A 67646-nucleotide genomic window follows, 5' to 3' on the forward strand; every position below is an offset into this window, starting at 1 on the left:
CTTTTCTCATACTGACATTGGTATGATCCCTCGTTATCAAAGTTCATGTTAGGGATATTGAAGGTAGCAAAGTTTGTACTTCTTGTTTGAATGTCCTTGAATGAGCCTGAGGTCTTCTTCAGAATGAATGTTCCGTCTAAAAGCTGAGTTGAGATTGAACAAGTGATGCTGATGCTCTGACCCCAGCTAACCTCAGCAGTAGGATTCATGGAGATGCTGGGCTTTGGGAGACTCACTGAAAAAGCAACATAATATTAGTATTAAAAGCGCTGCTTTGAGCTGAACTACATATTCTACACTCTTGTTAAATTGCTAAATTTCTATTGAATATACACACGAGAAATAAAACAACCAGTACAGGAAATGTATCTTACCAGTAACAGAGAGTCTGACAGAGTCACTCAGGGAAGAGTTGAACAATTGACTTGAAATGTTTTTCTCATACTGGCATTGGTACGATCCCTCATAGTTAAAGTTCAAGTTAGGGATGTTAAAGGTACAACAGGTGGTATTTGATGGTTTGGTCAATCTGAATGAACCTGAGGTCTTCTTTAGAGTGAATGTTCCTCCTAAATGCTGAGTTGAGATTGAACAAGTGATGCCGATATTCTGACCCCAGCTAACCTCACCAGCAGGATACATGAAGATGCTGGGCTTTGGGAGGCTGACTGGAAAAGCAACAACATAATAGTATTACATGTGTTGCCTTTGAGCTGAGCTATGTATTCTGCACTCTTATTAAGTTTCTTAATTTCAATTAATTATACAAACAAGAAAATAAAACGTCAAGTACAGGACCTGGATCTTACCGGTAACAGAGAGTCTGACAGAGTCACTCAGTGGGGAGCTGAATGATTTTTTTGAAATGCTTTTCTCATACTGACACTGGTATGATCCCTCATTATCAAAGTTCACGTGAGGGATGTTGAAGGTAGCACAGTTAGTACTTGATGTTTGAGTGTCTCTGAAAAAGAGTGAGTTCTTCTTCAGAATGAATATTCCACCGAAAAGCTGAGTTGAGATTGAACAAGTGATGCTGACATTCTGAGCCCAGTTAACCTCACCAGCAGGATTCATGGAGATGCTGGGCTTTGGGAGATCCGCTGAAACAAAGTAACGGTAGTCAAACTGAGTCACAGCATTCAGTGTTGTATCTTTGATTCAACTTTCCTTTTCCTTTTTCTCAGAGCACAATGAGAATGTAGTGATGAGACAACCACAAATGCAACTATTTATGGGCAGGATTGATATGCAATATTCTCTTTCCACCAGTGGCGGCTGGTTAATGCAGGGTGCTGGGGCGCCGCCCCCTCCAAATATCAAGAGAAAGTCTACTTAAACATATTAAATATAAATTAATTAGATAATGCTAAATAATTATGAAATAAAAAGTATTTGCTTGTAAAATGCGCTTGTTAGCGTCTCAGCACCTGTCAGCATTCATTATGAATTGATTCCAAATGGTATTTTATTAATTTCTATATGTACTTCCTGTGTGCGGGCGCCAGCCTAATGGGAGTCAATGCAAGCCCTCAAACTTTTGACAAGCACATGACCTGAAGCTGCTCTCTCATTGGCCTCCTTCAGTTTTCCGGACACGCCAACTTTTATTGGCAGCGAATTGTTGTTGTTTTATGTTTTTTAATCTACTGTGATTGGATAGTTCCGGCTGTCATTCACTCCCTCCCGTCAGCAGCTGTCACCCAAATTTAAAGGAGAGCTGCAGAAATTAAAGAAGATTATATGGTTATTTCTCTACAAAAACATAATTTCACAAGACTTTCACTTGAAGAGAGAAAGACGATAAAGCAGTTTGGACCGGACCGGCTTCAGCAGCAGCAGGTGATGAAGGACGAGCTGAGACCCAGAGCTTCTCCCGCTGCTGTTATGATAAACAGAGCTGGCTAGCTGGATGCAGTGTGAGTTATTCCTTTTATTGCTTTATCTGTTTGCTGTTTCAAAATCTCAGCACCGAAATGTTGTGGACAACGACAGGGGAAAGAGACCTAAAACATCTCTCTGAAAAAATGCAAACATTAAAGTAGCTGCAGCCATCAAGACAATAGCATGAAGCTAAGTTTTTTTTAGCAGACTTAGCATTGCTGAGCTCTGTCTGCAGCTGGCCACATCTGGCCACATGTGGACCTCCGCTATGCCAAGCTCCACAAGAGGAACATAGATTCAGTCAGTGGGGGAATCCAGCAGCTCCAACAGGACATATAAAAGATCAGGTAGTAGCTGCATTTCTGTTATTAATATTGTAAAGTGTTAAAAATACTTTATAAAAGACATAACTATGAAGTGTAAAAAACTAAAATGCATAAATGCAGGATAAGAAGAAGAAGTTAAATAAGTTATGCTTAATCACAGCAGTGTATAGTGCTTAATGCGCCATCTAATGTCATGTTTAGGTATTGCAACAACTAACAGATTACAGTGAAATCAGGACTGAAGACACAATAACTAAAATATAGGTAGTGTCTCTTTTTAAGCATATTACCTTATTGGTAACTCTGCTTTAACTGCTGGTATCTTTAGGTGATGTGAGTGAAATGGACATTTTATCATGTCTGGTTATAATTTTTTATTCCTCTCTCTGTGGGTCTGAGATCCTATACTGGGACAAACCGTGAGACATTATAGTGTGTTGTGTTTTTTTTTTAGATTGGTTTCCCTTTCTTATTTTTTATTTTCTTGCTGCGGTATGAAGTGGTGATACGGCTTATTTGACACTAACCGTAGGACCACCAACCATCAAACTGAGCCCCCCCAAACATTTTTGTGAGCCTAAAAATATATTTTTTGTTGGTCCACTGGCCCAAAGGGATTTTGTCATAGTATGCTATGATGTAACTTACTGTTGCTGTAAAACAGTGGATTAATTATTTTGTCACACAACCCCCATTAAATGACTCCTTTCACTATGAGAATGTGATCCATCCAATCCAATAACATTTGGAAAGTCTAGAAAACCACATTATCAACAGCCAAATAGACAATGCAGGAATGTCTCACCTGACATGAGATTTTAAAACTCCATATACTGTGAAATACAGAGAGATTTATCTGGCAGTTATAGCCTTGTTCAGCATTGTGTAAACTCATTTGGAAAGAGCTTGTAAAAAAAAAACTTCCAGTTGTATGTAAAAGCTCCGGACTGCAGGTTTAGGCCACCATTAGATTTGTTGTTTTAGCAATGCTATAATCACAGTCTTTTAATTATAATACAACCAAAAAATACAGGAAATGTGGATGCAGTATTAAAAAACAGAAAAAAGCTTCTTATTGGCTAAAGTGTGTAAGTATTCAGACCTCTCCTTACACTTGAGCAATAACAGAAACATGGCTCTCTTAAACCTAAATGGAATGGAACCTTAATTAATAATATTCAAAAATGTATGTTACCTTTTGTGTACATATTTCCTGTATTTTCTGTTTATATGGTGGTGGCCTAAGACTTTTGCACAGTATTGTAGATACCCAATATGTGGTCAGTTGATCACACCTGTTTGCTGAGATGATCAACTGGTCATCTGAGGTATAACATGATGAACTGATCTGTGCAGCTTTTTGGTGCATTTTGATATATGATATTATTCCCTTTGGTCTCGCAGATTCATTGTAACAATTGTAGCTGACACATTTGTTTGTCTGAATGGAAAGTGATGCTTCATGTTTTTGTCAAGCATTGAAAATGACTCAAACCATGTTCCTTGCTGCGTTCACACCAAAAGCGTCTGACACGAATAAATCGGTTGAATCGCTTGTATCGCGCCGCTTGATCATGATTATCAATTTTTGGATCAGCGCTTCATTCGCGCTTGCATCACGGATGTGACTTCGGGAGAAACTCGCCGCTGATTGGATGTCGCCTGATATTAAATTGCGTGTTATCGCGCCATTTACATTGATTTTCTATCTAGACTTGCTGCTCAATTCGCGTCAGACGCTTTTGGTGTGAATGCAGCTTAAGAAGGCTTGGGCCAGTGTTTTGTGTAACCCGTTACTTGTAATCACATTACATTTACCTGTAACGCAGTAATGTAACACGTTACAGTGTCTACAGTCAGTTACTAAACTAAGAAATGTGGCGTTACTTGCGTTGCATTAGTTCTTCAATTATTATGTATAAATAATAATTAAAAAAATAATAAAAGGTGCTTTTCATGCACACTTGTGGTACAGCTGCCTGACCTTTTCATGCTAACACAAAGCTAATAGCGAAACACTCACAGACCCACAGTGATGCTCAAGCTGAGTGTATGTAGACCTCAACCAAACAGCCAAAGCTTGTGCGTTGCTAGTTAATCTCCATCCTTCAGAAACGAACTCAGCAAAATACTGATAATAGTTAACGGACAGCCATCAATAGACAGGAAAACTTTGGGTAGCTATCTGGACTGGTGTTATGTCAGGATGGAAACACCATTGAGTGGGCCTGTGTAGAGTCTCTTCAGCTCGGCCAGTCTAGTGATGACTCAGAGGAGAAACAGGTTGGGTATAGATTATTTTGAAGCAGTTATTATTTGTACAACATGGTGTTATGATGGTCATGACTCATATTATTTTATCTGTTGATATATTATTCTTACACAACATCACCGGCGTTGCTAGGGAGTAACCCAAAAGTAATGTAACTAGTAGTGTGATTACTTTCCACAAGGAGTAATAAAGTAACGTAATGCATTAAGTAAAAAAAGTAACAAGTAATTGTAATATATTACATTTTTTGAGTAACTTCCCCAACACTGGCCCTCACCACTTGGCTATCTGAGCACTTCCACCCACTTTTTAAAATTCATATAATGTCTGCAACGCCCATGGTCATTTTGCAACTTTGTGTCTCCTTGTATATAAGACTCATATGAGATTAAAGTGATTAGCATTGCTTTATAAAGCCCATCAGACTGCCAATCAGTCTATTATTATATTATTACATCATACAGGATATCATATAAGTGATTAAAATGTTTTCTCACCTGAACAGATGACACCAGCGTCCTTATTGTGCTCACAGTTGTGTGTCCCTAATTCTCTGTGTTGACACTCAGTTAGAGACTTTTCACTGCCTGAACAGTTCACATCATCAAGCCAGATTTGTCCTGTTCCTTGACCAAAAAGAGCTGTGTTAGTGGCACTAACAGGTTTCCCACAAGTCAACTCTTTGCAGACAACCTCAGCATCCTGTATGTCCCAGTCGTCACCACAGACTGTTCCCCAGGTGTTGCCGAAATAAAATTCAACTCTTCCAGAGCACTGAGTGGACCCAGATCCAGATAATCTGACACCTAGATATACAGAAGACAAACTATTACTGGATAGAAGAACGTTTTTCTTGTTTGTTTCTTGAGAGTAATTTTACCAAAACCATTATTATTGATACGGAAACAAATAAGTTTAGTCAAAGCAGCCAGTAAGATATAACGTTTTCACGGTTATCGAATGCTCGACAAGCATCTACACTTACATCAGTTTCATGAACAGTGGATTAAGCAACATTTCACACTTGTTATTCTGATTTTTGATTCTGAGAACATGCTGCAGAGAGCTGTTAGCAGCTGTTTTCCACCAGTGAACTGTGTTGACACACATCACAAGTCACTGACTGGGTGAAAGAGTTGTTAAAAATCAATGTGTACAATTATTCTAAATACTTGATTCAAAAGTTTTCTCACCTGAACAAGTGACACTAGCATCCTTATTGTGTTTACAGTCGTGGGTCCCCAAACCACTGTGCCCACACTCAGTTAGAGACTTTTCACTGCCTGAACAGCTCACATCATCAAGCCAGATTTGTCCTGTTCCTTCACCAAAGTGAGCTGATTTTGGGGCACTGAGTGATGTCCCACAGCCCAGCTGTCTGCAAACCACTTTAGCATCATGTAAGTCCCAGCTGTCATCACAGACTGTTCCCCAGGTGTTGTCGTGATAGATTTCAACTCTTCCAGAGCACTGAGTGGACCCAGACCCAGCTAATCTGATCTGACCATCTGACAGACATAAAAGATATGATATCAAAATTTCCATATTTTACATGAATGGAAAACGGCACAAAATGTATGAATCAAACAGGAGAATGGACTGACCTGCAGCACGTGAAAATGAGGTCAAGACAACAGAGACTATATGGAAGAAAAATAAGGACTTTTCAGTTCATGATATAAATTAAAATGTGTTGCAGTACATGTACCCCTTGTATATGATTTAGGATTAGAGTTAGGGTTCAGGGTGCTGTATAGTATGTAGGATTTTAAATGTGTTGTTTGTCTTTCAATCATTGATTGATCACAATAAAGATAATTGGAAATTGTAACACATATTACAGTTGGTATCAAATAGTATCATTACAGGCTTCCTCATTCATTACTATATAAATAATTAATGTCTGTCAATTGTCTACCCTACAATAAACAACATGGGACCTTCTGATGGTTTATTCCCATAGTACAGCAATGAAATATGTTTTTCCTTTATTCAACATTTTAGTCAGTTTTTAAACAGAATTACAAGGAAAAGTATATCAAATGAAGGGTGGTACATCTAGATGTTTCTCTTTCATATTATAATGCAGTCAAATGATATAGTGTAAACTGCTGCATAAACTATGAGACATTGAATTAATTGACACTGAATTAATGAATTGTGACATACTTGTTTCCACTATGTACGTTCCTTTGATCACCTCTCTTCTAACGTCTTCCTGTCTATACAGAATCTGTACACTGTCATGTTACATATGCCATATTATTTTGCCTCTGATCTGATGAACTTTCCCTGTTCTTTCATATCATTTGATGTTAACTTCAAAATGCTGAGAGTATTGAAATACTGAAATACAATGAAGTATTTGCTTGGAGTAGGTTGTAACATTTTTCCACATGTTACAGCTAACAACTAAAACATTAGCATTAACAACTTGGAGGTCAGATATCTACACAGACACATATTTAACATGATTTTAATTTGAAGAGTTTATCTTCAAAGCAGGAAATGCTGTCACAATATACATGAAGTAAAACAAAAAAATACTTTCAGACCTAAACAAATTGTTTTTTATTCCTAAAATCAGCTGTGTCTACCACATAGTGTTGATTCCTCACACATGGATTAAGGACTAAAATGAGCATTGTGACATTGTAAGGCTTTTGCACACAATGGTGTCGTTTCACACAACCATCTTTCTCTTCTCACAAAGGCTGTTCTCCAGCCTGCCAAGAGTTAGGCTGGCTTCCTGTTTCCAAGAGGCCTCACCCAAAAGTACTTTGCACGAACAATCCTGTTAACACTAAAAAGAGAAACATCTAGGTACCAGAATATATAACTACAATATTTTAACTCCTTCACAAACACATCACATGGTTTACTCACCAAAAACTAGTCCTGGTAGAGGTTTTAACATCATGGTCAATGCTGGAGACATTAAGAGGTGCCTGGGCTCAGGAAGGTTGGTAAAGCCACAAGCTGCAGTTCAGCTCGCTGATATCCTTCGTCTGTTCTGTGGAAGATGTTTTCTTACTTTCAGTTACACAATTTATAGCAGGGGTGGTACTTCAGTCAGTGGAGGTCTACGGTTTCCTTTGAACGAGTTTGTGCTGAAATCAGTAAATATTGCAATAAGTCCTTAAAGAAATTATGTTACATAATTATCTTGATTACTTCAAATACCATTATAAAATGGGAAATAAGCCACACTGGTGTATAAGACAAAGTCTATTTTGGGGGGGGGGGTCTCATGCTGGGAAAAACACTTTTCTATTAAAGACTTATTTGAATGTACCAGTAACTATTCATTTATAAACAAATACATTTATAGTTATTTCAAATATTTTAAATCTACTTTTATTTGAAACACAATTAAAACACACATATTACACCTGAAACAGTGTTTCTGGTTAATGGTTAAATGTTTAGTAATGATTTGCTTAACTGAACTGTTAGAACGGTATCACTGTTCATTACACTCAATCATTTTTTAACATTGTCCGGCCATATCTGCCTTCTTGTTAATCTAATTTTTAGGAAGTATTTTATTTAATATTCATGTACACATCGTCACATGTTAGTCTTAAAACCAATGACTCCAATATGTATAATATGTAAAATAGTGTTGAATAAAAGTGTTAAAATAGTGTAAAATGTTCTAAGCAGGATATTAGATGATAGGACATATGTGTTAAACAGCTTTCTGTTGGGGGTTTAAATTACTACATGTTGAAATAGCCACTGAATTAATATTTACTTTGTTTAATAGCCTACGTCAAATATGAATAAAATCAAAGCGATGTACTATCATCATTATCACTTTTCTGAATTATGGTTATTTTTTTTTTTTTTTAGCTGCTTCCAAATACGTTACACCACTTTTTCACCTGTATGCTACAATTTTAAGTGAGATAAGTTAAGTCAGTGGAGTGGTGCATTAAAACTTAAGAATTGACTCAGGCAGCAATTTTATCCCATGCCGCTTCTCTCTCCTTAGCTTTTTGTGAAATATATGATCATATTCGCAGGGGGAGCTCCAGTTACAGTGAGGTGACGTAACTCGAGCTTTTTTTTCTCAGTAGTTGCCATGGTGAATCAAGGTATCGGGGCTCCATTGATGATGGCTTTGTATAGTGGTCGTGCACGCGCCAAACTCAAGGTTGACATACTACGAGTTGATTTACCTAATTCAGATCAGCTGTTCTGGAACCGGATACTCAGAGTTTCCCATTTCAGAGTAAGTCAACTCAGAGTTCTGGGTTAGACTCAGAGTTTGTTGAACCTCCTACCTGGAATACCCCCCCAGGTTCGGGTTAGGCTATGAGTTTGAATGATACCTTTTCAAAGAACACAACAACTTTACATGCAGTATGTGATACAGTGTGTAGCTGTATGCTCACTCAAGTCCCACAACTCCATCAGAGCTCTCACTGTGTGCAAATATTATGCCTGAGTCTCTGTAAGTCGCACACTGTCCTCAGACTCTATGTCAGTCCCAGAGTCAAACAAAGCATCATCCTCTGTTCCATCCAGTGGAAAAACAACAAAGTTAGTGAATCTTTTAGGCTTCAGATCTGTGTTCATACTGTGTCGCTGGCAGGCCAGATATCTACACAGACACGTAATTAACATGATTGAAGTTTGAAGAGTTTATCTACAAAGCAGGCAATGCTATCACAAAATACATGAAGTTAAAAAAACAACAACTTTTTTTTCTGCTGAAAATGAGACAATAACTAAATAAAAACTAAAGCACGAGGATGGAACTATGACGAAATGTATCAAAACTTTTGTCGTCGAATAAAAATCTGAGGAAAATGTTTGCCAGAGACGAGATCCAATCAGAAGGTAAAGATGAGTTAAGAAGAGGTGGGACGATTCTGGAAGAGATCCAATCAGAACTAATAGCTTTCACCGTAAGGCTGTGAACCACACATTTGATCAATCCCGGGAAGACTGTGCAACTAGCACTAGAATCTAATTCTCTTAAATCGCATCCATGTTAACCTCAAGGAAACCACTGGAGGAGAGAGGAGACGAGGAGATATGATTTTAGAGAAATGAGATGTCCTCCAAAAAGCATTACCCTTTACACATTATTATATTTAATTCAACTAACATCTACTGTATATTTAGTCAACTATAACTATACTAAAACTAAAACAATGTAGATGACTAAATTATGACTATAACCAAGTGATTTTAGTCAAAAGACTATGACTAAAACTAAATCAAAATTTGCTGTCAAAATGAACACTGCTGTGGACGTCCAACTTGCTATAATAGACTTGCAATGGGATTCAGATTTTAACCACACATTTTTATCAGTATCTGTTACCAGGGTAACCCCAAACTGACAGCCCTGTCTGCAAAAATGTTGTAAATGTTTGGGATGATTATTCTATATTTGATGTTTTATTTAGAGGGCATTATGCAGTGGATTGTAATGGTCTTACCCCAAAGAGATCAAATATGGCTGTACTGTATGTGGCTCTTGAACTAAAATGAGTTTAACACCCCTGGGATAGAGGGTCTCTATCCCAGGGGCCTCAACTCCCCAGTATGCTGATATCCCTTCCACCTGCTCTGTACCATAATGTGCTTGGTGAATCCTCCTGACAAAGAGTTCAAGACAGTTGGAGAGGCCCTCAATTCAAGGCATTCTTGTCTGAGTGAGAAAGGTTCCTTCATTGGATGTGCTGGATGGGAAGCTAGTTTGAAGAATAAACTGGCAATCTACCATACTCAGCTGAGAAAGCTTGGGTGCCCTGAGGTGACAATAAACTATCTCAAGCACAAACCAGAGGGCAAAAGTGCTGCTCTTGGCATAAAAAAACAAACAAGAAACGTCTGAAGTGAAATACTGCCCCTCCTATCCTATCCTTGAGAATGTGAGAGTTAAACTTCTGTCATATGTAAAGAAGAATAACAACAGGGAGGTGGTGAGGATGAAAATGGAAAAGATGTGTATATACAGGAAACGGAGAGTGGTTCGAACGCGCCAATAATAGAAGATTTCCGAGCAAGAGGGCCAGCACTGTTTGAGGTAAGTGAGGAATGTGATTCATTAATTTCCTCACAGATACACCCTGAACAATGAGATACCATGATCCAAGTTCAACTTGGTCATGTTCTCTTCAGAGTATTATTTCCACACAGGATATGTTAAAATCTGTCAGAGGAAGGTGATGTTCAACAAATACTCTTGAGTTGCACATGCAAAACAACATATTCAGAGGATGAATCATAAGAATGATAATAACATAAGATTACTATAAAAATCAAATTATTTTGCTGATGTACAAATCTCCTTATTTAACTTGTGTTGTGTTTAATGTTGGTCATGGTAACTTGACTGGTGTTAAATTTCACTGACTGCCTTTCTAAATTGCTGCCATATATTTATATCTGTAATCATTCTTTTTCAGATAAATGCTGAATGTAAGGATTACCACCATTCCCCTGCAGTCCAGATTTGTCTCGCAATTAGATGTGGAGTCGGAAACTGGGCTTGTCTGACACACTTGTCTATGTACAGGTGTGCAAAAGTTTAGTGATCTTGTATCAAAATAGCTATCACAAAATGCGTCAGTGTGTAAATAATGCTGGCATCAGACTTCACAATATTTGTCTTTCATGTGTCTTAATGGAGAGTTTTGATGAGCACAACTTTTCGTACGATATAATACGAAAAGAGGATGAGAACGGCCTGCTTATTGTTAGAGACACATGTTAAGCTGGCAGATGTCATTAGCCATCGTCTCAATTCAAATCTTGTGGTCACATTTGCCATTATTGTGTCACGTAACTCAATGGTCGTCTGCAATCTTGTTGTCCTCCCTCCATTCTCTCAGCCTCCTACACACACACACACACACACACACACACACACACACACACACACACACACACACACACACACACACACACACACACACACACACACACACACACACACACACCACTGTTGTGTATGCAGACATCCCAACCTGCCATGGGAGGTCCGTTGCGAGGGGGAGTGCACTGGGTGTTGCAACACTTTCCTCTCACGTGCTCAATTGATAGTAACACAAACACAAACGCGCGCGCAGTCACTCACTAGCGTGCACTCTTGCTTGCTCGCTCCAGATTCCGGGAAATTGTATCTCATTTGCGGGTGTCAGGGAGTCGCTATCAGTATGCGGGAGACTCCCGGAACTTCCAGGAGAGTTGGGATGTGTGTGATTGCTTGCATTAGTGTGGTTGTGTAATAGATATTTATTGATTGAAGCTTTATTGATTTATAATTATATCATGTTGGTGAGTGAACCACAGGAGACAAAAATAAAGGTTAAACTCTCTTTCTCTTTCTGCCTCTCTGTTTACTCGTTCATTCTAAAGGTTATCTGTATCATAAACAAAGTCTTACAGAGCCACCTGCTGGTGAGTGGTGTATTGTCTATGACAGTCCAAAGTATCAGAGTGCATCTGTCATGTACATAACAAATTGATACAGCTAAACTCTATAAATTCAGTTGTGCATTTAAAGAGAAGTTTCCTGTGATTATTTGTATACATACTGTGACCGCTTGGTGACAAGGTCAGTGCTCAAATTCAAACCTTCACTATTTGTCCTCTAATGTTAATATCTCTCAGATGTTGACATTCTTGGATGTACACCTTCTTGAGATGATATTCACTGTTTGGTTATTGGTCCCAGACCTAAGGGTGGTGCTCTGTCATTATTATTTCATATTAACAATATTATCATTTTTGAGAGTCATTAATTATTACTGATAACCAAACTTGCTCCTACTGAGTGGGTATCTCTGACGTGTCCCGTGCTGAAGAGTAAAAGGCAGTGATTGAATGCCGTTCATGTGTACAGAAACAGGCCTCGAGACCTAGTAACATTTCTGGGACAGTACTGGTACGGATTTGTTGTGAATTTTTGGACATTGGCATTGGGCTGAGGTTCAACAGGCCTCCTCTTCTTTGTTGGAATGTACTCTTCATCATCAGTACTCATCTCATCATCGTCACTGGCCACATTGTCAGCCTGGTGATCTCCCTGTGCCTGAGCAATCATCTGAGCAGCCTCTCTTTCTCTGGTTTTCCAGAGACTTGGTGGTCTGACCTGTACTCAATCCAGCTGTTTGTTGTGGCCAGGTCAGCAAAATGCAGGGCCGTACGGATGATCCATTTTCTTGTGCGGCTTGACATCGGGTAGAAGCTGATCATGCAGTCGCACAAATCAACGCCGCCCATGTTTTTGTTGTATTCAGCTACAACAGCTGGTGGAGGCACAGTAACATGGCGCTTCTCTTTTGTTGACCATCTCATGCAGCTGTCCTTGGGCTCTATCCCATGGACCAGGAGTCCCCAAACTTTTTTCAGTGGGGGCCACATCAACTTTCCTTTCTGTGATGGGGGGCCGGGGTCAGTCTATAATAGGAAATGATATGGGCCAGGGTGACAACCAGTATTATTGTGGGGATTATAATGATCATTTGTTGCAGCTGCCCTTCGTTTGGCTTTGGCGCCACCTATTGATTTGAGAGGCTTTGAGTAGCAGGGAGATGGGTGAAGTCTCGTTTTTGCACCTGTCCCACAAGCAGCGCTAGCTTAAGCTCAAATTTGCTTTGATGTGGGAATACATGTCACAGATTAGTTTTCCCTTGCCTTGGAGTTGCAAGTTTCTGACACATCTGTTAAAAAGGCGAGGTTCCATTTCCATTCCGTGTCGATCAGCTCTGAGACAGTTTCCCCTTTGTCAGGAGAAAGGCATTGATTTTGGGTAGCAGGTCGTAAAAACGCTTCAAAACTCTGCCCCAGCTTAACCAGCGGACTTCAGTGTGGTAAAGCACATCTCCATGGGCTGATTCTAGCTCGGAGAGAAAGGCTTGGAACTGCCTGTGTTTAGGTCCGTTTGCTCTGATGAAGTTTATGCAGGACACAACCAACTTCAGAACTTTGCAGCACAGTACTTGCTGGTGAATCAGGCAGTGGACTAGTAGTTGGAGAGTGAGACCTCTTTCTGCCATCCCCCTTTTCATGCGCCCTACTAGCCCCCTCGACGCGCCGATCATACTCGGAGCACCGTCCATTGTAATGCTGGGCAGTTTAGACCAGTCTAGATCCAACTCTTCCATCGTTTGGCGTACTTTACCAAAAATATCCTCCCCTGTCGTAGTATCTGTGAGACTTTGTAGATCTGCCAACTCCTCGGACACTTCAAAGTTTGAACTAACTCCCTCAATAAAAATCAGCGGTTGTGCTGTGTCCTGCACGTCATTGCTCTCATCCAATGGCAATGAAAAATACACTAAATCTTTAGCTTTCTCCTTCAGCTGGGCATGAACATTATCCCCTATTTCTTCAATTTGCCTGGTGACTGTAGATGCGGACAGACTCACCGCGTTCAGGACATCTTTCTTGTCCGGACACACCTCCTCTGCCGCAGCGTTCCAACACTTCTTAACAAACTCCCCATCACTGAACGGCTTTCCAAAGCGTGCTATCAGTTTTCCCGGACGGAAGCCAGGTTAATCATAAAAAAGAGCAATGTCTTCACATTTATAGAAATGATATAGTAATGCAATCATAGGATGTCTCATTTACTTTAAAACAATATTATGACAAATATAGATACAATACAAAGTCAAGTAAAATGACTATGATAAAATGTAAAAAAAAAAAAGAAAAAAAAGAAAAAGATAAGTATCATTATACATGGATAAAACTGACACATTAAGAAAAACAGGAACATTTATTATATAAAACATCGCCCACCAGGATCTTAACATGTTCTAGAATGAAAAAAGGTTCTAACTGAAGAGTGCCCTGAAGCTTTTTCTACCTGTAAAGAGCATAGCAGGTGAAGTTAATTCAATTTTAATTATATACAGCTAAATCCAGTGGCGGCTGGTGACAAAAATGTTTGGGGGGGCGCAGTTTGATGGTTGGTGGTCCTAGGGTTAGTGTCAAATAAGCCGTAGCACCACTTCATACCGCAGCAAAAAAATATAAATAAGAAAGAAAAACGAATCTAAAAACAACACAACACACTATAATGTCCCCTGGTTTGTCCCAGTATGGTATCTCTGACCCACAGAGAGAGGAATAAAAAATTATAACCAGATATGATAAAATGCACATTTCACTCACATCACTTAAAGATACCAGCAGTTAAAGCAGAGTTACCAATAAGGTAATATGCTTAAAAAGAGACACCACCTATATTTTAGTTATTGTGTCTTCAGTCCTGATTTCACAGTAATCTGTTAGTTGTTGCAATACCTAAACATGACAATAGATGGCGCATTAAGCACTATACACTGCTGTGATTAAGCATAATTTATTTAACTTATTTTAATAATGAAATGTACCCCAAATCAACTGTAATAGTCAAAATTACCTCCATCATTTCTTATCCTGCATTTATGCATTTTAGTTTTTTACACTTCATAGTTATGTCTTTTATAAAGTATTTTTTAACACTTTACAATATTAATAACAGCAATGCAGCTACTACCTGATCTTTTATATGTCCTGTTGGAGCTGCTGGATGCAGCCACTGACTGAATCTATGTTCCTCTTCTGGAGCTTGGCATAGCAGAGGTCTACATGTGGCCAGATGTGGTGAAACAGCTGCAGAAAGAGCTCAGCAATGCTAAGTCTGCTAAAAACAACTTAGCTCCATGCTATTGTCTCGATGGCTGCAGCTTTCTGTTTGATTTTTTTCAGAGAGATGTTTTAGGTCTCGTTCCCCTGTCGTTGTCCACAACGTTTCGGTGCTGACACTTTGAAACAGCAAACAGATTAAGCAATAAAAGGAATAACTCACACTGCATCCAGCTAGCCAACTCCGTTTATCATAACAGCAGCAGGAGATACTCTCAGCTCCTCCATCACCTGCTGCTGCTTTATCCTCTTTCTCTCTTCTAGTTAAAGTCTTGTGAAATTATTTTTTTGTAGAGAAATTACAAAATAATCTTCTTTAATTTCCGCGGCTCCACTTTAACGTCATCTCCTGAACCTACCGTAAGCAGGAGTTTGGGTGACAGCAGCTGACGGGAGGGCGTGAATGACAGCCGGAACTGTCCAATCACAGTAGATTAAAAAACATGAAACAACAACAATTCGCTGCCAATAAAAGTGGGCGTGTCCGGGGCGCACTGAGCTGCGCCCTGTGGGAAACGTGACGCAGGCCAATGAGAGAGCAGCCTCAGGTCACATGCTTATCAAAAGTTTGAGGGCTTGCATTGACTTCCATTAGTCCGGCGCCCCACATACAGGAAGTACATATAGAAATTAATAAAATACCATTTGGAATCGATTTATAATGAATGATGACAGGTGCTTAGAGGCTAACAGGACCATCTTGCAAACAAATACTATTTATTTCATAATTATTTAGCATTTTCTAATTCATTTATGTTTAATATGTTTAAGTAGATTTTGGCCAGATATTTGATGGGGGCGGCGCCCCAGCGCCCCGCATTGACCGGCCGCCACTGGCTAAATCACAATAGAAGTTATCCCAAGGCACTTTTTTCAGAATCCTTTGTCCGATGCAATTAGAAGGTCATTTGTAGCTTTCACCATGGTTGTCTCTGTGTTATGGTGCACTTTGACTGAAAATCCTATTGTTATAGAAAGTCACACAACTGATTGACAACTGCTTTCTTAAGCATCTTAGAAAGAAAGGGAAGATTAGATATTGGTCTGAAGTTGGCTGAAATGCCTGAACCAAGAGAGGGCATTTTAAGAGCTTTAATTGCAGCTAGGACTGTGGCTCAGTTTACAAGTTCTCGAAAGCAGAACAGATAAGTAGCAATGGATAACAGTTTTCCACTGTGATGTCAATACAAGGCTGGATGGAATGTAAATATCTTCTTTTGTATTTTATTTCGGATTGTCCAAGAACTTCTATGTCAGTCCCCTCAAAGCCTGTAAGTCATGTCAAATATTTCAAATTAGTCAGATTTTTTGTTTATCTCTGTGAGGTTAATAAATAAATGATTATCTGCCACGCATAGTGGAATCTTCAATAATAGCTCTAACAGGTTCCTTGGTTGATCTGTGATAATATAATGTAATCAAAATAATCAAAAAACCCATCCTGTGTGTGGGGTGTCTGTGGCTTACACAGAAATAGCCCCAACCAGACATGTCCGCCAGAGAGAAAGCCCCTTTTACCTCATATATCGTTTATTTTTCACAACTGAGCACTTGCTGCTTAACCTCACTCTGTGTCCATTACATACTATTTTAATATAAGCTATAATACTTTAATTTTCCTGCAATGCTGTTCAGCAAGAGAAAGCTAAAAGTTTTGATAAACGTCTTCTTGTTCTCCATAAATGTCAAGAGTGTCTTCAGCAGAAGGTATGTGTTGATGGGCATCATCGGTGTCACTGTTGTCTTTAGCTGCTTTGTTAAAAACACAGATATCATACTCCTCTTCATTGTCATCTACAATAACATAGATGTCCTCCCTTTCTACACTGTAATGACCTTCATTGTCCTCCTCTACGTCATAGACATTATCACTCTCATCTTCCTCCATCTCCATCTCTCTTGCTTGCTCCTTCTGCCTTTTCTCGGAATGCAATGGTTGAAAATTCATATAGTGCTGTTCATCTTCATTCTCATCCTCATCAGTGACTTGATACTCGTTACTGATAGCCACTGAAACAGCATAGGGAAAGAACATGTAATGAACATTTGAATCGGTTCTGAAAAATGATGGTATTAAAATTACACTCTGAAACACAAGAAGGAAGAAAAATAGAGGGCTGATCTGGGGCACAGACCTGGACTCAGGGAAAGTGCTCTGGGCTGCTTGGCTCGTCGTCTTCTCCAGCTGACCAGACAGACCACCAACAAGACCAGCAGGAGCAGCAGCATAGTCCCAGTAGATGCTGAGGACACCATCAGCAACAAAGGGACTATAGGGGGAAGTGACATTTTAAAACAGTCACTGCTTATCTGATACTCTACAAGTTTAATGCATTTGCCATATTAAAGGTAGTCTTTAAGTCTTTCATAATCTAATTGTTATAATATACTATTAACATTACTGCTTGGAAATGTATAATAATAATATGATAAAATGTTGTCAACATAATTAGGTTACAATAATGCTAATGTGTCTTAATTATTGAATAAAATAGAAGTAATATGCCAACAATAAGGAGGTTATAGTAGTTGATTTCACAATACTGTCAATCTTCTATTTAAATGAGTGATTTACAAATCAAATAATTTGAGGAGCAACTCACAAAGCAAAGGGCCAATTCAAAGTCAGTGATGAAGCTTTTATGTCTCGTCTCTCATTAACAGTCCTCTACAACAGCAGAGAAAGATATGCATGCAGTTTTACATAGCTTCAATTTTGCCTACTTACATTTAATGGCGACATTCATTACTGATGTCATGGTAGATGAAAATTTCCGTCCGGACAGAGTGACTTCATACACACAGCTGTAGTTGCCTTCATGTTCATACTCAGCTACAGGGAAGTTAAAGGAGGCTGAGAGGTTGACTGCTGGCTCCGTATTGGTGATGTTGGAGCCAGAGAAGATGAGAGAGAAATAACCACCAGAGTAACTGGAGTTGATGGAGCAGGTCAAGACAAAGCTGTTGCCCCTGGTGACCACTGCACCCTCAGGACCCCAGACCAATCCTCTGTTTGGAGATGTCAGGGAAATGCTGGGCTGCTGCAGTGGCACTGAGCACAAAGCATAATGTAACAATTCAGATTTCCTGGTTTTGATGGTTACTGCACTTTTAAATCTATACTATTCTAGTAAGTAAGATCAAGTCAAGTTTTGGTAGAACTAAAGAATTAAAGGGATACAAGGTTTAGGGGATGGGTTAGGTTTGGTGGTTATAAAGTACTTGGTAGTGACATTGGTCTGATATTAAAACCAGCCAAAAACACTGGATCAGAAATAAATTACTATCTGAGGCATTATCAGACAAATATAACTGTGAGTGTTCCAACTCAGATTCCACAAACTCTCTTAACGTGTTAGAAATCACTTGTTTCAGCCTGACCAATGTCACTTGTTCACCAATTTGTATAGGTCAGATTTTACTATCTCTTAAATGTGCACGCTGAGGTCGCCTCTTAGATTTCTTTTGGTAATGTGTTCCTGATTTTTGGTCTACACAACAAAGTGCTGTTATAAGCAGGTTGAGTTAAGAGTTTGTCTATTTATGTATATATAGTACCAGTCAAAAGTTTGGACACATTTTCTCATTGATGTGAATGGGAAAGTGTGTCCAAACTTTTGACTGGTACTTCTCAACACAATGTCCCAAAACACACCTCCAGACTTTGTAAGGGCTATCTGATCAAGAAGGAATTTAATTTCTATTGACTGTACACACAAGATAATAAAACATCAAGTGCAAGATCTTACCAGCAACAGAGAGTCTGACAGAGTCACTCAGTGGAGAGCTGAACGATCGACTTGAAATGCTTTTCTCATACTGACACTGGTACGATCCCTCATTATCAAAGTTCACATTAGGGATGTTGAAGCTAGCAGAGTTGGTACTTGATGATTGGGTCATTCTGAATGAACCTGAGGTCTTCTTCAGAATGAATGTTCCACCTAAATACTGAGTTGAGATTGAACAAGTGATGCCAACTTTCTCACCCCAAGCAACTTCACCAGTAGGATTCATGGAGATGCTGGGCCTTGGGAGGCTCACTAAAAAAGCAACAAAATATTAGTTTTAAATGTATTGCCTTTGAGCTGAGCTATGTATTCTGCACTCTTGTTATGTTATTTGATTTCTATTGATTATATACACAAGAGAATAAAACATCAAGTACAGGACCTGGATCTTACCAGTAACAGAGAGTCTGACAGAGTCACTCAGTGGGGAGCTGAATGATCGACTTGAAATGCTTTTCTCATACTGACATTGATACGATCCCTCATTATCAAAGTTCACGTTAGGGATGTTAAACGTAACAGAGTCGGTACTTGATGATTGGGTCATTCTGAATGAACCTGAGGTCTTCTTCAGAATGAATGTTCCACCTAAATGCTGAGTTGAGATTGAACAAGTGATGCCAAGGTTCTGACCCCAGCTAACATCACCAGTAGGATTCCTGGAGATGCTGGGCTTTGGGAGATCCGCTGAAAAAAACACAGTATTCATGTTGAGTCACAACATTCAGTGTTGTATCTTTGATTCAAATTTGCTTCTCCTTTTTTTCAGAGTTCGACGAGCATGTAGTGGTGAGACAACCACAGAGGCAACTATATGGGCAGACTTGACATGCACCAACTATAAAATAATCACCAAGTCACAAGCTTTGTTTATTCAGTCCTGTCTTTAACTGGATTCATGATAAATGATAACAATACTAACATTTGTACAAGACTCCCCCTTTATTTTGGCCTTATTGAATTTCCAGCCTCTTAACAAGTTTTCATGGGAGGAGTCATGGTCATTTACTTGTTAAATACAGTCACAATAAAAACATATGCAACCTGCATTGAAAATCCAACTTCAGTGAAAGTAAAGATGTATGTACTTAAAGCATAATTACAATTTTTTGGGGGGGGGTTTGAGTCTAAGTCTTTTCTAAGTTTGATTTTTAGCATTATATCCACAAGACCTGATTATTTGATGTGTGATGTTGATTTTGATCTTTTTCTGAAAAATACGGGGACACGGCCTACTGCTTTTGATCACTTGGAACATTGTTGCACCTTATCATCACAATGAATCTCGGGGCATTGTGGAAACTTTTTTTTCCTTGTGGCATTGCACCTGGGAGCTGCTTCACAGACCAACAAGACACCATCACCTACACATGGGAACCAATGCTCAATGACATTTTATTCAATTTGTACTTTAAGTAAAGAAACATGACTATGTACAACATGGGCATAGGAAACATTTAAGATGTGATTTCCCGTATTCTGGTGCCTTTTTAACAGGTGTTTTGACACTTTGATCTGACTATACTGTGAGAATATGATATCCGACCAATTGCTATAACCTCCATATTATGTAAAACAATGGATAGAGTTCTGTCAGGTAACTTAAACACCTCTGTGCACAGCATGCTGGACCCGCTCCAGTTTGCTTATAGGAGTGACAGAGGAACAGATGATGCGGTGCTCACCCTACTTAACAATGTCACAAAACACCTGATGCATCCTAAAGGATATGTCAGGGTCTTGGGGATTTTAGCTCCACTTTCAATTCCATGAAGACATTTATTCAGGGTTAAGCAATCTTAATATTAATAAGAGTTTAATTATCTGGATCAGAGATTTTCTGTCCTGGCGCCCTCAGAGGATGTGTCAATGGGAGTATGTCAGATTTGCTCACTGTGAGCACAGGCTGCCCACAAGGCTGTGTTCTCTCCCCTGTGCTTCTCTCTTTTTAGGAATGATTTTGTGATCAATGACAATGATTTTAAACTGGTTAAATATGCAGACGACACGGCCTTAGTTGGGCTTCTACAAAAAACGACTGTTAGTGAAGCTGCATATTTAGCCAAGGTAAAAGCTTTGGACACCTGGTGTCACAGCAGCCAGCTTGTCATTAATGTGGATAAAACAAATTAACTGGTACTCTCTAAAAACTGGAATGTGATCATTAAGCCAGTTTCACTCATTGGCCCGTCTGTTGAAACCGTGAATACATTTAAGTATCTTGGTACAGTTCTGGACTCTCAGATGAGCTTCTCTGTCAATACAGAAAATGTTCTTAATACATGTTCACAACGACTATCTTCTGAGAAAGATTCGCAGCTTCGGTGTCAGCCAGAAGATATATTCTAGAGAACCTTTCATCTGAGCTGCCAATCTAAGAACAAACTCTAAGATAGCAGTCTTAGCCAGTAAAATAATTGGCTCACCTCAAACCTCTTTGAACCAGCTGTTCACTGAGAGGAAGAGGAAGAAAGCGAGGAGCATTGTCGCTGACAGCTTTGATCCTCTCTCTGACCAGTTTGAGCTTTTGAGCTCTGGGAGGCGCTACAGAGTTCATTTGGTAATCACGAATATTTATAAGACTTGTTTTATCCCAAGTGCAATTAATATTTTAAACACTTCCAAGTGATCAATACATATACAGGAACTGTTACAAACTTGTATTTATGAATTTTAAGAAACTATTTTATGTAATTTTACAAATTCTATGATATTTATGTAATTTCTGTTTACTGTATTCCGTTTACCAATGTTATTGTTGGACAATAACGTTGTATTCTATTCTATATTGTATTATTAGATTGTTATACAAATGCACCAGTGTGTAAGCTGTTCATTGTAACTACACAGTTAAAGCTGGAGTGCAGGATTTTCGTCTCCCCCTCAGGGGACTCATTAGATTAGTGTTATTTTACTCAAACTGATATTTTTCATATTCTGCTTATTTTCAGCTCTATATTTATATTCTGGGGCTCTCGTGGAGGGTCTTTGCATGATTTTCAGTTAAAAAGGTCTTTATGTATCTTACACTGGTCCCTTAATGCAGCCCCTCAGTTCAGCCTCTTGTTACATTGTGGACAATGTGAACAACACATGAAAAGACCTTAACAACAACCATAGCAACAAAGGCTAAGAAAGAGATGACTGAGTGCGAAAAGGCAAAGGTTAAACTTGCAGGAGTACTTTTTATATATGTTCCTCTCAAGTTTGACCATTTTTAACAGACATCCAACAACAACATTATATAAATAATAAATAAAAAAACACGTACATTTGAACTTTTATCATATGTTTGCTCTTTATGAAATTTTGAAAAAATATTTGTATGATCAAATACACTTACATCACAATTTCATGAACAGTGGATTAAACAGCTTTTTACACTTTCTATTCTGCAGAGTGGTTATCAGCTGTTTTCCAGCAGTGAATGGTGTTGAGATTATTGCTATTAAAAATCAAGGTGTACAATTATTTTAAATACTTTATTCAAAAGTTTTCTTACCTGAACAAGTGACACTAGCGTCCTCATGGTGTCCACAGTTGTTTGTCCCCAGACCACGGTGCCCACACTCAGTTAGAGACTTTTCACTGCCTGAACAGCTCACATCATCAAGCCAGATTTGTCCTGTTCCTTGACCAAAGCGGGCATCTCTAGGGGCACTAACAGCTGTCCCACAGCCCAGCTGTCTGCAAACCACTTTAGCATCATTTAAGTCCCAGTCATCACCACAGACTGTTCCCCAAACATAGTTGTGATAGATTTCAACTCTTCCAGAGCACTGAGTGGACCCAGACCCAGCTAATCTGATCTGACCATCTGACAGACACAAAAGAAATAACATCAAAAATTCCACATTTTACATTAATGAAGAACAGCAAGACATGTTTGAATCAAACAGGAGAATGGACTGACCTGCAGGACGTGAAAATGAGATCAAGACAACAGAGACTATATGGAAGAAAAAAAAAAGGACTTTTCAGTTGATGATATAAATTCGAATGTGTTCCAGTACATATACACTTGTTTCTGATCTAGGCCGACAATTTAATGCCATGAACGGCTCCATGTGTTGAAACAGGATACATTGTATAATGTAAATACAGAGTGTTGTATAGTATGTACGGTTTTAAATATCTGTGTTGTTTGTCTTTCAATCATTGATTGATCACAATAAAGAGAATTGGAAATTGTAACACATATTACTGTTGGTATCAAATAGTATCATTACAGGCTTCCTCATTCATTACTATATAAATAATTAATGTCTGTCAATTGTCTACCCTACAATAAACAACATGGGACCTTCTGATGGTTTATTCCCATAGTACAGCAATGAAATATTTTTTTTCCTTTATTCAACATTTTAGTCAGTTTTTAAACAGAATTACAAGGAAAAGTATATACAATGAAGCCTGGTACATCTAGATGTTTCTCTTACATGTTATGATGCATTCATATGATATAGTGTAAACTGCTGGAACTACAAGACATGAATTAAACACTCAATTAATAAGTTGTGAAATATTAAAAAAAATTGGTAGGCAAGCTTATTATGTGCAAAATGTTCCCACACTGAAACATGTTAACTCATTCACAAACACATCACATGGTTTACTCACCAAAAATCAGTCTTGGTAGAGGTTTTAACATCATGGTCAATGCAGGAGACATTGAGAGGCACCCGGGCTCAGGATGGTTGGTATCACTAACCAGAGGCAATGATGCTGTGTGGCTTAAATTTTTTCTGCTTCTGCTTTCTGTGGCATGTGTTTTCTCTCTTTACACTTACACAGATGATGAGGAACTTATAGCAGAGGTGGTGCTACGGTCAGTGGAGATCTGAGGCTTCGCCCTTAAATCTTTGAATAAATTAAAGTTTTTGCTAGGTTGTTTTTTTTGGTTTTTTTGTCATCATCATAGGAGGTCTGACCCACTGAATGCAATGTTATCAGGTTGAGTTGGACACTGTTTTAAATGAGATTATTATTAGCATTAGCATTCTAAAGGAGCATTTGATCTGGTGAAATCTCGAGTCCTTATTTTGTTGTTTTTATTTGGCTAATTATTAGATTTTTTAAATTTAATTTAATTTAATTTCTTATACTGTAACCGTATTGCTGCTGTCTTGGCCAGGTCTCCCTTGTAAAAGAGATCTGTGATCTCAAAGAGACTAACCTGGTTAAATAAAGGCTAAATTAATTAAAAATAAATAAAAAAGATTTAATTCGTCAGCAAGCTTTCCATGAGTTCAGCTCAGTTAGCCAGTAAACAGACACTATGCCCACAACAGTGACACTGAACCAAACCCACTGTTTACCTTTCAGTAGACATTCAGTGATAACACCAGACAAACAGCAGTTGCAGTGACTGGCTGTCAAATTTCAAATCAGAGCTTCTATACATTTACAAATGTATAGCAACTTCTAAATCTGATGGAAAATGGAGCCAAATGTTCTAGTTTTCCACAAATATTCCAGACACTATTTGACATAAGAGTGAATGAATGAACTGTGTAATGGTTTGTATCAAGGAACACCTACAGATCTAAGGTGATCAGCAGGTTGAGCTCAGACCAGGAGGGAGTGTCCTCATTATCATTATCGGAGACGAGACTCATACTGTCATGACCAAAAGACACACATTTTGTTTTACGCAAAGTTGCTGTTTCAGTGTTTTTAGATCTTTTTGTCAGATGTTTCTGTGGTATACTTATGTACAATTATAAGCATTTCATACGTTTCAAAGGTTTTTATTGACAAATACATTAAGTTTATGCAAAGAGGCACTATTTAAAGTGTTGGCCCTTCTTTTTCAAGACTTCTGCAATTCGCCCTGGCAAGCTGGATATCAGCTTTTAGGTCAAATCCTGACTGATGGCAACCCATTCTTGCATAATCAGTGATTGGAGTTTATCACAATTTTTGGGTTTTTGTTTGTCCACCTGCTTTTTGAGGATTGACCACAGGTTTTCGATGGGATTAACATCTGGGGAGTTTCCTGCCCAGGCACCAAAAATGTGAATGTTTTGTTCCCCGAGCCACTTTTGCCTAATGACATGGTGCACAATCATGCTGGAAAAAGCATTGTTCATCACCAAATTGCTTCTGGATCATTGGGAGAAGTGGCTCTTGGAGGATATTTTGGCAGTGTTCTTAGGCAAAGTTGTGAGTGAGCCCACTCCCTTGGATGAGGAGCAACCTCACACATGAATGGTCTCAAGGTGCTCTACTGTTGGCATGGTATGGCATGGTAGCGCTCACCTTTTCTTCTCCAGACAATCATTTTTCCAGATGTCCCAAACAGTCAGAAAATAACTTTACCCCGGTCCTCTGCAGTCCAATCCCTGTACTTCCTGCAGAATGTAATTCGGTCCTTGAGGTTTCACTTGGAGAGAAGTGGCTGCTTTGCTGCCCGTCTTGACACCAGGCCATCCTCCAAAAGTCTTGGCCTCACTGTGCTTGCAGATGCACTCATACCTGCCTGCTGCCATTCCTGAGAAAGCTCTGCACTGGTCATAGCCCGATCCCATAGTTGAAACCTCTTTAGGAGACTGTCCTGGCACTTGCTGGACTTTCATGGGCCTGAAACCTTCTTCACAGCAATTGAAACTCTCTCCTTGAAGTTCTTGATGATCCGATAAATGGTTGATTTAGGTGCAGTCCTTACTAGCAGCAATATCCTTGCCTGTGAAGCCCCTTTGATGCAAAGCAATGATGACTGCAAGTGTTTCCTTGGAGGTAACCATGGTTAACAGAAGAAGACAATGATTTCATGCACCACCTCCCTTTGAAAGCAACCAGTCTGCTCTTCTAATTCAATCAGCATGACAGACTGATATCAGCTGCCTTGTGCTCGTTAACACTTTCTCCTACGCTAACGAGAAGATCACTGAAATGATGTTGGCAGGTAATTTTGTGACAGGGTTAAAATGCAGTGGAAATTGAGTTTTTGTGATTTAGTTCATTTTCATGACAGGGAAGGAATTTGCAATTAATTGCAATTCATCTGATCACTCTTCATAACTATCTAAAGTCAATGCAAATTGCCACCATAAAAACTGAAGCAGCAAACTTCGTGAAAAACTAAATTTGTGTCAGTCTTAAAACTTTTGGCCACGACTGTACATATTGTACATAGCACAGCATCATGTTACAGATGTTTGGGAGCACAACGGATCTCATGATCTTAAGTCTAGGCGGTGAAGTGTTGAAGTTGGTTGTGCAGCACTGAGTAGATAGGTGTGAAAAACTTGATCTTTAATATGCATATGTTACGCAGGGTGTAACTTCTCCTTTCCTATAAACACACTGCTATCGTTTTCAGCAAATACACACACACACACACACAAACACACACACACACACACACAGTTACCACATGCTGGTTGTTTTACTTTTGTAGTGCATTGCTGACTGTGTAGTGTTGTACTGACCCACATCGCATCACTTGCTATGTCGCGGAGCAGTAAACTTCACATGTGGAGCTGGTATTTCTAAACTAGTGAAACATGGGAGAGGCAGAGAAAACGGTCTGACCGAAATCTTCCTAAGTGTGGGAGCATTTCACACTACAGAAAACTATCACGTAATTGCACGTCTCATCAATGATATAATGTCACTGTGGATCATTAACCATGTTGTAGTAGTTCTAGTGAACTAACAGTTTCTACCTAATGAGAAGATCTCACAGTCTGAGGTAGGATATGGGGAGAAGAGCAGGGGGAGGTTGACCTTTTTAATACCAACATGTCATCATTTGAGAGAAATAAAATAACTATTTATATTTAGAACTGCCACTGAATGTTGAAACGAATCCGTTTAACAGATTGGTGATTTGCATGTTTCTTTATTATTTATCTTTTATTTATTGTTCTGACAGCTCAGGTCCTTTTAAACAACAGAAAATACCTATTTTTGTAAAGCATACATTTGTATGTTTTTTGTGTTAAAAGTATCTGCCATCAACATTTAGTTGTTTTTTAGTATCTTATTTTAATTTAATATTTTTTTAATTTAAAATTAATCCGCCGATTATTCAATTATCAAAATAACCATTAGTTGCAGCCCTAGACTGGAAGAGCTGGGAATTGAACCACCTATCTTCTTTCTACATCCTGAGCCACAGTAGCCAAAATGTGACAATTGAACCACGGATATGCACAAACTTTAACATTTCTTCTTTGGCTACAATGTCAGTCATTAATGTGTCGATTTCTGACATTTTCTTGATGTTTAAAGTTCTAATACTGAGCTTTTTTGCCTTTATTGGACAGTTGGTGGTAGAGAGGCCAACAGAAAACAAAGGGGAAGAGAGAGAAATGGGTATAACATGCAACAAAAATCCCTTGTCAGACCCTAGTGCCATTAAAGTTATAAACTGTGAAATAGTGTGTACTGTACATGCACCTCAAATGTGCTGGCATGTGCAATTAAGTCTGCAACTACTGCTCTTATATATTACTACCTCGTATATTTATTACTGCCATTTGTATACACTCTCTTTTTTTTACTGCTGTGTTGTTGTGTTGCAAACACTACAGTTCACTGTTGTAACTATGTAGGCTAGCATAGTGTAACATCGTACCACTGCTTATAGAGCCATTTCTAAACTAACTACAGCAGTGATCACCAACCCTACTCCTGCCCTGCATGTTTTAGGTATCTCCCCACTCTAACACACCTGATTCTAATTATTCATTCGTTATCAAGCAGCTGAAGCTCGTCAAGGGCTTGATAACGAATACATAATTAGAATCAGGTGTGTTAGACTGGAGAGCTACCTAAAACATGCAGGGCAGTAGCTCTCCAGGAACATGGTTGGTGACCACTGAACTATAGTAACCACACTCTTCGGTGGGGGTAAGGGAACTTGTCACCCGGCCCAGTGCAGCGGTGTGCCTCATTGACATCTTTTTAATAGGTTCTGGACAAGAATAGCACTCTATGGCATAGGGTAATATGAGAATATTAAAGAATATTGCCTTTAAGATTGGTTTAAAATGATAAAGCTGATGGCTAATGTATTTGGGTCAGTGACAAATAAGTGTTGATTAGCAATTCAAAAATATCATCAACATCAGGTTTGTTAAAATGTACATGTATTCGTGTAGGTTTTTATGTAATTTGAAATGACATTTGCACCATTTTTTAAAACCAAAAGTAGGACTGAATGCTCCTGAAAATGTCAAATGGTGTAACCACAAAAGTAGTAACGTGTGAATATAAAAAATAGATCCAGGATTTCAAAGGGAACACCAAAAATCACAAATAATTCAGAATATAAGAAGAACATCTTACTTCTTTATTGAGCTCCCTGTATTTGTTTTGTTTTTTATACTTTCCGATGAGCTTAACCTCGCCATACATGAAAGAGGACAACATTGAAATTGCAAGATTTGTACCTGACAGTAGAGATGTTGTAGTGAGGCAGTGGCACTGTGTAAACAGACTAAGTGGTGCGGACTATAAAAACAAAAAATTACAGCTGGAACTTTTTTGGCAGCAGCTGTCGTGGCCGATGAAGCTTGACTGATTTCCACATGATCGCCTTCATAAAACCAGTAGAGTAAATCTGCAGGCTCTAGCGCTACAGGAAGTGTGTGTGGGGGAGGTTGTTACCAGACAAAAAGACCCTAGTGAAGGATGTTTGCACTCCTGGTGTCACAGTTTGCTTTGGTTTAAAAATGAATCATTTGCTATGTTTCACAGTTCGTTGAGGTTGTTCGAGTTGCCGGAGCTGCATCTGAAAAACAACTCAACTACATCTTTACTAAAAGTGACACAGAGACAATTACATTTACTTTAAGCTATAAAAAAGTCTCCAATTTATGTTTACATTTCTGTGACTAATTCTAGTAAAGGAAAAAAAACGGAGTGAAGGATTATTTTTCCCTGATGTGTCTGTGAGGAGGAGAAACAAAGAGGAACAGGGTCAGCTGCAAAAGGGAAATACAGTATATACACATGTACATTTAGGAAAATAACTTCTTCTATCAGCCCGTCAATCAGTCCAACAACTTATTTCACAGCCTTTTTTATATACAATATATTACACATAATGATTTAGCATACTATACATGACTTTTCTTAAATGGAAGAAATGTACAAGAGGAACCATCACTTTCAGTCTATAATCCTTCATGTAGCTTCACACAGACTTGATATTGTAAGATCAATTGGATTCTGACCAGTAAGACACAGGCAGGTACAGCTAAATATCACTGGACTCTTCTGCAGGTTTTTGCCATAAACTTTTAATTTTTTTTGTCTAAAATAACAAAAAAAGTGGAATAATGTCATTGATGACTTTGTGTTTGACTGGATAAAAACAAAGCCAAATGCTGCATATAATTCAACTTTTAGACATTATAAAAAATACTTTTTTGTATTGAGTGTAAAAAAGCATCTTTTTTTAAACCACCTGCTTTCATTCAGTGTCACATCCTGTATGAAGATATTTAGCCTTCCTCCTGGCATGTATACGGTTTGATTGATGTTGTGGAGGTCTGTGTGTCACCAGTCAAATCAACTCAGAGAGTTTATGGATTCAAACATTCAGACTCTAGGTGAGTAACACTACTGTTCTGTTTGTCTCCTGGATTGTCTGTTGTTAGGTGCAGTTTTGTTTTGTTTTTCATTCTCTGCCAGTCTGCTGTGTGGATTGTTTTCTTGCAGTACCACACTGTTACCACTTGGTGGTGGTGATGTGCAGAACTGCAGCGTGACAGAGGGAGCTTCAGGTGGAAGGGGAGGAAGGAGAGGGAGCGCAGGGAACGGGGCTCGAGCTGGGAGAGGGGACAGATTTTGGGGACGGACTTGTGTGGCGGTTTCCGGGCTCTGTTTCATCCTCTATTCTGCTCCCCCCTCCTCCTCCTCCTCCTCCTCCTGCTCCTCTTCCTTTTCCTCCTCCTTTGGCTCCCCCAGCACCGTGCCCCTCCAGTCCCTCAGAGTTCTCCAGCATCTCCTGGATGAGAGGGGGCATGGAGCCGGGAATCTCCATTTTCAGTGTGATCACTCGCTCCGCTCCTGTGAGGAAGAGGAAAGGTAGAGAGAGAAAGTTTAGGATAACAGAACAAGTCATTATGTGTCCACCATTAAATATTTGCTTTTTACTAAACACATTCTAAAAATACCATAATAATAAAGTTATAAGTATTTAGGGTTACTTTGAAAATGTATTTAAAATCCTACTTTTAGTTTTTTTGACATGAGGAAGATGAAAACTGCATTTATTACTGTAATTACCATAACTGGCCTTAGAAAGTGATACCATACATCCTCAGATAATGACTGAACCTCAAATAATAACCAATAACAAATACAAACAAATAAAGATAAAATATTACACTGATGAACATTGAGTTGCTTTTTTTCAGGCACTGATGAAGAATTAAAGACTGTCTGTTTCCTGTTCTAATGGCTTTTAAAGTGAAACATATATAGCAAGTATTGAGTTTCATTCCCTAACAGTGACTGAAAGAAGATGATGCATGACTGTTGTATCAGAATTTTTACTGAATTTATGCTGAATTATGCGGAGTTTTCAGTAATAACAAACAGTACCACCTATATATAAAATAGAAACAAGGCAGCGTCTTAATAAAATATGATGAAATATACTAAAACCAGGAGATATTAGGTGTAAAGTCATATATCTGCAGCTGAAGTATAGAAATATACAGTATGCACTGTCACATGCATCTGCATCCATTTGTCTCTCTCTGTGTGTGTATGTATGTGTGTGTGTGTGTGTGTGTGTGTGTGTGTGTGTGTGTGTGTGTGTGTGTGTGTGTGTGTGTGTGTGTGTGTGTGTGTGTGTGTGTGTGTGTGTGTGTGTGTGTGTGTGTGTGTGTGTGTGTATCTCACCCTTCACACTGATGCTCCTGAGGTCAGTAATCTTCATCAGTATTTTGGGGAACATGCAGGGTTTCTCAGGTCTCCTCCTCCTCACATAGATCTATACAAACAGAAGCACAAGTATCAGTTTCCTCTGTATGAACGCTGGTGCAATCTGTTTCTCTCTCTCTGTACAGCTAACAATGTATCTATTGATAATAAGGGGGACCGGGCCTTCTCTGTCCGGGCCCCTTAGCTATGGAACTTGCTGCCTGAGTATCTCAGGCAAGCAGAATCAGTGTCATTTTTAAAATCTTTTCTTAAAACTCACTTTTATGAAAAGGTCTTCTTATAGTTTTATTGACTGTATTTTTATGTTGTAATTCTATATTTTATCTCAATAGCATGGTTTTTACTATTTTTGGTTTTACTGTTTTATAATTTGATGGTTTATAATCTTAACTGCCTGTACTTTTATCACAACTATCAATTGTGTTCTGTTTCATTTGGTTTTAATGGAAAGCAAAAAATAAAAAATAAAGACTCAAAAAAGTTTGTCAGTATAGTTCTGTTCAGGCAGCAACTGTGATGCTTTTGTTCTGTTTACCAAAGTTTACCATTGATGAAAGAACACTCAGAGGAAGCAGGATTAAAGGAGTATTTCACCATTGAATCTACTTTTTCCTTTCTGGTAGACATTTGGCACAAAAATAATCCTTTAACATGTTGAAATCTAATATTTTAAACTAATTAAAGCCATTTTGTTAGCATGTCAACTCTTAGTTGCTCTGTCTCTGAGATTTAAATGTATTATATTTTGTTAATGGTAAATGGACTGTACTTACAAAGCACTTCTCTAGTCTTTTTGGCCACTCAAAGCACTTTTACACTACATGTCACATTCACCTATTCACACACATTCACACACTGATGACAGGAGCTACCACACAGGGTGCCAACCTGGATGGAAACTAACATTCACTCACACATTCATACACTGTTGGTGCAGCCATCGGAAGCAGTTTGGGGTTAAGTGTCTTGTCCCAGGACACATGGACATGTGGACTGAAGGAGCCAGGAATCAAACCGCCTTCGGTTGGTGAATTAATGCTCCACCTCTAGAGCCACATGTACGTCTGTATAATTACTTATAAGTATGAGTACATGTCTAAGTTATGGAACTGCTGGATGTGTTATTTTAGAATGAAACTCTTGACATTACTGCAAAGAAACAGTATTAATAAAATCACATAGTTAGAATTAATGTCCAACCTTCAAAGCTTCGAGCATTGGTTCTTGAAGAATATCCACTTTGTCTGACTCCTCCAGATCCTGACGGTCTGCACACACACATAACCCAACATTACAATGAGCCAATGACTACAATCTATTTGAAAAGATCAATGAATAAACTATAACACAGTGTCATCTCTACACACAGTAATCAGTCGCAGTACCTCCACAGAGCAGGCAGATGGCGCTCAGTAATCCCGTCTCTGCGTCATCCATCTCCAGCGGGAGGAGCTGGTTGGCGAAGGAGAACACTAGATCGGTGAGCGGCCCGAACCCGGCATTGTGCATCTGGGTGCGGTTCAGAGTCAAACCGTCTGAGAAGGTCATGGTGTCCTGGTCTGGGGTGTAGCGAGTGCAGATCCTCAGAATCTATGAAAGAGTTGAGATCGGAGTCATTAAAGGACGCCTTGCTTTTTTGTGTGTTTCTTCGTGCAGTTAAAGTTAAGAACCTCACCAGTATGTCGAGGCAGGCTGATTTGAGCAGGGTGATCTGATCAGCGATGGTTAATGTGGTGAAGCCCGGCAGCTGTTTGGCAAACTCCACCGTCTTAATGATGCATTTGGTGGAGAGTTCACTGAACTTGTCCCAAAGATTGACATCCAGAGGAACACGATGCTCTGCGCTGTTGTTCTGCAGGTTTGAGTTAGGTAAGAGATAGACAGCAAAAAGAAAAAGATTTATTAAACAGCTATCTATTAATTTCTTTTATGCAATTTTATGCTATTTAAATCAACTTTAGAATTCAAACATAAATTGAAATGCGCTGTGTTACCGTGGTGTATTTCCCCAGCTGGCAGAGGGAGGGAAAGGTGTCCTGGTGCGCCCGGCGAACGCCCTCGATCATCTGCTCCGTGTCTGCTGACAGGACGTACACCTCCACTTCCACCGGCCTCTTCTCCTCCTTCTTCTTCTTCGTCCTGTCATTTCGGACCACTGCGGGTGGAGAGAAAAGAGGGGGAGATTTAGCACCAGCGCTTCAAACCTTCAGTTGCCACTCATATTGATGATTTAACCTGTTTAATTAAGTATGAGGAGGCTGCTTACTCTGTGTTCCTGTTAATGTGATGAATTAAGTGACAGGAATATTTTGACATATTTGTTTATGCTTTTTATTGGCTTATACTTTGTAAATATACTTGTAAACGTCCAAAGCAGGCTGTTTTTGTTGGGCATGTGTTAAATGTGATCTGCCACCAGAGGGAGACAAATATCAAGGTTAAAATACATGGACTTTAAAAATGACTTCTGAAGCTTGAACTGTCAGACTTATGCTTGAAGGACAGAAGTCACTTGTGTCACTGTGCTCTGTTCTGTCTTTATTATAACGTGATTAGAAAGTAATTCATTCCTTTGCAGTAAAGTGTATTTTTCCACACTTTTTTCAACACACACACACACACATACACACACGCACGTATAGATTGACAGTGGATCTATATTGTGTAACTCACACTCCTTGGACATGCCGACGTCGAGGCATTTCTGCAGTCGACAGGACTGACAGCGGTTCCTTGTCACTTTGTTTATGACGCACACTTTGTCTCGGTGACACGTGTACACCATGTTTTTCTGGATGCTCCTCCGAAAGAAACCCTGAAAGAAAAAGAAAAAAAAGACATTGAGGCAATGACTAAAATACAGTTACAGTAGGAGGAAGTATTTGAACCAAAACTGCTCCATCGATTAAGTATGATCACTTGAGTGTAGAGTAACTGATTTTGATAATGAGCAGCTGGTAGCAAGTCAGTTTATAGTAACAGGACATAAGCTTGACTATAAAAAAACCACACTATTTATGTGTGTGTGTGTGTGTGTGTGTGTGTGTGTGTGTGTGTGTGTGATTAGATGAAGCAAAGAGGCTTACACATCCTACAGGAGGTTTAAAGGTCGTGGCCTCTTTGACCCAATATGCAAATAATCGAGTCTCACGCTCTCTCTGTTGCCTGCATCTGTGCGATTCAAGCTCATTCACGTGTGTTCCGCTTACGTACCTTGCAGCCCTCGCAGGCGCTGACTCCGTAGTGGTATCCTGAAGATTTGTCCTGACACACAAAGCAGGGCTTGTAGATGCGGGGCGGAGGTGGAGGTGAGGCGGGGCTCGGCACCAGCAGGTCCTCCCCAGAACTCGTGCTCTCGGTCTCTATAGCTGCAGCAGGAGACAGAAGGAGGGAGGTTTAGTCAAGACTGTGATTAAAATGCATTGAGCTAAGAAATCAATATATCTGCTGTGTGTTTGGTTTAAATTTAGATTTATTTTTTATTGTATTCATTTATCTGCAATGACAGTGTCCTCTACTTTTGGTAACATATCAAATACTGATGGTACAAGATTAATAAATGCAGCATCAGTAATGATATATAGCTCTTAATGTCAAAGTTGACACAGGTTGAGTATATTTTGGACACTAACTGAAAGCCAGCTTTTTATTTTGAAAGATATTTCCAAAACAGGACAGTCATCATATCATCAGTTATGTGTTATGTGTCCGTTTCTCTCCCAAGTAGACGAACATTCATCGAAATGTTAGACCAGTGGCCGGATGCATAAGTGATGAGTAAGCACAAAAATCGTGCATATGCAATTTCCTGCACATAAACTGTTTTTTATGGACACAGAATGTGCACGAGTAATGTGTTCTTTAGACCAGATGTATACATGTTTTTTCAAAGTGAACTGAGGGTGATGTGATGAGTAGGGCTGGGTATGGTTTAAAAAATGACGATACCAGTACCAATCCAAGTACCCTTAAAGTGATATTGATACCAATTGAGTACTTCATTCGGTGCCCATTACACATTTAGTGTACTTGCTTTTAATCCGGTATAACAGGCGTTTAGTGTAGCCACACTGCTGCTGAACTGGTAAGCATGCTAACTCCAATTCAATGCAACTTCACCACCACAGACTGGTTGTAGCTGCTGTGGCAGTGGGCCAATCACATGTTGCGTTACATTGAAGAACGCTTGCATTGATTGGCTGTGAGCAAGTCCATACAAATAGTCATATTTTAGCTCTAGGTGCAAAAAGGATTGATTGCAGGTATCATTTGACAGGAGACGTTTCGATACTAATTGGTATTGATTTATTTTGGTTGATACCTCAAAGTTATCAAGTACCAATACCCAGTCCTAGTTGTGGCACAGCTTGTAAAGTTGGTTTAGATGTGAGCTACAAAGTAATCATTGGTTTACATATTCATGTGATTAATTAATGATATGGATGCTTAAAAGAACCACACAGCTGTGCGTAATAACAGCTGCTGTTGGAAGACCTCTTCTTTTTTGTTTCACTGACAGCTGTACAGACTGGAGGAGCACTCTGTGACCTGATATGTAAACAGCAGGTTCAGTGCGTCTACACCAATTTATGACTAATAGTGAATAGTGGAAATGAGGCTTGTGCATATGTACTCAGTTCCTCAATGACTGAGATTTATGAAACTGAACCATCTGCACACACAGCTTTATAAATCTGAAAAGAATGGATATGTTTATTTCTGGCTTTGTGAATCCACACAATTTTAGTCATGAATCTATACAGAGTTTAATGCATGTAGCTCCTGAGCTGTATGTATATTGTATATTGTACCTCTGGATGTTGTCTAAAGGTGGAATAAATATTATTTTCCATTGACTGCCCAAATACAGCTTCTGGAGCAGCTGTGTTTGAATACTGTGTGATTGATCTCTGTATGTTGGAGGACAATATAAATGATTTATCACACACTGTGGGTTTTCTCTATTATAGCTGCTCATTGTGTCTATGGACTTACTGCTAGCTGTACAGGGCTTACATTTTTTTTTTCTCTCTTCTTTTTTCGCTGTTGTTTTGGTTTTTGTTGATTGGTTTTTTAAAAATGTCTTGTTTTATCCTGTTTTCATATGAGTCACTGTCATTGTGGATATTGGTTATGTTACTTGATTTGACACAAAATACACAGCACACAGTGTGGTATGTACCTTGATTTTGGGGTCACTGTTAAGTACTTATGTACTTTTACCGCAATACTTTAATTACAGTTTTCTCTCTCAGAAAGAATGGCTTCACTCACAGGTGAAGTGAGAAGATGACCGTCACAGGGAGTGGAGAAGGACGATGCGATGCTGTATTGTTTCACCTCGGAGATAAAAGGACCATATTTTAATAATGGTGTTGCACTCTGTCAGTGTTATGGGTCTCTGGTTTGTCATACTGACGGCAGCGGCACACAGGGTAACCATGGCAACCAGGGTAACCAGGGTAACTTGGCTAAGCCAGCTAACATATGTATGCATGTACAGGGATATATTAATGGTCCCAAAATGTTCCAGGTGGGACTCGCATTCTACAGTTATTGTTCAACACATCAGAGTGAGTTGATTATTAAACTATTATGACAGCATGTTGTCTTAAGACTTTGGATATCGTAATATCGTGATATGAGGCTAGATGTCGTCTTAGATTATTGGATAACGTAATATCGTGATATGAGGCTAGATGTCGTCTTAGAGTTTGGATATCGTAATATTGTGATATGCTATAAGTGTTGTCTTTTCTGGTTCTGATTTAAAGGCTGCTGCACAATAAAATTATGTTATTTTCTTAACTTAACAGCCTGTACTACCTCTTCTATTATTTGCCTTTACCCATTTGGTCATTATATCCATATTACTGATGATTTATCATCCCTAAAATATTGTTGCAGTATCGATATCGAAGTATTTGGCTTTTTTTTTTGTTCTTTTGTGTTTCTTATCATTCTGCTTGGTTAACAAAAACAGACAAAAATAACAATTTGTTAAAATAAAAAAATAAAAAGCATATGAAAGAAAGTTTAATGTTACATTTAAAAAGACAGTTATTGGCTTCTGGGAAGTTGATGCCTCACAATGTATTATAGATAAGATATTAGATTAACTGCTGTCTGTCAGATCTCTGGCTCACACAAAACTGTGACAACATCAAATGAACAGAAATGTAAAGATTAGTTTGTACAGAGGGGGCTTAACCAGCTCAAAAGAATGCCAATGTGTGTCTTTATCCTGTTCAAATGGGAAACGTTTCCATTTATTTGTAACATGGTATTAAACAACATCAGAATCCATAAATCTACTGGATGATATCAAATGTATCTCTGTAATAACACCCGTCTGGGAGAGTATCATGATTTGTTTGAATGTTATAATACAAGCAGAGTGAAAACATGCAAAACTACTATTTTATCTGCACATCTTTGTTTAATCTGATAAGTCAAAAGCTATAACTTAATCTTCTTCTTATTAAAGGGGAAGTCCACCAATACACATGAAGTTAAGTTTACTCATCACAGTTGTATAATTATCTTCTGTAACTGAATGTATCAGAGCTTTCAGACCAGGTCAAGTTTCTCAATAATAACTTACTAAAACTACTACAATTAACTGTCATTAATCAAGTTTTCAATTATTCTATTTTAGTTTAATTTGACTTCCAATTTAACACTTTTAAATTGTATTTAAATGTCTTGATGCATTATTTATGCAGTTTATGTAAAGCACTTTGAATTGCCTTGTTGTTGACATGTGCAATACAAATTAATTTGCCTTGCCTTGCCTTATAATATGGGAAATGTAGGATGCAGTTTTTGGACCCTGAACCATACTAGAGTCTAAAAATCTGAATAACTCAGTTTCTGTTCCTTAAATTCTGTCTTAAATGTGTTTCACGGATTTATGGAGGTATAATATTGGACATGTTTTTACTCTGTACTGTGCTCACAGTATGTTGTGTTATTCTAATCTAAACTCTCATCTCTCTATCATGTATTGGTTGGGGTGTGGTGAAGATAAGGGTGATCTGGTGGTTCTGGTTTTGGGGTGAATCTCAATGTGTGAGAATAAGGACTGCTTGTGTCTTTCCGCTGTGGTTAGATTCTAACTTTTCGCTCCTAAATCTGCTGGTCTGGGTTTATTCTGTCGAAAGCAGTTGTTTTATTTTTGTTCAGAGACCTGGCAAAGATAGACTGCGACACATTTTAAGGTCGCGACCCTTCCGATTAAGAAAGCAGGGCCATCTACAACTCCTCTGCTTCTCTCTGTTTCTCACTCTGTCTCCTCTAACCTCTAACCTAGCACACTTAAACACACGCGCACACACACACACACACACACACACACACACACACACACACACACACACACACACACACACACACACACACACACACACACGCACACACTCTCTCTCACTCTACCCTCCCCCTGCTTTAGTAGCCATACCAGACATTCCACTATGGAGGAGATTCAACTCCCCTCTACTGGCCTGCTCTGTTTACATAGAGAGAGAGAAAGAGAGACACAGACAAATAAAGAGAAGAAATCCTCCCTCCCTCCTCCTCTACCATCCCTCCATCACCCGCCCCACTCTCTTTTCATCTCTCCTCTATTTGTCTTTGCTCTCTTCTCACTGACACACTAGCCAACAGTTCCCTAAAGCGCCGTCTGACCTCTTTTAAACTTTCCCTCTGCCCCCCCACCCCACCTCTCTCTCTCTTCTCCTGTTTCCAAGTGTCTGTCATTCTGTTTTCATCTGGGCGTTTGTTACTGTCTTTAAGTTGCTTCCCGCTTCTGCTTCGATGTGCGGGACGTGACGCACGCTGCAACATGTCTAAACAGAACTGTGTAGTAAACTGTGTTGACAGTTCATAAAAATATTCTTTGAAGTTGCATGCAAATTTAGTACTGTCTAGTTTTTGTGTTGATTGATACTGTACTACCAGAATGAATGATGACATCATAACTTGTTTTGTAGCTTTTTTGTGGTTTGAGAACATGACTGAGGCTGTTTAGGTCTTTTAGGATGGATGGGGATGAAAGAGTCCCATGTTTACAGCTTACGAGTGTTGTATTATTACAGAGTTGGTTGTGTGAGAATTAAAAATACTTTGCATTGACATTATCGTACTATGGGCCTGATTTCCTAAGATCCCAAATAGTGAGTACTAAATTGCGTGCATGGTGCAATAGATTGCGTGTGCAGTTTGCGTGCGTTTTTGCGGGTGATCTGCTAAGAATAGTTGCGTAAATGAAAACAGGTGCAACGGGGTGGGGACAGCAGTATTTAAATGTGATCAGGTTCTAGTGGAAGAGGTTAACAAATATATTGAGTTATAACAAAAACAAATATTACCAGAAAAACCAACATATGGGAGAGTATTTGTGACGAAGTCAATGCTGTTAGTAAAACCAAAAATATTCCACTCCAAAATTATTAACACAGGTGGAAAAACTCTGTCCTGTATGTATTCTGTCATTGTGCCTCCGTCTCCTCCTCTCCACAGTGACAGAAGTCATCTGTGCCCAGTGAGCAGCCGGTTAATACCTGTCCTTCAAAGGTATTATTTATAGACGTAGTTACCGTCAGAAATAATACCTTCAGGTTTGGTAAATCACAATGCGCGTGCTAAATAACATATTTGCATTTTGACCTCCCTGTATTTTGCGCACTGGGGTTGAAACGCCCCATATTACATATTCATTATGGCAAACGTACTAAATGAACAGCGCGTACTATCTTTCACAGTTGAAAGACGCAAACCTCAGTGCGCTGCGTTAGTAGATCAGCTTGCACATTTTTTGCGGGTGATGTCAAGTTTGCACACGTTTTTACACACGCAAACCTTTAGTGTATTGTGTATTACATTTTCCAACTCATATATACAGTTTCCAGTCGTAGCTATGACTTGGAAATGTATTTGGCTGTGGCTCAGGAGGCAGAGCGGTCATCCACCATTTAGAGGGCTGGCTGTTCCCAGCTCCTCCAGTCCACATATTGATGTGTCCTCAGGCAAGATACTTAACCCCAAATTGCTCCCGTTATGTGCCAATGGTGAATAAATGTGTGGGTCAATGTTAGTTTCCTACTGATGAGCAGGTTGGCATCTGCCATCAGTGTATGAATGTGTGTGAATGAGTGAATGTGACATGTAGTGTAAAAGCTCTTTGAGTGGTCAAAAAGACTAGAAAAGTGCTATATAAGTACAGTCTATTTACCATTTACAATGGTTGAACACTACAAATTACGATAACTCTGATATGACATGAATGCAACATGTGTCTAAATTCACTACCTGTATGTGACACAGTGTACTATGAAGTGTAGGTGTAATATTTAAAGAAAAATAGGTCATGGCATGTACATTCTGCCTACAATCTCATAATGCAATGTGCCTCATTTTATAGCCATTCAAATTACAGTGGTACCTTTCAGTGATGATGCAAAATGATGATTCATATGGGTCCCACTCTCCAATCCCACCCCCCGCCCTTCTTGCATTATTATGCTATTATATTATCGTTATATCAGTGGTATAAAATGATCTTCAAATGACAGTATTGTTTATCGTGATTATTTCTGAGACAATATATCGTCCAACAAAAGCAGATCTAATGACAATGCTAATATGCTGCCATGAAACTTCATAGCACTTATTCGAATCGTTGCGATTTCTCAGTCTGGATCAAAGAGCTGGATGGACCAACATCACTGTCCCCCACAACCGGGTTCACAGCGTGGCCTGCTGACAGACTAGCAGCCAGCTGTGACTTGATTATCAGTCTTCAAATCAGTGACCACCTCCTCTGCTTCTGTTATCACTGTCAGGATCTGTATCTCCACTCTGAGCTCTCCCAAGGTGACGGATTGAAGGTCAGCCTTGTTTGCCTTCATACAATATAAGGTTTGCACAATGGATTGCAACTGTAGCGGCGTGTCAGTGAAACTGAATTCTGTACACAACATAAACTATATATACAAACATCCTGATGACCCCTACACCTGCCGTACATTCCTCACAGGAAGGACTGACTGTAAGCAGCTCTACATATTCAGTATGACATGACAGGTAGGTAGAAAAGTCAGATGTAAATCCTAATATTAGCCTACATTCATTACAACCATGCATAGTTACAGCCTTTCAAATGTGGCCCATTGTATATAGTATTGTACAATTTCTCCAAAGATTCAAATAGGAGAGAGTTTATAGATAAATCAACTAGATGGAATATCTGTTATAGTCCAATAAAGTGATTTATAGCTGACCTCACATTGATGCTACAATCCTATAATAGCAAAACTGCTATAAAGCACTCACTGCTCATTGATCTGTCCACACTGGCCTAATAGAGCCAGAGAGGTAAAGACATAGTTGCATATTTGTCCTTCATTAAGTGTGATCAGGATCTGGAGATGATATTAAAGCTGGAGCTGCAACCATAATTCAATGACCATTCAATCTTGACTGTAAATCTTGAGCTAGGTAATTTAGCTTAATGACAGTATCAGATTGTCTTTAATATGAGCAGATATCAGATATTACGGCACATCTCTACCATATATGGAATATGAGAGAAGATTTGTGCATGTTGTTTCATTTGTTCAAAGACCTTTAATAATCTCCCAGAGTCAAAGGTCAAGTCTTTAAAGGTCTTGTTGTGTCCAACCAACGGTCCACAACCCAAAGATTCACTTTACTATCTGCTATTAAACTCTTTTACAATCCAGAAAAGCATTAAATCATCTGAAACCAGCCAATGTTTGATATTTTTGCTTTAAAAAATGACTAAAACAATGATTTTAATTGAAAAATAAAATCAAGGATTCACAATAACGCCCCAAAACTATAGAACACACTAGCTTCAGATATCAGGGAAGCCAGCTAGTAAATATTTTTAAAAGAAAGCTAAAAACATACTCCTTCACTTTAGACTTGAACTAGTTTTAAGTGGACCCACCATTCTAAAGTGTTTGCGCTCATCACACTGATGATGCACTACTGAGTTTCTTTTAAAATGTTGTATTTTACTTGATTATATATATTTTATGTTTTAGCTAATTTTTACTATGTGCTACTTTTGCAATTTTACTGCTATTACTATTTTAATAAAGTTATTATTATTATAATTAAAATACTTGCTGGTACATTCTCTGTCAATAAACGAATCAATGAATTGACTAATCGTTGCAGCGTTAATCAGAAAAATGCCAGAGGCTAGCACTGTGAGCAAAGTCTGTATTAGAGATTGTTATAACTTAACGGCAGTCAAGCTTAGTGTCATTTTCTTTCTTCTGTACATCCTGTTTCTAATAAATACTAAAAATGTGACGAGGTGACATGAGAGAGGAAACCCCTGCAGTCAAATGTACACAGAGACATGCTGTATGCCAGAGGACTCTCTCAAGAATGAATGAATTAATAACCAGCTTTCCTTTCTGCTGTCGCTCTTTTTGCTTTTATCTGACAGTGGCGCGATCCCACACACACACACACACAGAGAGAGAGAGAGAAAAAGAGAGAGAGAAAGAGAAAAGAGAGAGAGAGAGAGAGAGAGAGAGAGAGAGAGAGAGAAAAAGAGAGAGAGAAAGAGAAAAGAGAGAGAGAGAGATAAAGACGTCTATTAGATACAAACACTGACACGCAACCAACCTCCTCTCTTTTTCACACACTGACGCTCAGGTCAAACTTGGTCAGTATACCCTCACATTCCCAGACAAACTGTGAGTGTGTCATTGTGTGTGTGTGTGTGTGTGTATGTGTGTGTGTGTGTGTGTGTGTGTGTGTGTGTGTGTCTCCTACAGACAGAAAGAGAGGTCATTCAGCGCAGAGAAGTGATGACTGGGCAGCTGACACAGGAAAGAAAGAGGCAGATAGAAGGAGAAATAAAAGAGAGGGAGAGATGTAGGTCACTTCCCAATTGTCAGTGAGTCACTGCTCTGGATCACACCCAGACACACACACACACACACACACACACACACACACACACACACACACACACACACACACACACCCCCACACATACACACACACAGAGAGAGAGAGAGAGAGAGAGAGAGAGAGAGAGAGAGAGAGAGAGAGAGAGAGAGAGAGTACACCATTATCCCCCAGCCACTGCTTACATGTCACTGGGGCAGTGGCTGAATGTGTATGCGTGCCTGCGTCTATAAACGGCCTTTGACCTTTGAACCTGTTTGACACTCTTCATTCCAGTCACGCACACACACACACACACACACACACACACACACACACACACACACACACACACACACACACACTGAGGGCAATCCTCCCTATCTTTACAGCCTTAATTTACGAGCACTGCCCTCGTGCTTCTATACATCTCTCTTTCTCCTCTGTTTCTAGCAGGCGAACCAAAGTTCACCAGAGTCATTGCATTCTCTCTCTCTCTCTCCCTTTTTCTTTTATGACTTTAACTCACTTGTGCAAGGGCCATGTCACAGTGACATCACCGCATCATCACCCCTGGGTTACTGTCTGACTCTTGGGCTGTGACTGTGTCGAAACATGTGACGCTGGTAAGGGTGGAACGGCGCTGTCGGCTCCTGTGTTTGTGTGTGTGTGTGTGTGTGTGTGCATGTTAGTCCTGTGACCTGTCCGAGGTGTACCTTGCCTCTCCCGGACGATGCGTGCTGGGATGCATATGTTAAGCGAGTATATAAAAGCGCTGCATGGAAATGTGTGTGTGTCTTTATCACAGCGAGGTCTCAAAGCTCAATATAATCGAATGTGCTCATAGCAATGGGTATTGAACGCTGTCGAGTATTAAATCATCACTTTAATCATCATTTTTAGTCTTTTATTATATATTATATAAGTTCTTGTGTGTCTGCTCGTGTTACAAGTTACAACTTTTAAGTTTTAAGAGATTTGATTCTTTCATTAAATGAAAAAGAAGAAAGAATACTTCAGCATTTTATACATGCTGTATTGTGAAATTATCCAAATTTGAACACTTAGTAATATTTCCAACAAAAGGATTACCTATTTGAATAGTTAGTGTCAGCGTTAACATTAATATTACATAATATTAGTATTTATAGTATTGATTGTGTAGTGTTAATCTGGTTTTATAGTGCTATATAAATAAGTTCCTGCACACCATGTTTGTCTCACTTCTTCTACTTTCTACTGATGCCATAATTATTGGAAAGGTGCCATAATTGCATAAAGCTTCCATACATGGCGGTTTTAATAATCATCAATATTATTATTGTGGTATTTAACCCGTACGTACTGTTTGGGTCAAATTTGACCCGTTTTGACATTTGACAGCTGTGAAAACACCATAAATGTCTTTTAATCTGAAAGTTGATGACTTTTTCTAAAGAGTCCCAAAATGCACAGACATTTTAATATTTTAAAATTAGGGCCGCGACTCGATTAAAAAAAATTAATCTAATTAATTAGAGGCTTAGAGACGCATTTTAATTGCATATAAATATTTGACCTGAGAACAGTGAGAAGTCATTTTTTTCACATGGATTTTTAGTATACGATTGAATAATGACTGAATACATAAGCTTAAGCAACAAAAATATTGTTTATTTTTGTTCAAGTCCAACAGACCAGTGCAATTTTTGCCATTAAGTTTAGCAATAGCATATTTAGAAATATAGTACATTTCAGAAATTAGCTAGCTACCACACTAGCGTCCACGCTAGCTGCTATATGTTTTGCATTGAGGTGATACTTGAGGCTCGATGTGCTGCGGTGATATGCAAATTCCTTGTTGCATAGCTTGCACACAACCATGCTCTTATCCACACTTCCATCCGTTCGTTTTTTGTAACACAATTTCCCATCCACGGGGCCAACCAAAGCGGTCTCATCAGCTACTTTGTTCATGTTCACTGTGGTTTGTTGTTGTCTGAACTACGCTAGTTGGTGCTCCAGTATAATCGGTCCGCCTGAAACTCATCCAGTGAGAAACGTTCCGCGGTGCAAAAATAAGTGTGATTAAAATGCGTCAATTTTGTCAACGCTTTAATTATTGTGTAATTAATTCATCTTAATTAACGCGTTAAAGTCCCGGCCCTATTTAAAATGTTATACTTCTGTATAGGCTACAAATGTCGGTCTATTGAGGCTGTTCTGGGTCAAATTTGACCTGTATCTATTGACATGTGTTTTAATGAAATGAATAGTTAATAGTTTTAATAAGATAGTAGTTATGAGGATTTCTTTTTATGACGTAGCAGTAAAGACTGATGGCTCTAATGGTTATACAATAAACCCAACAGTTCCATGAAGTTATTGTTATTTTCACTGTCAGTAAAATACATTTAAATCATTATTGATATTATATTTTCATGTCTTAGGTAAAATAGGACATGATATTGTGTGATAGTAGCTGTTTTCTCTCCAAAAACGAAAAAATACACCCTCTGCTCTCTGAAACATGAATCAAGGTTTAATCACACATTTATTGATCAGTCAGATCGACTATTGATGCGTTCTAAACACATCTGTCGTTCAAAATTTGTATAGACACTTTTTATGAGGGGATTCTTAGACTAGGTCAAAACTGACCCAGAACATACAGAACATGCGAGGGTGTAGAATATGACCAGTATTATAAGGGTTAACCAAAATTATGCCCCTTCATTTCTAGTTAATTCATTAGAAGACCATATAACCCTTCTAATCCTATGTTCTCTATATGATTTTATGGGTTGTGTAGAATAGTATCTAACACACAGAATCTGTGATATGTTTAAAAGCATCCATACATTAAAACTAAAGCCTGAGCTATAAACGCTCCGAGTTCTTTCCCCACCCGCAGTGAGAAGCACCGAGCCGGAGCTCAGGAAGGGTTTGCTCTGGTATAAATGAGTGCCGGCAGCTGCTGACCTACTGAGGTCACTCCATTCAAAACATCAAGCAAAACCCTGGAGTTACAACACACGGCGTGGACATGCGGCTAAACTGAAGACCTGATGGAAAATTTCTCAAGTCACGTCATCGCGAGCGCAAACACTTCTAGAAAGGTGGGTCCACTTAAAGTGAACGGCAGCATCTGTCAAATATAAGAGGTATGGCAACATGATATGACTACAGTTGGTTCCATGTCAACATCAATTGGCATAATTATGATAAACATGCAAACACATTTAAAGTGTGTATTAACAGTGCAGAATTAGGATATAATGCAGCCTATTACCACTCACCTTGTAGCAGTTTAGTTACTTCAAAATTAAAGTTCTTCAATTGCTCAATCGTAATATTCAACTCAAGATATTCACTTGATTTAAATAGTGAGGTCACTAACATTGCAGTAGAACAAATGTGAGGTGTAAGGAACAATGAAAAGTACACAAGAAAGGACATGAGTAAAGTAATAGAGAAAGAGAGTGCATGTTGTTTGGATAAGTGGAATGTTCACTTCCCATCTACAGTAGTTATGATGAATAAGAGACTGATAAGAGGCTGCAGGGTATATGATACTGATAGAAGAGGCTCCCACTTGGCATCCAGTTTATCCGCTAAAGCTGACAGCAGATATCAAAGCTTAAGCAACACTGCAAACTGCATGCACCCTTAGGTTTTTTTTTTTTTTTTTTTTTAACAAATTACATTATGAATCCTACACTGAATAAGTGTGGTGTACCCTGCAGTTATTTTGTTTACATGACAAATGCATTTTCAATGAGACTCACAGTGGCTGGATCCGCTCCAGTGTCTGCTGCTCACCAAGGACCCTCCGAACGGCCGCTGGAGTCCTACTACACCGGACAGGAGTCCCTTCTCCTGCCCAAGCCCCGGGGGTCTGTGGTAGTAGTCCATGCTAAGAAAAGAGCCCGGACTTGGGCTGCTGGGGCTGGGGCTCAAACCCACAACATCCACGCTTTCGTACATCCCCGGGAGGCGCGTTTGATCTCTTTGTACCAAATAGAGAGAGGGAGAGGAGGGGGGGGGGGATCAAAGCGACGGGAGAGAGAGAGAGAGAGAGAGAGAGAGAGAGAGAGAGAGAGAGAGAGAGAGAGAGAGAGAGAGAGAGAGAGAGAGAGGAGGGGAGGGAGGAAAGAGTTCACATCTTCATAACAGACTGATGGGAAGAGAAGGGAGGAGGAGGAAGAGGAGAGGGAGGAGAAGAGAGATGACCGGGTCTCTGTGACCTTTCAGCCCTCTGCTCAGCACAGTTTGCTGTCAAACTTTGCCTTCCGTTACGTCGTTTAAGCACTAACGGACCTAGTTTAAACGACAAAATAAACGCCGTTTTCTTCTTATGTGTCGTCTCTTTTTTTTCTCTCACAGTCACAAGTGTAATAAACTTAACTGTCGAGCTGGAGGACTTCGAACCCTCGTTACTCTATAGCACGAAACACTAAAAAGAAAAGCTAGCACGGAAAAGAACCAGCCTAGCTTCACAATAGTACACCGACACATGCGGCGTGTCTCCCCCCCGCTCCACACAGCTTGTACGTCGGTCTCCTCAGCAGCCTTTTCTCGGCATTTATACAGTAGCTACAACGCTTCTATTGCTAGCTCTTCCTTTTAGCCAACCAGGTGAAGAGTACATCTCATAGACGGTCTGCTCCTTAATGTGACAACAACCAGCCAGTGTTTGTCGTTAAAGCCACGCTTGTTGTAAACGACTCACGCCGAGAAGTAAAGAGGTCCAGTCGGTCGGTGAAAACACGCTGCTCCGGTCGCTTCGGTTCACAGAGTCCAAAACACACACAGCTCCGACACACTCACGCTGAATACACGCTGTCATATGACTCTGAAGTTACCGCTGTCGGTCCAAGTAGCGGGATATGAGAATAATATAGAGGAAATAATGTGGTTGAATTGCCGGCGGTGAGGTACGTCGAGGAGAAGCCGAGACAGTAGGGGCTTAGTGCGCCTCTTGTTGCTGCTTGTTGAAGGTCCAGCAGCGGCGGTACAAGCAGGCAGCAGTGTCCTGTGGTAACCTCCACTCTGTACCCGACGGCCTCTCGCTCTCTCTACCTCTACCTCTCTCTCTCTTTCTGGTTTGATGAGTGACACCAGCTGCGCGCGAGCTCCACCTATCTGCCCTGCGCGTGCCTCCATAATATTTTTTGCCTACTGTCATATTAATGTGACTGAATACATAAACTAACACAATTACTGTCCAACACTATCTGTATTTCTGCTAGTAATTCTGTAATACTGTCATGATTATTGATTACTAACATTACTCCATCTCAGTATCCTGTTAAACTCAGGGTTGGGAAGGTTACTTTGGAAATGTAATAGGTTACAGATGACTAGTTACTCTATTTAAAATGTAATAAGTAATATAACTATTTCAATTGCTTCATCAAAGTAATGTAACTTATTACATTTGATATCTTCTTGATACTGATTTTCATGGATACTGACATGATTTATAAGGGAGATCATTTCTTATAAAGCAAGATTGAAAATGTATTCATTAGTTCATGTAGATTTTGGAATATAAAATAAAGATATTTGATGAAAAAAGTCAAAAGTTTGGCGTGGGCTTAATTAGTACTGTGATACCATTTTAACCAATGTGTGATTCAAATAAGCCCTTAAATGGTATCGTCAGCATATAAATCACAATACACTGTTGTATGTTAAATATGTAAAATAGTAAGATCAAGGTTGACCTTTATCATATGCAATGTCAAATCATTTATAATACTAATACTAAGCCAAGAATGAATATTACAATAAAGGAAGATACTAATAATGTTATAATAACTTAAAGTATGAATAACGTGACTACTTATATATTTCTGTAAATGTTGGGTCCAGTCTTGCAAAGCTTACATATGGGACAGTTAGCAAGGACAGGGATGTACATGTGGACCTGGAGGGAGTAAAAAACTGCAGTTAGTGTTTCTTCAGGAGGTGAGAGAGAAAAATGTGAGCATTGTAAAGACAAAACAAAACTTCAGTCAACTGTGATGGGACTGAACTATCAGATTAGACTGTTTCTTATTCATTATTAAACCCCACACTTACATTTATTTATACTTATATCTGTCATTTGACATTTTTCTATATACTAAATTGAAAATAGCCTGAACCCACTTCATAAAAACTGAATCAGAGTCAAAATCAGAAACATTTTAATGTTCATTGTATGAAACATTGTGTTGGAAGTATACATGTAAATTAGAAAAACAAACACTGAATGAAATACCCATTAGATTGCATGATACTGTATGCTGTTTGTAATATATACTGTATTTATTACAGGACTGTGTAATCTGCAATGCACAGCAGTATAGCCTCTTACCATGCCCCCCATTTTTGTGCACAAGCTTGAAAATAATGTTCCCAAAATCAGACCATTACTGTTCTTCAACCCTTTTGATTACAGTCAAACTATACCCTGTTTTTACTGTTAAATGATTTGAAGTGTTTCCTCACCTGGCTGGTTGCTTGTCTAATCTGACCCAACTGCTTTGTAGAAGCTCGAGTGTTTACATCAGCATTCATAGCACTGTATACATTTGCATGTGTTTTTGAGCACACAGATGTACCAGTACATTAGCACCCGTGCATGCATTCATGCATGAATGCATGGATTCTATATAGTACCCCCTTACCACACACACACACACACACACACACACACACACACACACACACACACACACACACACACACACACACACACACACACACACACACACAGTTTAAATCCTTTCGCTATAAGTGAGCCTATGTCCTTGCTGTGACGCCTTCCTGTATTGATTAACTGCTGGTTAAAATATGAGTGGAAGAAAAGGGAAACACATCACATTCATCGCTGCCTGTTAATCGATAGAGGACATTAAATCTATGGAAACCACAGAGGGAGGGGTGAAAATGGCGATGGGGGGTCAGTGGGGTGGTGGTAGGGGTGTGGCAACAAAGAGCAGGGGGAGGATGAAGGCGGAGACGAAGATGAGGGTTAGTGGGTTAAATGTGAAAGCATGCAGCTGGAAAGAGAAGCGCAAACCAAAAGGCAGAAGTACACCTTGCACATTTTCGATGAGGAAATCCTTTACGAAGAGGAAACCAAGACAGCTGGCAGCAAGAGACAACCAGGTGGTGCGCAGGGAAAAAGGTCAAATATAATACACTGTGGTGGAAGAAGTGGTAAATCACTGCAAAGTAACCAGTTGCATCTGATAAAACTATATGTTGTGTACTGTATGTATTGCAAAGAAATTGAATCAGGGGCCAATTTCATAAGTAGGCCAGTCTTAATTCTGGCCTTAGTTTATTCCAGTGACAGTTAGTCTCACAGCTTATTTACCTTAAAGCAGTGGTGTCAAACATACGGCCCGAGGGCCAGAACCGGCCCACCAGGGGGTCCAATCCAGCCCAATGTATAACTTTGAAAAGTATGAAAGAAAAGAAGCAGAAAAGTAGGCCTAATGGACAACTTGAAATAATTGACTTGAAATGTAACTCAGATTTGAAGATCAAATTTTTCCTTGGTGGGTTTGGACACATTTTATTGTTTTTCTTACCATGGTACCCCAAGATAATTTATTATAGTAAAGATACAATATGTATTTATATCATTTATAGGTTATTATGCAATGGTTTTACTCGTCCGGTCTCCTTGAGATCAAATCGGGCTTCATGCGGCCCTTGAATTTTATATTTATAATTTTGTATATTATACATTTCACAGAGAATGTTAGTACAACAAGCTAATGAAGCTCTGTTGAGCCACGATGCATGTGCTTTATACTCTCCAGAAACTGAAAACATGATATCTGTTATTAGTCATTGGAGCAGTTTCTAAACAAACTACAGTGCCCAAACTCTTCATGATAAAGGAACATGTCAACCAGTGCAGCACTGTGGCTCACTGACAATGGAGGTCTACGGCACAGAGGAACAAGATATATCAGACATTTGGACCAGTGTTGGTTTGGGTTTGTTGACAACAAGAAAATGGACAGCCTTATCCTTCACGTTTAAAAAGTTAGCCTAAATAGCCGACATACCGCCTATGTTTTGATTTCTCCCGTTGATAAAATATCGCAGCAACAATTGATGGATGTAATGTGCATGGTCAGGCCTTATCATGCTTTCATTGCACTCCCTCTAGTGACTGTGTTTACTTTCCTTCATTTACTTTGTGATACGTGCAACAATACATATCCGCCTTGATTCATATCTGAGATTATGAGACTAAATATGAGACTACACTCATTACGCTCTTTTATTCAGTGTGATGGGCAGCACTGATTGTGATGAGCAGAAGGTGTGCAGGAAGTTTGCAGCGGAGAAGACATGTCTGCAGTCACCAGCACATAATGTGACAATTACTAAGTCAAAACTCATACTCACAAGTTTCTTGTTATGTAAATAGAGAGTATGTGTATGTGTGTGTGGTGGTGGTGGTGTGTCAATGTTTGTTTTCAGTGGGGAAATCCTGTCAGGATGGCACAGTGTGTCTATCTCTCTTTCTCTTAGACACACACAAATGCACGCATGCACATCCACACAAAATATGAATAGACATATTGACCCACTTATCCTTTTAAATGGCACTTATATAAGTTGTACCAATCCTCTAACAACACGCACACACGCACACACACACACACACACACACACACACACACATATACACACACACACACACACACCATGATAGCAGACACACTGGTTTATATCTGCAGCCCAAACAAACAGTTACAGGAACACCGAGCTCAGCACTTCTCTGGCAGGCTTAACACTCGGTCTGCTCTCACTCTCTCTCTCTCTCTCTCTCTCTCTCTCTCTTTTTCTCTCTCTCTCTCGCTCTCTCTCTCTCACACACACACACACACACAAACACACACACCCACACACCCACACACACTCACATATCCACTTCTAACTGCAGTAAGTACAACGCCGCTGTCAGACCATGTCAGACCGTCTTCGACATAGAGTCTTTTCTTTCTTTGTCTTAATTCGCCGCTGTAGCTCAGCAGCTATACAAAGATAAAGAGGTAAAAATTCAAACACAGACAGATCGAAAAAAAGAGAGAGAGATTGAGAAAAAAGCGGTGAAGATTGCACTTTTGTGGTTCATTTCCAGCTCAGTAAGCAGAAATGCGATTCACTGAAGCTGTTAAAGGGAATGTGTAAATGAGCGGGGAAAGAGGGAGAGATCAATGGAGCATGAGGGATGGAAGAGAGCAGGGGAAAGGTGTGAGAGGAAACCATATAACCATATTTGTGAACAATCGCTATATTTTTTTATCTTCAGTTTAGTTATTCTTTAGGGCATTGTGGCTGGTAGCATAAGAGCTTATGGAGGTAGAGATGGCTACATTTTAAAGAGAAAACATACTTGTGCTGGCTGCTGACATGTTGAAGTTGAAACACTGACACAAGCTGCAGACAAACTAAAAGTATTAACAGAAGCTCAAACAGCAGTTTAAAAGGGCGTGCTGAAAGAGTTTCAGTTTCAGTTTCATGACTGAATGGAGATGAAGTGTCCATTGAAGTGTAGGTTTGGCTGAGTTAAGTTTGTGAAAGCACTAAAACATCAGGCATTCACGTCGATGTGTAACCGTTGGAAGAAGTTGAAGTGTTGTTTGAAGAGTAAAAGATGAAAGCAGGTGAAATGACAGCTTACCCCTTCCTGTTGTCCTCAGGTCAATTTTGAAGGAGGACAATAGGCATTAAGTAAAAAATGAGGTATAGCTTCTTTAAATGAGGCGTACTGACCATCATTTCTAAAAAACTATGTGTAAAACCTGTGGTAATAAGTTAGAATGAAGTTGGCTAAAAAAGGTCTTTAAGTTTAAGTTTAAATTTCAGTTGGAGCATGAAAATCTATAGTGTCAGTTGACATGTAAAAGGTGAAAGAGTCTGCTGTGAAGGTGAGAAGCTACTCTGGGCTTGTGGTGGCACCCACCCTAGGTTTGAACATCCTGCTCAACACACACAGAGCATTAAACTTAAACTGTACTGTAAAACATTAAAAAAAAACTAATTTGATGTTCAGTGGGTTGTTTAAAGTTTGAATTAAGTTTCTAGGTGAAAGTGTGAAAATGAGTATAAAGAGGTTTAGGGAGTTAAAATGTTCAAACATGTAAAGATACTGACTTTTTGTACAAAAAAACCCTCATTGGGTCTCATGCTAGAATCACGTGTACAAGTAAATAACTGAAATAATACAAAAACCTCTGCAAGGTGTTCAACAAAAGGTTGTTTTTTCTTAACTTCTTATATTACCGGCATGTCAATTTTGGCACGACGGGTTTTAACAGTTCAGTTGAAAAATCCTCACGCCACCAGCTGCCTCAGGGTCCCACAAACATTTCCTCTTTCTTTTTGTCACCGTGCATCTCTGCCATCACAGTGTTGACAACTATATTTTCTCACTCTTTTGAGTCCTGTAATTCCTCTGCTGACACTGCTAAAAATGTGATGTCCACTACTAGGACTTGAAGCTCTGCAGTGTGAAATTCACATGGTTGAATTAAACTTTACCACAAACTGACTTAGAAAACTCACACAGGCAAATCTAATAGAACAAGGTTAAGGGAGGTGTAGGATAAGAATATAAAAATGTTCTTGCATGAGACCCATTGACTATTACTCTCCATGTATAGAGAGAGGTTTATGACACTTTACCACAATACAGTTTTAGCATTACTCGGCTCAACTCGACTAGACTCTACTCGGTTTTGGTACCAGGAACGACCTTTTCCATTACAGTACCTACTCAATGTGGGCGGGTTAGTCATAGCACAGCGGCGCGAAACTGCCGTGACTTCGTTTTATACGCGACACAAACACATAAACAATGGAGGACATGGAGGCGATGGTGTACTCTCTGCTCTGCCTGTGCCTTTTGTCACACACAAAGCAACAGACGGCTCTTCCAGTGATGACTCTCTGACCAATCAGTGGCCGGCAGTCTGTTGACGTCACATTTTAGTATCGGCTCGGCTCGTTTGGAACCTCGCCAAGGCAGGTACTAAAAAAGCACCAGGTACCAGGTACTATCACTAATGGAAAAGCAAAAAAAAAACCCAGTCGAGTGGAGTCGAGCCGAGCAGTGCTAGAACTGTATAGTGGAAAAGCGCCATTAGGCTTTTCCTGTTGATTTCAATACTGCAATTCTCATTGGAGACAATTAATAGCTATTATTGTAGATCAACTGCACTTTAACCACATTACCCAGGACAACAAGGGCAAAAAAAGCTGGTACACTGACTGACCATTCATTTGTGGTAATTTGATTACTTATAATTTTGTTTGGCAATGTGGGAATATGTCCTGCTGTGAAAAGATGGTCCCCTGTGTCACTTATTAAGATCTTAATTGATGATTATGATGTTGTGCTACATGTTACAGTTCTGAATTCATGTGTTCATTCTGGGATAAGAATATTGTTCACATTACACACAGAGAGGGGAAGGAACAGGGGATTTTGTAGGCACCTATCAGCTCATGTGTATCCTGGGGACCCAAACCAGGTTAATCTAGCCATGCATTTCCACACTCATCTTGTTAGTTAGTTGCAATGCTATGTAAAGAGTCAAAGAGGTCAGGCAGTAATAAAAATCCAGATGACATGGCAGAACAGAAATCAGGACAAGGTAAGCAATGGCTACTGCTACAGTTAGTAGAGAAAATCCATGAAGGAGAAGAGAGTGTGAATGCAAGGGTGTGAGGTGTGGAGGAGATGGAGGAGAAAGCAGAGGGTAAAGGAGTGTAAAGGATGGATGGTTGGGGGGAGGGAAAGGAGGGTAGGAGGTTATGTACAGGTCACAGTTTCACACTTAAGTAAAAAGCTGCATTTATTGTTAAACGATCAGTCTGACGATATTGTACATTTTCTAATAAATCTCATGAAAACACCAAAACCAACAATGAATTTTGATCGTATTAAAGCCTGACACATCTTAATTATAATCCACAGTTACTAAACTATCATAAACACACCGTTACACAGGGAGAAATGTTCCCTTTATTATCACGAACACACTTACTGTAATGTATTTTGACTCAATCCTGCATACACCATCCTGGAGCCTTGTGAGCACTGTGTTTCACAAATGATCACCACTCGCAAAGTTCTGATAAATGAATGCATCCAACAGAACTCTCACATGGTCATGCATGGATTGCGAGTATGGAATGGATACATACTGCAAATTTGGTTCCAGGTACTGTAAGTAGTCAAAGGGCATTGAGTAAGTAGGCCTATTAAACCACCACAGCAACAACAATAATAACAATGACAATAGTAATAATAGAAATATGACTAATAATAATAGTAGTAGCAGAGGGCGTCAAGCTGGATTGCAGGGTCAGCAGGTGGTCCGACACCTGAGACAAGAAAGCATAAAACTCTTGGGGAAGATGTCATGTCAGTAACATGCATTAATGGAGCATGAATGCGTACAGATGGAGAGGAGAAAGTTCCCAACAAATTCACCATTACCCCCTGCTTGCATAACATTTGCTAAAAACTGCGGTACCCAGCTGTTTTAAGCAATTAGACTGATAGACTAGCAGCAAGGACATCATGAACTCTGGCTTTTATACCCAGCACTTACTAAGATATGCTATAGCTCCCCTTTGACTTTGCATTTAAAAAGAAATATCTTTATCATTTTGATATTTATTTCCCAAAGTAGCACACACTAATTCTTTTAACCTATTAGTTAGACCTTTTCTTTTTACCTTAGCGTATGGTGCATTTTGGATAAGTTAAAAACTGGTAAGTTACAGGGTCTATGACATGTTTTGTGTCCATGAGAAGAATCATGTCAATCAGGAACCATTTAAATTTTTTAAATGAAGTCATTATTTTATATAAGTCTACTTAAATACACTGTAGGTGGATAAAATATTTAATATTTATCATTCTTTTGTGGTTATACACGGTCGCCCATAAAGTTGGAATAATTTTGTTGTCATACACATTCCTCTTTTTATTTTCTATGTATACACATCAGTAATCACCTTTGACCAGGTATAATGAGATTGATCAATACAATTTTGAGAATATATACACTTTATCTATCAAGAATACATCACATTGTCACAATCATTTCACGGAAAGAGGTAAAAAAATATTTTATTCAAACTTTATTGGCGACCGTGTACCATTTGACATTTTCAGGAGCTTTCAGTCCTACTTTTTTTTTTTTTTTTACAAATTAAGCAAATGTCATTTCAAATGATATAAAACCATCACAAAATACTAAATGTACATTATAACAAACCCGATGCTGCTTTTGAAACAATTTTTAAAGATATTTTTGAATTGCTCACCTTGACAACCCTTATTTGTCACTGACCCTACAATATGATTTGGTAAAGTGAGTTGGTAATTTCTCTATGGTTAGTTAACTATAAAGTGAGACAAATTTACTTAAAAAGAAAGAAAAACTCATTCTTCCTCTTACAAATGCAATGCTGAATTCACAAGAAATAAAACACACTCTTGCACAATTCAACACACTCTGATGTTTTGCTGCAACAGCTTTGCTCAGTCTGATATGACCTTATGGCAGCTAATGCTTTCCAATGTTAGGCAGACATTGCCAAGTCAATTTGTTGACTTTTTGACTCTGTTGTACTTGTGTATCTTTTACACAGTGTTTTAGCATCTCAGTGCTAAATGGTTTCATCACATTACAGCAATAAGTAAACACAACATACCAAGATGTGTCATCTGATTGCATTAATGGCCTGATGACTGATGTTTGTAATGAATTTGAATGAAACCACAATACTATTACATCGTCCAATGTTGAAATGCCGTTTCTCAAGATTGGTCCAAAAACATCATTTTCTTGAGTGCTTTTCTTTTTTAATACAAACTGTCAAGAGAAAAGAAAACAGAGAAGAGGATTTGAAATGAGAAAGGAGGTGAGGAGAAACTTAGGAGAAGAGAAAAAGTAAGAGTAAAGGCAGGAGGGAAGGGGAGAGGAGCCAAGATCAAAGGCAGGATCCTGCTGATGGAGACGCTGATAGTAACTGTCTCTCCTCCATTATTCATCAGACAGCTGTGCTGTAAGTAGGTTAGACTTTTCAGAGAGAGAGAGCCAGAGATATGTGGAAGGGGAGACAGTGAAGTAGAAGGATAAACAGATATACTGGAATAATAAGAGAAATAAAGAGGAACCGAGGACTGTTAGACAGGAAAACCACAGTGACAGACGGGATGAAGTGGCGAGAAACGCATAGAGAGACAGGTATGAAGAGAGAGAGCGAGGCAGAGGGAAGAAGGGTGAATAGACAGAGAGGTGTAAAAATAGAAATGAAAACAGAAACAGAGAGAGAGGGGGAGAAAAGGGATGAAGAGAAAGCAGACATACATGATGAAGACGACACTGTGAATCTGTGTGCCTGGGGTAAAAATGAAAATGTATCCGCACACACACACACACACATACACACACGCGCGCGCACGCATGTAAAGAGGAATTTATGGTTCACATCACACATCATTTAGAGCACAGAAATGATCACGCAATGTTGCAGGGAGGCAGAACACTTATAGCACACATTTACACGCAAAACGCACATGGTATATTTGTACATGCCCTGTGAAACCGGTTGTGTTGGTATAGTGTTTTGTTCCATTTGTGTTCCATGTTTCCTGGGCCTCATGATAGCTGAACCCTGATGTAGTACAGAAAGGTACAGAATGTCGCAGAAATCTAGTTGATGTCATCTAAAACAGAGAATGTAACTATAAGGCCGTGTTCAGATTGGCATTCACTGCACAGGAAAAGACAAGGTATTCCCAGAGCGCACCAGCAGCCTAAGATGCATGCCACATAGCCGCAACATCCACGATTCAGCAGTGGAGCTATGTTGCATGCCTATCTGTCCTTTCATTTCCTGTCATCTCTAAACTGTCACTGTCCAATAAAGGCACAAAAAACAAAATTGTCCTCCCTTAATTTGTTTCAGTGATGCTTATGTGCGAGCACAAAGCACTCTAAAAGGCAATAAAACGGAGGGTCATCAGCAAAAAAGTTGACCCTGGCTCTGCTTTTGCTGGAACGCAATGCAACGTAACACTCATGTCATCTACATGACATATTTATTGTTTATCTTGAAATCCTTTCAATAGGGGATTAAATGGCTGTTGCCATGGTAACCCCCCCACCCCCAACTGTAAAATCCTGCTCACAATATAATAAACCTCTTTGCAGTGTTTTGTCATGTGATAAGCTGTCAAACACATGGGCCTGTCACTCAAACTCTCCTTTAGGCGTCAGTGTGCTTCAACCAAAGAGCTAGTCCAATGTTCAACAGCATCTTAAAACCTGAGAAAATGACTAATCTGACTACCCACTTTATACAATGTATGGGGAAGTGCGGACAAAGGCAGTGCTTGAACTTCTCTCTCAAGCTCTCTTTTGTTCATTGTTCACACGACTACTTCTTCTTGTAGTTGTGTCAAATGATATCATCCTGTTTGCTGGAAATTGTTTGCACTCACTTTCACATTCAACCTCTCCATTTGTCTTAGCAATATCAATTGCTTCATCTGGTCATGAGCTTGATTATTCTAAGTAAGCTACAGTTCAACTACTTCTCAAAAATCCTTCTCTTGACCCATCTGGTTTAAATAACTTCCGCCCAACAACAAAACTTCCCTTTTTGGCCGAGGTCTTGGAAAAAGTAATTGCTGAGCAGTTTGTTAATCATATGAATGGCTCTTTGATAAATGTCAGCCGGGTTCTCTGGTGGGTCATCATAGCACTGAGTCAGCACTTTTAGAGAATTAAAAATAATGGTATTGTTTTAGCCAACAATGTCCAAACAGCTGTTTCATTGCTTTTAGATCTTACTGCAGGTTTTGATACAGTTTACAATGTGATAGCAAGTACAGTTTCAGATTGGTTTTCTTCCTATCTTTCAAATAGGATATTCTGTGGGACCATTGGTGACACTGGTGAAATCCATCACCCATTTATCTAACGTGCCTCAAAGCTCCGTCCTTGGCCCTTTGTTATTCCCCATTTATAATAAGTATCCTTAACCATATCAATTTCCAATTTTTATGTGGATGACTCCTAGATCTATTTCTCTTTTGACTTCAACACAACACAATGGGTCAAAGTACAATCCTGTCTTACAGATGATAAAAACCGGCTCTCAAAACTTTCTTCAGAAGCTATTATTGTAGATCCAGACTCTTCTAACAAGCATTTTCCCTCCACTTATGCCATTGGTCTCCTTGCATCAAAACCCAGTGCAGAAATGTAGGTATTATCTTGAATGACAAACTTAATTTTGCCCACCAAGTCTGTTGTTCAATCATGCCTTCTGCACCTTCAAAGTATCTCAAACATTACACTTTTTTAATCTACTAAGAATCTGGAAACTGTCATTACATCCAACTTACATAACTGTAATTCGATTAATTCTTGTCTCAGTCAGTACAACCTCTCCAAATTTTAAGTAGTCCAGAATGCTGCACAAACCAGAGGAGACAGAGCCTTTTGAGTCTTGGCCCTGTGACTCTGGACTGACCTGCCAGAGGAGATCAGGCAGGATAGCTCTGTTTCCTCTTTTAAATCTCTCTTAAAAGCACACTTTTTAAAGAATTGAAAATCCAAAACAACAGTTCAGTGCCCTTTCACAGTTACAACCATCGCATGTTTTGACAGAGCTAAAGTCTAAAGGGATGTTTTTGTTCATCAGTGCATTAAGAGTCGCTTTATGACGGAGGGAGTTCTGTTAGTACTATTACTGTACTGCTGTAAATAACAGAAGGGCAAGCAGTTCAAGGCATTGCGTGTGACATGTGTCCCAGCCTGTAAGTAGGTGTGTGTATGTGCATGCGTGTTAGTATGCGCAGAGCTGCATTAAATAAACATATAGCCTTGCATGTCACAGCCAGCGGGGTGGTGTGGATTTGTGTGTATATGGGTCTTTGCCATATTTATATATAGAACATGATGAAGCTGCTGTGGTTAGGGTGTGTGTGTTCTGCCCTGCTGGTGGATATCCCTTTGTTTTTATTATTCACGTGTCAGAGAGAGTTAAATCTCAGATACAGAAAGTATAATCTACAAAACAGAAAAATAGGTTTCACTTCACATTAAAGGTTAACATGTTGTGACACAACACAGATATTTTTGATTTGTACATATGACATGTTATACAGCAACACAAATACATAAACGGGTCAGTAACAAATAAGGATTGACAAGTTGAGCAATTAAAAAATATCTTAAAAAATAGTTTTAAAAGCAGCATCAGGTTTGTTAAAATGTATATTTTGTATTTTTTTGGTCATTTTAAATGAAAATTGCACCACTTTTAAAACCAAAAGTAAGACTGAATGCTCCTGAAAATGTCAAATGGTGTAACCACAATAGAATGATATGAATATTTTATCCACCTACAGTGTATTTAAGTGTAGTTACTTCATTTAAAAAAATGTTCCTGATTGACATGATTCTACAGAGTAAATGTAATATTTAGAACAACTGTATTCCATTACCTTTATTTTATATAAAAAAGTTATAATCTAAGATCATGTTAAACTAGTTGATATGGTGTTTTATTGAGAATTTAGCGTTTTTAAGCAAGTTGAATTATTTGGTACAAAGTTTTTATGGTTACACCACTTAGACATTTACCACTTATATATTGTATATTTTTGAAAAAGTGTACTAATTTTGAAAGCAACCAAACAAGGCTGCACAGTAACAGCAGAACAACAACAACAACAACAACAACAGAATAACAAAATATAATGCGTGAAACAAAATGTAAAGTGCAAAATACAAATCAAAACAAAGGCAGCAATAAGTAGGCACATCTCAATTGCTCAATTAAAACAACTGCAATTAGAAGTGACAACATCTCGTATCCTACGTTTAAAACCATTTAAAGGGACGAAGGTTTCTAGTTTCAGTTTGGATTGAAGATCATTCCAAGACCAGGGACCGTGATAAGAGAGGCTTGATTTTTCGATTTCACTTGTGACAGAAGGTATTTTGAAATAAAGCTGAATGCGGGACCTTAGGTTGTGAGTGCTCTGTAAAAGTGTGAATTTCCGACTCAGGTAAGTAGGGAACCATCCAACCAAGCTGTATAAAGTGCAGTGGGGGGTCCTGTAAGCAGAGTTAGTGATGTATCTCAGGGCTGAGTGATACAGGGGATCAAGTTTTGATAAGGTTAGCAGGCTCTTATCTGTGACGCGTCCACTCAAATCCATGCTGAAGTCCAGATGGAGTTTTAATAATCTGTATTGAATGGAAAATAAAAAAGACTGACAAGCAGCTGTTGCACAAAAATGATTAAACAATACCTGATGTCATACAATGTGAGAATACTGTGACGATGGCGACAACGATCAACAGAAAATATCCGATCAAATGTGAGGAAACCACTTCCATGTTTCAATCAATGCAAGTGATGCAATATGCACAGCCCACACAAATACATAAACATACATTTTGGGTCCACCGTACACCGTTCCTAGAAAGCTCTTCAGATTTGACATTTTTTAATGAGAAAGATGACAAAGTTGTCTGTGATCATTTGTGGGATTTAGAACGTTTTGGTAATAGTACTTTGGAAATAGTAATGAAAGAAGTGAACTGTGGTCTCTTCATCTATGTTGACACTAAATCAAAATCCATGTTTATTGTAATATTCATGTTTTTTTGTTGTTTTAATCACACAATTCATAATATACAAATCGATGATGTTCATTCCCTTATCTTCATGGGAAGAATTCATTTTTTCTAATATGACACTTGTTTTTTTCAGTTAAGTACAAATGTACATGTAAAAAAGAGACATTGTGAATGTTTCTGTGATTGGCTCAAGACATTCCACCTGATTGGTCCAGAGAGCTGAGCCTTTTAGGAAGGAGCAAGTAAATAGACAAATAGTAAAACTAAGGACACTGTAACCCTGCACAGGATAATAGGTATAGAGGATGGATGGCACAATACTTATATTCAATGCTCATACATAAACTGTACAAAGCATTCATAGTAGTTGGTATAAACATGCATTGTGTTTGTACATGCATAAATACACACACATGCTTACCTAAATCACGTTTGGGGTATTTACAGAGAACCTACATTCATTTCCTAGAAACTTACCCTACAATAGAATACAATAGAAACCCAATATGATCCCTGAAACCTAAACCCAACCCATACCTAACCATAACCTTAACCACTGACCTAAAAAGCAGTGTTTTACCAATTGGGGACGTGACTTCTTTTTTGTGTGTGCAAAGACTTGCTATTTGTCCCCTTAAGGGAGGCAAGTCCCCACAACATGAGGAATACCTGAACCACACACACACACACACACACACAGGCATATGCGCATATGCTCTTGAGACTAAACCTAGAAACAAGCTCTGCCTCTTTATTTTCTTTTTGCAAGCCGTGTGTGTGTGTGTGTGTGTGTGTGTGTGTGTGTCCCTTGCGTGAGTAGAGTAGAATAACAGATCAAACTGAATTTAGTAATTAAACATGACGAGAATATGAGGGCGCACACACAGACACACACGCACACACATGAATTTTCTACAATGATGCAGGATTCCTGTAATTTTTTTTTTTTTGCGTTTGTGTATGTACATGCATGTGTGTGTGTGTGTGTGTGTGTATCTGTGACACAGAACAGAACATAATTGGAGAGCTGAGGTAATGCAGAGTATGTCTGCCATTATGATAATAAGACTTAGTGCAGCAATACATGCATACTGTACCTACTTTTTTTCTTTAAAAAAAACAAAACATTTTGAATGTTTATATTTGCCTGTTGTGTTGGCTGCAGCAGTATTTTTGGTTCAGTTGCCATGAAGAGGAAGCAAGTAGTGAGCAGGTGGTCAACAGAACTTCAAGTCTTTTGGCTCAAGTCCATATCAAGCATCATGACTACAGCTCTGGGTTTTGCTCATAGATTGTATGTTGTATACAATATATATTGGATTAGTTTGCATTGGAAGTGGTTTGAGCCCAGAGTTGCTTACCATCTCCAGGACCTTCTAAATGGTAAATAGTAAATGGACTATATTTATAAAGCACATTTGTAGTCTATTCACACACATTCATACACTGACGGCAGGGGCTACCACACAGGGTGCCAACCTGCTCATCAGGAGAAAAACTAACATTCACTCACACAATTATACGTAATCAAACCACATGTAGAAAATAATATTATTTTCACCTGTTTTGCCTGCAGTGTCCCAATCCCATCCACCCTCGGTGTATGTTACACAACCACATAGAACTGGTTAAGCTAATACCATGAAAGCTGTCTGTATGTAGCCTAAGTGTTTATCTGAGTTTGTCACGTATCTTAGAATTTGGCAAATTCTTGTAAAAGTAGCTGCTAGCTACAATCCAGCTTGTCTGTCTGAGATGAATGTTGACAATCACCAGAAAATATGGCGAAATCAAGCCCAATATGGGTCGTCAAGCCAAAACAGTGGTACTAGATCGCACTGTGAGATATGTCCACTGCCATTTTTGAAAGAAGTTTATGGGAAAAACATGTGTGTGACTTTGCTGCATTTTCAAAGCACAAGAGCTGCACGGATGGATGACGACCTGATGAAGTGCCTCTGCTTTCATAGGCTTTTTTCTGTTTACATCGTAGCGCTAAGATTCACTAACCTAACCCATTTGAAACATGGGAGAAGTCGTCCTTGGAAAAGGGCAGGCATTCTCAAAAAATACTTGGCAAGTGATTGGATGAACTGTCTATCACCATCTTACCTTGTGAGGCAGCTGGCTTCATGATGCTGATTGGTGCATGCAGCCTGACAAGATGATTCCTGCTTGACCTTGTGATATCGCAAATCCAGCTGCCTTACAAGGTAAGCTGAGAGCTGTTTGGCACTAGAGTAAAAACTTAAAGCCAACCAGGGTGGTAAATTACAACACACACACACACACACGCACGCCCGCGCACACACACACACACAGCTAGATAAACCCATAAAATTAAAGGGTGGGTAGAACATAAAACATAGCCACATATACAAGCTGTGACAGAGGCACCTGAGGCTACATGAAGAGGAAGAGACCATCAAGCCTGAAGGCAAACAAAGGAGAGCAACAAAGCTCTCAGCTAGTTGTCTGTGACCCCATTACTGCAGCGGTAGTACTGTGGGTGAAAACATGTTTGATTGTGTGTGTGTGACTGTGTGTGGAAATATTTGAGTCTGTTGTGTAAGGTCAGACAGCTCTGCACTGCGCAACTTGTTACACAATGTGTAAGCAAGCGCAGTTGCTCATCACATACGCAGTTACAGCATGTGTTCCAAATCCGTGCAAAACCGCAACAGCAAAGATGTTCCTCTGCACCTATTTAATCCGGTGAAAAGCTTGTGCTGCAAATTGTTCTTTTTCACAGGAGGTTTTATTTTATTTTATTGATTCACGGACACTGTGCAACAATAAACCTCTGTGCACAGACACCAGCATGTGTGCCCCATGGTTCTCATTCCTGCACATGACAGGCAGGCTGTGTGTAAACACACGGTTGTCACTGAGCCTCTGTGTCTCAGCCAAACAGGGGAATGTAGGGGAATCCCATCATGTCACAGCTCCCCCATTGTTTTAATCCCCGTCTGCTTCAGGCATCAAACTTCCCCTCTCTCCATCGCAACCTCCCTGCTCTCTCCCTTCACTTCCTGTGACTCCTCCCTTGCTTCCTACCTGGCTCCTGTTTCTCCAGAACTGTCCTCACAAGAAAAATGACAACAATCTGTAGTTCGTTTGAGTACAGACCAAAGCAGAATTTACGCTGACAAGGATTTTAGTGGCGGTGCAAATTAAGATGTGACTGTCAGAAGTCCATCTCTTTATTCTCTTCATATCTTCATCCAGAATTCAAATGGAGCGCAGTACAATGGTTCAAATCAGTTTTGGGTAATGCAACTTTGTTTTTCATCTCACCCAGAGAATGGCTTTGATGTGAGACAAAGACGTGCATCAGAAAGACATCACGAAAAATGAATTATTAAAAAAACGCAGTTGTCAAACTGCATCTGCAATTTTGCATCGCAGTGTCCCTTCAGTGAAGCTCTGGAGATGTACTTGTCTGTCAAGGTTGTTATTTTCTACTGAAGTATATTTCCCATTTTTATTATTCATGTGTGTAAATACTAGAAACATCACATCACTCAAATCCGCAAAAAGAAAAAAAAAGAAAAAACAATTTGCCAGACTCTCCTCCTTGGCTGTCATTTTCTGTTTGAACAGTAGGGGGGCGTCCCTTTAGCTATGTAGCCAAGATGACGACCATTGAGGGCGAGAAGTGTCCATAGTCACACTTATACACTCAAAATATTAAGTGTAAGTACAGAAGTGAGAGAGATTTGAGAACCAGCATAAGTTTTGCTAGTCACCGCTAGGCCGCTAGTGTTGTTGCTGCTGTTGTTTCTATTGACATGAACGGAGAAGAGCAATTGTTAAAGTCATTAGTTACATGGTAACTGGTATGACATTAAAAATATCTGCAGTCTCACCTTCAAGTGTAAAAATTGAAGCAACCATCACAAATACAAGGATGGTTGTCGCAAATGTTCACACATTGATTTTAATATTTAATAATACAAATGCTTTTCAACTCCAGCTTGTGGACATACAAAAGCCAAAATAAAAACTGACAACCAACCCCACTCTACTACAGTCACCTGTGTTTGAGTATCACCTAAATGTCATAGTCATACTTCAGTGTCTTACAGCCTCTTCATTTTTGTGTTTGTGATGTTATTTTTGTCTCGTGCGAAGAAATTAAGACTGACGCTTCTCTCCCATGAGTCTCTGCAGATTGCACTTCCTTTTCTTCCCTTGGGCTGACGCCTACAGCAGGATATCCTGTGTCACCAGCCTGTGCATGTGTGTGTGTGTGTTCTTGTGTGTGTGTATGTGAGGTCATCTGAGTGTGCTCTTCGGGTACAGACGTCAATCATTCAACAGTACCACCTTTCTCTGAAATCCGCCAAGCCTTTGTGGGCTTCACCTTTCTGTTCTAGGACACGATTCTCGTTTCTCAAAAGCATCTACGCGGGTGTGAGCATATGCAAACTTCCTCACTGAAAGTACAGAGAAATTTGATCATGCAATCTGAATTTTGATGCAGTAGTGATGACAGCACGCTTGCTAAAACCTCTTTGAGGTGATTATCAAAGCTAAAGGCTCCCTGAGGACAAATTAACTCCCCGGTGTGATGTGTGGTTGGTTGTCTCTTTTTCTTCACACATTTGTCTGCCTGGCTACCTACAAGCTTATCCATTTACTCTAAAGTCTGAGTCAGTCGCGTGAGATGGAGGCAGAGAATGAAAAAAATAAAACTATTGATTAATTATTAAGCATACAGACACATGGCTTCTCTTTTCCTTCATTCTCCTTCTGACCTACATAGTGTATCACCTGATCTTGGCTCCCAAAACAAACCTATTGACATCCAGCTCACTGTCTGTCTGCTTTTGTGTGCATGTGTGTGAGTGTGTGGTTGTACTCAAAAGCTAATGTACATTCATTGGTGTCCATGTGAGGCATTAAGTGTCTGTCAGTGGGCCCAAAGTATTCTGGAATAGAATGGGACGTTGGGTCAAAGGGTAAACTTACTTCCTTCATTTTTCTCTTTCTCTGCCCTCCCTTTTTTTTTTTTTACTTCTGCATTTCTCTTCTTCCATCACTTCTGTTCACTCCTTACTATCCTCCTGACTACATATATCTCTCATGCATGCTCAAGCTGAAGCTCTCTTTTTTTAGGTTCAGTTTTTGGATGGACCAGACACAGACAAGCCCTATAACCGTGAGTCCCATCTCCATTAAGGAAGTTCCAGGTACAATTTAGGAGGCGGGAACTTTACAGGAATGTCCTCTCACTCAGTCCTCTCTGCCGTTGTGTCTCCATTGCTGAGTAGGACTTTGATAGGACCCACTGGACTCTGGAGGTGAAGTAATCATTCTGCTACAGTTTTGATTGTTGCGTTATCACTTATTCTGGGACTTTATGTCGACACGTCACTTCCCGCTTTGAGTATACCCAGTCAGCCTCAGCTGAGTCAACCTCAAGCCCCTGCCAGGAATTTTTCGGGGCTGTACCCCAAGGCAGGGACTCGTTTTGCCCTTGTAAAACTTCCGGGAGATTGTCCATCAGGGGCGATTCCTGCTATGGAGACACGCGCCAACGGTCACGACCCTGTAAAATTACCCTGAAGTTCCTGCAGTGGAAACGGCCCTATGGCTGCTAAGTTACACCATTGGTCAGCTGGATGAGTGTAGGCGTTTCCCCATTGGCTGTTACTCTTTCAAATGATTCGGCATGAGATGATGCAAGAGGGGGACAGCAGTGCAACGCAATGAGTGACTCGGATACCCTCAGCACCGGTGTTTAATGCAGCAAAGTCGGCTAAACTCCTATTTAAACAGACACATACCAACGTCTGTACTGTCCAGTGTTCACTCTCTGTCTGACAGCGCTGTCAGCAGCTGGCAGGAGAGATGCTGTTACTCAACTAAGGACTTAAGCTTTTTATTTCTCTGACATTTTTTACATCAGAAATGATGAACATGTGACTCATGTAGCTGTTTTATTGGTTTAGTGTGGGTCTTCTGCTCTGCTCCTGCGGGTGCGCTTGATTTGACTGTAGCTGTTGAAACTGGGTGGAGATGAGCTTCCTGAATTTGCACCCAAAAATGTAAACATCAGTCTCTGTGATCAGATCGTCAAACCGGAAAACAGGCAGAAAAAAGGCGCATAGAGGTGTGAGGAAGAGCGCACAGTTAAAGCACCCTAAATATCAACCACCCAATGCAGAGTGAGAGAAATAGGCAG

The 67646-nt window shown here is 39.4% G+C and overlaps 1 protein-coding gene across 1 annotated transcript; it reads right to left on the bottom strand.

Annotated features, from left to right (window-relative positions):
- Positions 1–28215: 28215 nt before the first annotated feature.
- Positions 28216–47809, bottom strand: LOC133999785 (retinoic acid receptor alpha-B-like). Its single transcript, XM_062439098.1, has 9 exons — positions 46541–47809; positions 34056–34210; positions 33516–33657; positions 32837–32997; positions 32518–32694; positions 32228–32432; positions 32043–32110; positions 30801–30891; positions 28216–29960 (listed from the first exon to the last, which is right to left on the bottom strand). The coding sequence occupies exons 1-9, from the start codon at positions 46737–46739 to the stop codon at positions 29671–29673; spliced, it is 1488 nt and encodes a 495-aa protein (XP_062295082.1). The 5' UTR covers positions 46740–47809; the 3' UTR covers positions 28216–29670.
- Between the last annotated feature and the right edge of the window lie 19837 nt (positions 47810–67646).

The sequence above is a fragment of the Scomber scombrus genome, chromosome 18 (assembly GCF_963691925.1).
Source record: "Scomber scombrus chromosome 18, fScoSco1.1, whole genome shotgun sequence".
NCBI classification, from domain to species: Eukaryota; Metazoa; Chordata; class Actinopteri; order Scombriformes; family Scombridae; genus Scomber; species Scomber scombrus.

Coding starts and splice junctions, on each gene's coding strand:
- LOC133999785 (XM_062439098.1), bottom strand. CDS start 46,739: ATGTACGAAAGCGTGGATGTTGTGGGTTTGAGCCCCAGCCCCAGCAGC. Junction 32,695..32,836: donor AGCTGGGGAAATACACCACG/GTAACACAGCGC, acceptor TCAAACCTGCAG/AACAACAGCGCAGAGCATCG. Junction 30,892..32,042: donor CAATGCTCGAAGCTTTGAAG/GTTGGACATTAA, acceptor CTGTTTGTATAG/ATCTATGTGAGGAGGAGGAG.